The following is a 72,089-nucleotide window of genomic DNA, read 5'->3' as shown; positions in this document are numbered from 1 at the left end:
TAGATACATAGGCAAGCAAACAGAGAAGCATACTAGTCGCCTCCTTCTCCATTAGACATACAGACAGACACACACATAGACAAATGTCTAGCTTCCAATGGGCAGCCCCCCCTCCTCCTGCCACCACAGCTGCCACAGCTGTGGTCATCCCAGCTCCCTGACCAAATCGCACAGGCCTCCAGGGAGCAGGCTGACCTAAAGTGGTGCATCTGGGGAACCTGGGGCAGCAGAGGCCGCCCTAGGCCAGGCCACGGGGGAGATGGGAGCAAATGACTAGTTCGCAAGGAGCAGCCCCCCTCCTCCCGACGCCGCCCTTACCTCTGTTGCCTTAGTTCCAGCCCCCAGCCATGGTTTTATTGAAGTGCGTATACAGGGAAAATATCTCAACATAATAAAAGCTATTTATGACAAATCTACAACCAGCATAACACTCTTAAGTGAAAAGCTGAAAGCCTCTCTTCACTAAAATTTGACAAGGATGCCCACGCTCACCATTTCCTTTCAATAGAGTATTGAAAGTCCTAGCCATAGCAATTAGACAACAAAAAGAAATAAAAGGGATCCAAATTGGAAAAGAGGTAAAATTGTCATTATATGCAGATGGCATGATGCTACATTGAGGGAAATCTAAAAGCTCCACACAACAACTACTAGAGCTAAGAAAAGAAAGCAGCAAGGCAGCAGGACACAACAGCAACACACAGACGTCAGGGGCATTTCTTTACCTTAAAGTAATAAACACTTTAAAATTGCATCCAAAAAAAACCCAAAAAACAACAACTTAGAAATAAATCTGACCCAGCAAGTGAAAGACTTATATACGGAGAACTACAAAACACTAAGGAAATTAAAGAGAACTTAAAGAAATGGAAAGCTATCCCAGGTTCTTGCACTGAAAGAATTAATATTGTTAAAATGGTCATCCTGCCCAGAGCAATCTACAGATTTAATGTGAACCCTATCATATCACCCAGGACGTTTTTCACAAAACAGCAACAAATCATCTAAAAGTTTATAAGGAATCACAAAAGACCTAGAATTACCAAAGCATTCCTGAAGAAAAAGATCGAAGCTGGAGGAATAACTCTCCCAGACTTCAGACAATGCTACAGAGCTACAGCCATCCATGGTGTTGGTACAGAAACAGACGTATGGACCAATGAAACAGAATAGAGAGCCCAGAAATAAACCCACAGACCTTTGGTCAACTCATCTTCGACAAAGGAGGCAAGAACATACAATGGAGTAAAGAACATACAGGTGTAGGAAAAACTGGACAGCTGCATGTACATCAATGAAGTTAGAATACTCCCTTACCCCATACACAAAAACAAATTCAAAATGGCTTAAAGACAAGACACTACACACCTTTTAGAAGAAAACATAGGCAAAACATGATCTAACATACACCTCAGCAATGTTCTCCTAAGGCAGTCTACCCAAGCAATAGAAATAAAAGCAAGAATAAACAAACGGGACCTAAATGAACTTAACAATCTTTTGTACAGCAAAGGAAACCATAAGAAAAACAAAATGACAACCTACAAAATGGGAGAAAATACTTGCAAATGTTTCGACAAACAAAGGCTTAATTGCCAGAATGTAGAAACAGCTCACACAACTGAACAACGAAAAAACAAACCACTGAATCCAAAAATGGGCAAAGACCTAAACAAGCATTTCTCCAATGAAGACATTCAAATAGTCACCAGGCACATGAAAAAATGCTCAATATCACTAATTATCACAGAAATGCAAATCAAAACTACAATGAGTTATCACCTCACACCCGTCAGAATGGCCATCACTCAAAAGTCCTCAAATAACAAATAGAGGCCATGGAGAAAAGGGAACCTCCTACACTGCTGGTGGGAATACAGTTTGGTGCAGCCACAGTGGAAAACAGTATGGAGATTCCTCAAAACTCTAAAAATAGACTTGCCAAAAACTTTTGATTTCATGGGGCAGGCCAACAAGCTCCCAAAGGCCCAGGCCTCGCCAATTATTCCGCCCAAGACCGCCTGTGCCCAGGAGGGTCGGGCGGCCTGCGGTCGCCAGGCAGGCTCACCTACACAGAAAGGCCACGGCCTGAGGGCCAGTAGGAGGTGCTCCGTGGCCCATCCGGCGCCCTCCCACCTCCCGGGGCTGCACCTGCTTTCCCAAACCCGCATAAGAGAGGCGGCCAAGATGCGGGGTTCAGTCACTACTGATGTGAGGGGGGGCACCACGAACCAAGCCTCCGGACCCCCGACACCCCTCAGGGTCCGAATGGGCCACATGGCCCGGGCCTCACCCACACACCCCTCCCTGTGCCCCTCCCCAACTGCGCAGCCCAGGCCTCACCCTCCGGCTCCCTGACCTGCGCGCCCCCACCAGCGCCCCCTTACCTGCCTGGCGGCTTGCAGCGGCGGCGAACACAAGCGGCGGCCCGGACCCCAGGCCGTGTTCCTCCTTGGGAAGCCGGTCCAGGAACACCCGGCTCCCACCACCTTCCACACGCTCTGCGCCGGTTCCGTCGTCCCAGTGTGAGCGTCCATGCGCGTGCGCGCCCCTCCTCCTCCCTCCCGCAGCGGGACCCCTGGGCCAGGGCTCCTGCTGTACCAGACTTGGCAACCGAGGCCTGGAGGAGCCGGGCGTGCCTGGTGGAGGGGCAGACCCACCCCTCCGACCCACCGCCAGCCCAGGCCGGGTCCCCATCCCCAAAACAGCCCCACTCCACCACCAACCGGTCCGGGCACCCAACTAGAACCACCACCGGTCCGGGCCAAGCCACACCCATCAGCCCCAGTCCCACTGCTTGCCTCCCCCGCCACCCCACCCCCATGACTGCCCCCTCAACGCTTAATTCTGTATTTTTATAGACATAAACTTCTTAGGCCAGTGGCCTTCACGTTGGAGCACACCTTGGGGTACACAGAGACTGCGCAGGGCACGTGGGCACAGGTAATATGGGAAACAGGATTTCCAGATCTCCATTTCCCACGTGTGTTACTCCTCAAAGCAGACCCGTGACATGAGGCTGTCCTCTGCTAGCCTCTCATGCGAGCTTTTTCACACTCGATTAAAAGCACCACCAAATCTTCATCGTCTGCACTGCACTGTCCCCACAATGTAAGGATAATGATCCAATGTGAATTATGGATGTTGATATTGGTGTAGTCAGTCTGATGAGCAGTAAACACTTCTGTAGATTAGGTGATTTGCATTTTTTCTTGCTTTCAGCAAAACTGAAGGGGGACCTAATGACATTGTTTTCTGAATTTACAATAAGAGTAGTAATTAATATTATCATTGTATATTGTTTTTAAAATCACATAGCTATCACCAAAATAAAGTTATAGTAGTAATAGTTTATTACTTTATAAATAGTACTTTATTATTATTTTTTTTTTTGATGATAGGTCTCTTTGTGATTTTTTTTTACCTCTATCTTGGAGGGGATATAGAAGAATTGTTACATTGTTGTAAAATATCTCTTTCTTGCCCTCTCTAGTTTTTATAAAAATCAGCTCTCTTAGCACCTATATCTTTAAAAAGGAACACTGAAATACAATTTGATGTTGAACTGCGTCATTCCAGAAACAAGAAATAGTCATTCTGTGTGTGAATTCTTAAGTCTTGCCCCTATATTAGGATGTATTTCAAATAAAATTTTACTTTCACATTGAGTAAATTAACAAATTCATCATATATTTCACATTTTGATCAATGTGTACCAAAATGAAACTCAATCTAAGAAATTATTTAATAGAGGATTGTGTTACTTAAAATTTAAAAATAAATTTATGTACACATTTTTGTTGTAAACTTACATAAAATATAATATTAATACATGAATAAAAACTTTGGGGACAAATGGAATGAATATATGATTTGAAGGTTAAAAATGAACAGTATGTAATCTCTATTAAAAAAAAATCTCACTGATTTTCTTTAGTGAATGATGGTGAGTTCAAATCACTATCACTTTAAGATCCTTTTATTCCTAAAAGGAGAAATATGATTAAGTAATTGATAGTGAAATATGATGAACATTATACACTTAAGCTTATATTCAACAATTTTAGATACCAATTAAAAATATACTAGTGAATACTTGCTGTTTAAAAATTATTTTAGGTGTTAAGCAAGAAAGGATGTTTGAAAATCACTGGCTTGGGGATTGCAGGGTTTTTTATTTGGGTATTTTATAATCACTTCTGGAAAAAGATGTGCATGTTTTTCATAAACATGTAACTGCAAGGCCCTGAGCTGCCATTTATATGCATCTGGTCACACAGACAGCAGACCAGACATTCACTATCTGCCTTATGTTTGGTCTATTTCCTGTGTTTATTCAGGTACTCCTCTTGATTTAAAGGTGATGAATGATATTTCTATCAGTTAGAGTAACTTAAAATATTTGCTCAGCAAGACAAGATTTGGCATTCTGGGGTGTTTTGTATACTATACTAATAAATTTTCTAAATGTTCCCCCTTATACTTATCTGTTTCATTTTTGCAGGTAACAGAAATGAAAATAAGCTCTGTCCTGAACTTCCCAGCTGTCATGAAAGAGTCGGTAAATAAGAATATCTCTGTTTTGAAAATGATTCATAACCATCTTCTAATCACAAAATTCCTACTTAATCTGGCAGGTTGTGGAAATATCTGGGCAACTGTTCAGCACCCCTTGCTTGATTTATAGACTAGCCACCTTGTTTTGAGAAGCACTTCATTTAAAACATGCTATGCAGTTAGATGTTGAACTTGAGGAGTCGACAGGCTGAACTTGCTAGGAGGTGCCCGCTGCCCCAAGGGCCCAGGGACATTGGCCACAGTGTGCAGAGGCTGTGAACCCCCTGCAAAGGCCTGGGAACTGGAGTTCCTTTCTTCAGACTTGTCTGAAGTCTGCACCTGCAGTCCAGGTGTCTCAAACATATTAGAAATATTTCTTTAAAGGCAAACAGGGAAAATGTTTAGTAATAAGAAACAAAACCCTAAGTGGGCTCTGGAGACAGAGGCTCACACTCACACCCTGTACTTCCACTCACTGAGGATAATGTTTCCTCCCATGGTTGGTCGGTTGGTTGGGTTTTATTTCTATATTTGAAGGATTAGGACAAGTTGTACAAACAGTAGGTACCAAGTTAATATTAATATTAATTTATATTTTAGTCCTTTCTCAAAATACAAAGGATTTTGAAGAAAATTAAAGGGAAGATTTAAAGTCTATTTAAAAGATAAATCTTACTTTCCATTACCGTGTTAAAAAAAAAAAAAAGCAGCTGTGAAAGCAGTTAAAACTCTTACCAGGGATGTCCTTAAACCCTGTTCCATCATCCTTGTGGAGAGAAGTCACAAGCCACAGGCCTGAGGCCCAAGGGGAAAACCGCCCAGTGCAGGATGCCCGGCCCCCCACAGGCCAGCTCCCCAGCCTGCCCCGAGCCCGCAGACAGGTTGTGTGACCACCATTCTCCAGATGTGCACACATTTGCTTTGCACTTTTGGAAGCTCGAACCATGTCCTCGGGTCTCCCAGAGGGACACAGCAAGCACTGGCAGCCCTGGTCTCTGCACTTGGTACCTGGGCCTGTGCCTCCTCCATCAGCATCCACCCTGGCCTCTCACCTGCCCTGTGACTGTCAGTGGGAACATGGCAGCTCCATGTTGGGAGCTGTCCTGGCTGTGTGGGGCTGAGCAGCACCTGTGGACTAAGTCCACCTAGGGCCAGTAGTGCCCCCTCCCCAGCTGTGACAACCACAAATGGCCCGGACTTTGCCTTTTGAGAACCCCACATCTGGTGGCCTCCCCAGGTGTCCTGTCTGGCTCACTAAACATGACACTCATGGTCCTACAGAGGATGTGGCCCCATGTGGCCTGGGTGGAACCTTGGTGCCGGGATCAAGTTGCCTACCCAGCTCATCACTGCAGTAAATGTGAAAGAGCCCCAAAGCTGTGTTCTCTTACTTCTGGCTGCTTCTTGAAGGGCAACTTCGAAAGGCTGAGATCCTTCTTCTGAGTCTGGGGCCAGATGTGTTGGCTGCATGTGGGTTACACTATGCAGGCTTCACCAAGAAGTAAAAAGGCAGTGGAGTCCCATGGACCCAGCCTTCTTAGTTGCAAGCCTTAAAGTAGCTGCCAGTCACTGAGGCTGATTATGATCTGCCTCCTGTTAAGTGTGGCCCTGATTTGGGAGAGAAAAATAACCTCTATTTGAATTAAACTTGAATATTATGACAAAAATGATCAATTGCTTTAAAGATCCCCAGATTTGGTTTTTTAAGTGCAAGAATGCAAAACTTGAAGTAACACGCATCATTCAGGAGGGCAGGCACCTGTGCGTGAGGGCTGCTCAGTGACCCTGTGGGCTGGGCTTCCGTGGCCTCCAGGGTGGCCTCCCTTCCTGGAAGAACATGTCTCCTTGGCTCATCAGTTCTTAATGAATCATTTTTTGGACATTAAACATCTCCTATGGAAGTTATCCCTAATATTCACAGTAAAGAGGAGCTTTACAGCATCCCAGCTCACTGAAGACAAAGCTAGCAGCAGGCCTGGCACCTAGTGGCTCATGAGCTGTCCCCTTCTGGGAGCACCTGCCTTCACTCAGGCCAGGCTCCCTGCTTTGTTTCCAGGTGGATGAACTTTCCCAACAGACTAAACTCTTGACTCCTAGACTCGTCCCCTGGGAGATGGGGGTTTTGCCTGACGAGTCAGCTGGGTGAGGCATCTGGCACACCCACGTCTGCCTGTCTTAGCCACGTCCCTCCCCAGCTCTGCCAGCATGAGCCCCCTCGTCAGCCTCGTCTTGGCTCCAGCCTGGATGGAAAGAGGGGCCTCCTGCATCCCAGCAGCGCTGCCCCCTCCTCACACCCATCCATCTCTTTACTGCTTTACCCTTGTCTCATCTGGAGATGACAGAGCAAATTAGAGGGCAGGGAGTCAATCAAGTCTGTGATCCCCTCTGCCTTTTCTCTTCTTCAGTTCCTAATATCTTTTCTTCCCTAATTATTCAGCATAAAATATATTCCTACAGCCACTAGGCACCACTCCAGGTGTCAGTGATTACCAAGGAGCATCAGCATCAGCTGTTACTATTTGCACGGTCTTGATAGCACAGGGATGCAGGAGAATAGACTAATTCCCCTTGAAATTTTGCTCCACTGAAGCAAAATGCTCTGCTGAATCTCGGCTGTGTCTGTTGAATGCAATTTAAGAGGTGTGTGGTTGCTGAGGACCCTGGGGTGTAATCTCTATAGTGGTTAAGAGCGCTGGAGACAGACCTCCCAGAGCCAGCTCCCACCCCTGGGACAGACCACTTAACGTTGGCAAGTCTCGGTTCATATTCTGTGCAGTGGGGACACGTGGGCATGTCCAGCACCCACCACAGTGCCCGGCTCAGTGGACAGGAGAGACTGACCACGCACACAGGGAGGGACACCTGTTACCCTGCCAGCAGCATTCCTACGCATCTTTAATTTTGCAGTTAGTGCTCCAAACAGGGTATGTGTGCAGCAACTAAGACGGCTGTGGCTTTCAGAATATTCCCTGATGCTCACAAGCACCTTTCACTTGCTGCTTCCCATTGTCCATCGTGTCTGGGGGACAAGAAGGAGGAGGAGTGACTTGAGGGCTTTCACTAGTTAAGTTCGGTTACTTGAGATTGAGCACCATAGGGAGGTCATGAGTATAATTATTGATAAGAAAATAATGTTCAGAATGATTTTTCTTCAACATCAACTTGCATTCTTCTGATCTGGTGACAATGTGGCATGGCATGAGGACTGGTCTCAACGTAGTGTGACAGCTACTTTCCCTGGTGCTCAGCAATGACTGTTTATCAGTATATTGGTAGTCATTCAACTGGTTTTGATTTGATCCAGGCTCTGTCAAGTTTTATTCTTTTAGTGACATACTTTTAGCTTTATGTCTTAAAATTAATAGATTAAGAATAAATACAGTATAAAATATAAAAATATAAAGAACTTCATTTTATGGAAGGACTATTCTGGTAATATTGCTAGTGGGATTAGTTATTATCAAGGTTATTTCTCTGGGAGAACTCAACTACAAGACACGTGCTTTATAGAAAGAGCTATAGCACCATCTTGTGTGAGATACAAATTCAGTGCTTCAGTCAAGGTAGTTTAATTAAAGTGATGACTATTTTTATTTCTTACTGACAGGCCAAGTTCAGTTTATTTTTATTATTATAGTATTATAGGCTCAAATAAGTAACTGGCTTTAGAATTTGGTTATTTATATTTTCTGTATGTTTGCTCTTAGATGCAAGCACCCAACGGCCTAATGTATGCACAAAATTGTGCAGAACTTGGAAATGCTGGATTCCATGTAGCTGAGGACACAGAAAGTGTGTTTCTGTAGAATTCTTGTGATGCTACACAGCTTATGGTATTTGATGTCTTTTACTCATTACCCACTCAATTCTCAGGTATTTCTTCCCATTACAACATCCACAATTCTAGACGCAGTGTAGAAGTTCCTGTTAAACACATGTAGACGTGTTTCTTGATGCGCAAACTTGAATTTCGTCTGTTTTGAGAGAAGGGATCCAGTAAGCACAGCAGGAGAACAGCCATAAAAGCCTGGGGGAGGTAAGTGTCTGCAGCTGCAATGGCATGGGCACCAGGGCCGGAGTCCTCAAAGCCAGTGACTGCACAGCTCGGTGTTCACGTTAAGGCTGTAATGATCCAATCAGGAGCACAAGGCTCGACTTTCATCAGATAACTATAGTTCATGGAAACTATCCTGACTATTCTATTAAAACAGGAAAAACTGAGAAATGTTATAGATTATCCAAAATTTAAACTCATAACCACAAATGTTTGCTAAACACATGTTTACATAATCAAATGCAGTTTGACGCGTGTGGATTTAGGGAATGTTATTACCAAACGTGTGCTCTTCAGTGTGGTGAACTCACACAGCCCACGTGTTTCCAAGGCATCCACACACCAAGCCCCGAGTTGTTAATGGATATCCTGCTGACACATGCTTCCAGTTTCCTCATAAAAATGTGAATAAATACTTTTTCTTATTTTAGGCAATTGAAACCAGCCTACAGAAGTGACAGCACTGTATTCTTCTGAAGGACAACAGCCGGGGGACTTGAATTTTCAAGCTGGAGACAGAATCACAGTTTTATCAAAAACAGACTCACATTTTGATTGGTGGGAAGGAAAGCTCAGAGGTCAAACTGGCATTTTTCCAGCCAACTCTATTACCATGAATTAAAGGTCATATGACTTCCTTCTCTGAGAATTATAAGAAAATTATTTCTACACTCACAGGATTTACTATCCAGTTTAACAATGTTTAATACAAGTTCAAAATCTCTTCTGTTTATTCCATAAATCTTTATCCTGTATGTAAAAGATCTTGTTTTTCTATACATAAATATTTACCTTACATGACTTTAAATACTTTCCACTAATTTTATTACGTATACTATTTAAGAGTTAATGTATTCCAATTCATATGGTCACATTATTTTTGTGTTCATTTTCAAACACCCATAAACACTTGATTTGGCTTTGTGCCTGATGACTCAAAAGCTTAAAGATGGGGGCATGAATTCTAACTGGGTATTAAGTAATAACTAGAATATTTATTCTTAAAATTATTTCTATATCTTCAAAAATTGCATATATTTGTTTCATGTACATATATGAAAAATGCTATTACAAAGAAATTCAACCACTATTCATTAAAAAAAGCTGAAATCTATTAGTTTTCTTTCTTTGTGAGGTTATGTTCATTTGTAGCAGTAGAATAAACTTACGTTGACATGGTTCTGTTGTCCCTAAATAAATGTTTTTAAATGCTAATTTAATGTTTTGATTTTGTTTTTCTTATTCGTGTTTTGTAAAGTAACCAGAGGTCTGTGATTGGTCTGCAGGTTAAAACTCACCTCCATGATAGTACTGCTAAATCCTTTTTTTTTTTTTGTTTTATTAACACAAATTTGATAAATAAAATTGTAAAATTTTTAAAGGGTCTGTGATTTGAAATACATGGATGTTGTTAAAGGATTCTTACTGAGTTAATGAACACTTCCAAAATCTCACTTTTTTTTATGTGATGAGAACCCTTAAGTTATACTCTCTTAGAAAATTTCAATTATAGAATGCAACATTATAACTGTAGTCTCCACATTGTACATTAGATCCCCAGAACATACTCCTCTTACAAACTAGAAGTTTGTACCCTTGATCAACATGTCTTAATTTTGCCCACTTCCCAACCCCTGGTCGACACCAATCTGGTCTCTTTCTATGAGTTTGACTGTTCTGAATTCCATTTGAGATCATGCAGTATTTAGTTGTCCTTGTCTGATTTTTTCATTTAACATAATCCCCTCAAGTTTCATCCATGTTGTTGGAAATTTCAAGATTTTCTTCCTTTGTTTATATATATGTGTGTGTGTGTGTGTGTGTGTGTGTATATCTATATATATATATATCTATATATATCTCATATTTTCTTTATCCATTCATCTGTTGATGGACACTTAGGGTTTTCTGTATATAATAACATGCCATCTGTAAACAGAAAATCTTACTTCCTCCTTTCCAGTTTGAATGCCATTTATATCTTTTTCTTGCCTAATTTCTCTGGCCATGGCTTCCAGTACAATGCTGAATAGATCTGGTGAGAATGGATGTCCTGATTGTTCCTGATCCTGGAGGGAAAGCTTTCAGATTGTCACTGTAGAGTATGATGTTAGCTGTGGGCTGGTCAAACATGAGCATGGTGTTTAATCTCCACATATTTGTGAACTTTCCAGTTTCCTTCTTATAATTGATTTCTAGTTTTATACCATTGTGGCCAGAAAAAGAAACTTGATATGATTTCAGTCTTCTTAAATTCCTTAAGACCTATTTTGTGCCTAACATAGACTCTATCCTGGAGAATGTTCCATGTTCACTTGCGAAGAATGCGTATTCTGCTGCTATTGGATGAAATGTTCTGACGTTTTCTTTAAGGCCAGTGTTTCCTTATTAATTTTCTGTCTGGGTGATCTATCCATTGATGAAAGTTGGGTATCAAAGTCCCCCCCCCATAATTTTTGTATTGCTATTTCTCCTTTTAGGCCTATTAGTATTTGCTTTACATATTTAGCTGCTCCTATGTTGGACATATAGATATTTGCAAATGTTATAGCCTCTTGTTGAATTGACCCTTTATTGTTATATAATGAAATGACCTTCTCTGTCTCTTATTATAGTATTTTGATTAAAGTCTATTTTTTCTGATGTAAGTACAGCTACCTCTGCTTTCTTTTGGTTTTCATTTGCATGGAATAACTTTTTCCATCCCTTCACTCTCAGTCTGCATATGTCTTGAAAGCTGGTGAGTCTTTTGTAAGCAGCATATAGTTAGGTCTTTTTTTTTTTTTTTTAATCCATTTAGCTACTCTGTGTCTTTTGAGTAGAAAATTTAGACCATTTACACTTGAAGTAATAATAGGTAAGGACTTACTACTGCCATTTAGTTCACTATTTCTTGGCTGTTTTGTAATTCCTCTGTTCCTATCTTCCTCTCTTCCTCTCTGTCTCTGTGACTTGGTAATTTTATGCAGTGCTATTCTTAAATTCCTTTCTCATTTTGTATATGTCTACTGTGTATTTTTGCTTTGTGTTTACCATGAGAATTACAGAAAACGTAACAGTCTGCTTTAAGCTGATAACAAATTTGCACACACATTAAAGCTCTGCATTCTTACTCCCCACCCCTGCCATTTTAGGTCTTTAATGTCACAATTTATCTATTTTTACCTGTGTATCCATCAACAAATTATTATAATTATAGTTACTTCAATGCTTTGTTATTTAACCTTCATACTATATTTATAAGTGATTTCACCACCACCAGCATTACAATAGGAGCGTATTCTGAATGGAACTCTATTTTTAATTTTACCGGTGAGCTTTATGCTTTCCTCTGTTTTCCTGTTATCAATTTGCATCATTTCATTTCCTCTTTCTTCTTCAGCTATTGTTTGTCTGTAAAACTCTTTCTCTCTCCTTTAATTCTGAAGGACAGCTTTGCCAGGTAGAGGATTTTTCTTTCAGCACTTTGAATCTATCTCATCCTGAGAGCTGTCTTCTGGCCTGCAAAATTTCTGCTCAAAAATCCACTGGCAGTCTTATGAGCATTCCTGTGTCATAATAAGTTGCTTTGCTCTTGCTGCTTTTAAGACTGTCTCCTTGTCTTTAACTTCTGTTGAATTACAATGTGTCTCACTGTGGGATTCTTTAGATGCAGCTTATTTGGAGTTCTGCGCTTCCTGGGTCAGGACGTCTGTTTCTCGCCCCAATTTAGGGATGTTTTCAGCCATTATTTCTTCCAATAGGTGTTCTGCCTCTTTTCCTCTCTCCTCTCCTCTGGAACCTCTATAACGTACATGTTCACCTGCTTGGTGGTTCCTGAAAGGCCCCTAAGTATCTTCACTCTTCACTCTTTTTCCTTCTTGCTCTCTGCTTGAATAAGTTCTACTGCCCTGTTTTCAAGTTTGTTGATCATTCCTTTTGCTCAATCTAGTCTATTATTGAACCTCTCGACTGAATTTTTCATTCAATTATTTTTATTCTATTTTTCAGTTCTATGACTGCTGTTTCCTACCTTTCAATATTTTCTATCTCTTGTTAAAGTTTTCACTTTGTTCATGCATTGCTCTCTTGAATCAGTGAGCAGCTTCATGACTGTCATTTTGAACTCTCTCTCTCTCAGGTTGATCATTCTGGTGAGTTTCTGGAAATTTAACTTGTTCTTTTATTTGGAATCTATTCCCGTTTCTTCATTTTCCTTGACCCTCTCTGTTGGTTTCTGCACATTAGATAAAACCACCACCTCTCCCAGTCTGGGTGGAATGGTCTCCTGGAGGAGTTGAACCCTGGCAGTCAGCCAGCCCTGAGCTCCTGGTTGTATCTTCATTAACCTCTGCGATTGTCCAAACTGCTATCTTTCTTTTAGCGGCTCCCTAGATCCATCAGTTTTCCAAAGGGGAAACTCTCACGCAACGCCTAAATGTGGGTTGATTGGAAGCTGGACCCTCAGACAGGACTGAGAAAGTGTGTAATACGGCCCTTTCTATAGAGAAACTTGGAGATGAGTGTTTTACTTGCTCACCCCATGCTGAGCTGTGGGGTATAACTGAGGGGGGTATTCCTGTGTCCATTTAAAAAGCGCACCTTTCTTTTAGTCCTGTGGGACTCAGGAGTGGAAGTCCTACAGGCTACCAAACCTGGGTTACTGGGGGCCCATCTCTCGAATGGCAGCTATAAAAGCTGGGGCACTAGATGTGTGGGCAAACTCCTTCCAGGGAGATGCTTGGTTTTACTGTTGGAGTGAGCCAGAGGGAGAAGGCAGGGCTCTGGGGAGGGTCACAGCTGGCACCTGGGTGTGTGCTAATTAGATGCAGGGCCCCAGGCGGCCCTTTGCAAAATCTGCAGCCAAACCCCTTCCAGGCAAGTGGAAGCAGGAAGATCACATTTCTACCTGCAAGCTCTGAGCTGGGGCCTCTGGGAGGAGCCCAGCAGGTGCTGGTGCTCCCACTGGTTCCATTTGCCACACTCCTGTGGGACTGGTGGACACAGGCCCTGCTGACTTTCAGAGCGCAGTGACGTGGGAGCTTGTCCCTTGGATGGAAGCCTTTGTTAAGGTGGGGGGGTGTGAGTTTTTCAGTTTAGACCCCTCACTCCAAAGGGAGAAGCTGGGAGTTGGGGGCCCAGTCAATTGCAGAGCACTGCGCTGGGGGTGGGGTTTATGGTGGGGATGTGCCTTTCCTACCCCTTCTGATGTGGGTGTTTTGTTTCCCTATGTGTAGGAATCACTCAGCCAGGCTGTGGGTTTCTCTCAGAGGCAACTGCTCCATGAATAGCCATATGCTCAGTGCCTCTGTGGTAGAAGGGACATTCAGGAGCCTCCAAGTTACCATCTCTGTCTTTTTAAGTTCTTTCTTGAACTTCAGACCTGTATCTCCCGACTGTGCATTTGACAGCTCTGTTTGGATGTGTCATAGCACCTCAAAACTCGCTCACCCGAGGTAAAGCTCGCCCTTGCTTTCCGGCCCCTAAAGCCTGCCCCTCCCGTGGTGCCCATCTTAGGTGATGGGAAATCCCACTTGTTACTGAGTCCAAACTCATTCTGCTCACTGCACAACAGGCCAATAAAATGGGAGATGAGGTGCTGGGCAAGGATAGTGACTTTATTCGGAAAGCTGGCTGACTGACAGGATGGCAGACTAATGTCTTGGAGAACCATCCTACTCCAGTCAGAACAGTCTCCTTTTATACAGGAAAATGCGAGGCGGTGTGGATGGTTGTTGCAAACTTCTTGCCACAGGAAGCCTTTGTTCCTGCAGCTGTCCATGTGAGTCAGGCCTTGGTGTCCCTGTAAACCTCCAACAAACAAAGGCTATTTTCTGTTTTGCAACCTGCCATCTCTGCATCAGTGTACAAGTGCTAACATCCTAGAACAAGCTCTCCTGTGCATTGCAGGCTAAATGCAACACTGTTTTACAAAAGGTGCAGAGCTAGCAAGACTAAGCCTGGAAAACAAGGCACAGTGGTGAAAGCCACAGGAGCAGAGCCAACACGGAGTCCGATTTGTTCTTTTCCATTACAGAGGGACATGGTGACAGCCTCCTGGGGATTGGCTGGAGGCGTGGCCTGCTGAGAGCAGCCTGGTGATTGGCCGGAGAGGCCGCAGGGGTCACAGGGAGGCATTATGATGGACCATGGGCGGTTATAAAAGCCAGCGCCGCTGCCAAGGTGAGTCATAGCAGAAATGGCCTTTCTGGTTCTCCTGCTACTTGTGGCCATGTCCTCAACCGCCTTCTCCATACCCACCTCTGACACACTCCATGCCCATTCCTCTTGCCCTGGGACCCTCACCCACACCAAGCACTCTACTGTAATCCTAGGGTCCACCTTCGGGCCCCTCTGTGGGCCAGCAAGCCCACGTACCCACACCCAGGGCCCCCTGTACCTGCATGGGCTGGCCTGGCTCCTCTCCTTCTGGTTCCAGCCCCGTGGTGGGGGATCGGGCTCCGACAACAGGAGCACAGTGGACCCCTGCCCATCCTGGGACTGTCCCTCCCAGGCCTCTGCTGTCCCAACACAGCTGCCAACCAGCCAGCCAAGCGACCACACAGAGACATTTGACAGAGGGCAGCTGCTGACTCCTGTGCCGCACTCCCCAGGACCTCCTCCAACTGAGCTGCAGGTATCCGGCCCCAAGCCTCATGTGGATGCACCGCAAGTCATGTTTTGCCTCTGGTCATCAGCACCTCTGCTGGTCCTGGGTCAGCTGGCAGGAAGAGGCTGCTACACCGTGGATGAGGAAGACATCCTGCCGATCCTCATGCGAGCCGTCCCCTACCTTGGCCCTGGCTCCCTTGGACATCACTCCCTCAGACCTCACTCCCTCCCTCTCAGCCCCAACCTCCTCCATGAAGGGAAGAACGGGTACCATCAGTCCAGCCTGCCCTACAGCCAGCCAGCCAGACGGGAGGCCGAGAGACAGAGCAGAAACAGGGACCTGGACCCAAAGGCTGTCCTGAACCTGACACGGACTGGAAACATCCCAGGCCACCAGCCCAGGCCAGGCTCCATATACCTCTGCTGCAGCCAGAGTAGTCACATCAGTGGTGCTCCAAGGAGGCGACGGCGGGCTTTGGTAAGGGCAGGCACTCCAACATCACCATTTTGGTGCCCAGGACCCTTGAGAGCATGGTCCTCCTCCTTATGGGTCACTGGGCTGAGGTGCTGGCGGGCCCCTGGCCTGGGACCACATTCCACTTAATGTCCTGGTTCTGTAACACCTGTGGGGTCATCTTCCTATTCAGACTCATCTTGGAGAGGAGAAAGGTGCCAGCAGAACAGGAGCCCAGGTTCGTGGCAGGGAGGGAGGGGCGTGGGCACATCCCAGGGGATCCACCGGCCCTGAGCATAGAGGAGTCCTTGGCTGAGCTCCAGAGGCTGCAGGTGAGGTATTATGAGTTGGATTGGGAAGTTGAGGCCTTGCAGCAGCAAGAAGAGTGGTGCACGCAGGAGGCTGAGGTCCTTGCAATCAAAAGGACCTTGGAGGGTTTGCTCAGTGATGTGTCTTAATTCTTCCCTCAGCAGCAGGGGGTGCACTCAGGTGGGGGGTGAGTTGGGGGAAAGGGGGTGGGGAACATGGGAGGAGAGCTTCCCATGCATGTGAATTGTCAGTAAATAATGTGTTGGAATGCAAAACATGTCCACGAGTGATGGTGGCCCCGGGAACCACATTGCACGGAGTCCTCACACCCTTCAGCGGGCTGGTGTCCACTAGGCAGGTGTCTCCATGGTTGTGAACTACAGAGCCAGCACCATGACACCCTGCCCGACCTCCTGGTGCCAGCACCAAGTGGGGTGCCTTTGGATGGAAAGAAACCAGGTGGGGGTTCTACTCCCGGTGTTTCTCCAAAGACTGCTTCTGGCCTGAGGCAGCCAGTTGGTTGCAAAACTTAGGTTTCCACCTGACATTCTGGCTCTGACCTCCAGCCACAGCAGCAGTGCCCCTCCACCCCAGGGTCCTGCATGGGGCAGGCCTCAGATGATCGATCATGGGGGAGGGACCAGAGGCAGGATCTCTACTCTCTGCTGCTGGGTGGGGGCATGGGGAGAGGGGGCGAAGACAGCTGGCCATGCACTCAGAGCCACAGAAGCCCTACAGGACTGGGGGGCGGACTTGCTCCGGCTGCTCTAGGTTGGACGAGCGGGGCTGGCTGGACAGAGCAAGGCAGAGCAGTTTTCAGATGGGAACTGGGAGACCGGAGGGTGCTGGCAGATGTGGAGGGAAGTGGCCGCTTCCAAGAGTCAGAGCTGAGAATCGGTGATTAGTAGGGCACTGAGGGACTACAGGGTTGCAGCTCAGGTGGGGTCGGATCCATGTCCCAGGAGCCACCCCAGCAGAGTCCCCTCTCACGTCCTCAACCAGCTGTGAGACCAGAGTGACCGAGTCAGTGTCCTCCAATCCAGAGGGGGCAACACGGCCCACCTGGCAGGGCGCTCCTCGCAGCAGGGTCTGACATAAACCTGAGGTTGGTCACAATGTGATGAAACAGCACTGAGTTTCACAGAGTTGATAAGATGTCTTACTCACACAATTGAGTCTAACTAGTCACCAAAAAATATCACTGTCCCTTCCGCATACATCAGAACACATTTTAAGTAAAGTAAGCCACAAAAAGAAAGAAAAATACCATATATCACTCATATGTGGAAACTTAAAGAAAGGACACTACGAACTCACCCACAAAACAGAAAGAGATTTGCAGACACAGTAAACAATCTTATGGTTACCAGGGAAAGTGGGTGGGAAAAGAGAAATTTGGTCGTTTGAGCTTTACAAATGTAAGTCACTATATATAAAGACAGGTTTTTTTTAAAGTTTCCTCTGTATAACACAGAGATCTCTGCTCAATGTCTCATACTAACCTATAATGGAAAAACCACTTCAGCCATTACCAGAAGAAGCAAGAGAAAAAAGAGGAGAGTCAGTTATCCTGGGCTGGAGCCCAGTCCTTCACAAGACCTTGCCCTGCCCCACCACTGCCACTGCCCCCTGAGCACACTGCGCCCTCCTTCCAGCACCAGGCTGACATGAATACATGCACCCAGTGAACCTGGGGCAACAGAGACTGCCCCCAGGACAGGCCACACGGGAGGTGGGAGCAAGTCCACCTGCTCCCCCGGGGCAACCCCCATCCCCTGGCCACCACTGCCCCCTGATAGCACTGCACCTGCCTCCTGGGAGCCACATCACCTGGAAACAAGTGACCTGGGACTCTGGGGCAGTGGCAGGAAGATGGGTGCTGCCCTTCATGAACTGGTATATTTGCCCCCATTTCCCCTGCGACATGGCCTGGGGGCAGCCTCTGCTGCCCCAGCTTTGCTGGAGGCACCTCCTCATTTCAGCCTGCTCCTGGGAGGTGGGTGGGGTGTGGTCAGTGGGCAGTGGTAGCTGGTAGGGGAGCTGTCCTGTACAAACCTGTAGATCTGCTTCAATCTTCCCTGCGTCCAGTCCAGGGGTGGCCTCTGCCGGCCCAGTTTCACGGGACTCATGTTACAAGTCAGTCTACTCCTGGGAGGCTGGGGCCCTGAGGTCAGGCAGCGGCAGTGGTGGTAGAGGTGGAGGGGACAAAGATCACCCCGTGTGAGCCCGGGGATTTGCTCCCACTTCCCGCTGTCACTGCTGCCAGCCCCCACACTGACTGCTCCGCGCCTGCCTCCTAGCAGCAGGCTGACCTGTACCCGGCATCCCGTGAACCTGGGGCAGCAGAGGCCACCACTACACCAGGCCATGGGGGAGATGGGAGCAAGATGACCAGAACAGAGCATCCAGGGCAGGCCCCCAATACCCGCCCCCGTCACTGGCCCCCAAAACCCCTGACCACACTGTGCAATCCTGGGAGCAAGCTAACCAGGAGACATGAGTCCCACGAACCTGGGGCATTAGAGGCCGCCCCCAGGCCAGGCCGTGGGGAAGGTGGGAACAAATCCCCCAGCTCTCACAAGGCAGCCCCCCTTATTCTACCTCCACAGCTGCCACACCTGCCATTGTCCCCGCTTCTCCCTGACTGGACCACACAGGCCTCTAGGGTGCAGTCTGAACTAAAGATGAGCCTTGGGCAGCAGAGACCACACCCTGCCAGGCTGCGGAGGAGATGGGGGCAAATGACTGCCTCCTACTCGGCAGCCCCCCTCCCCACGCCAACAGGGCTATGGCCTCTGCCATCTTCCCAGCCCCCTGGCCGCATTGCGCCCATGGTCTTACTAAAGTCAGTATAGAGGGAACATGTCTCAACATAATAAAAGCTATTATGACAAACTTACAGTCACCATAATACCCTACCAAGAGAATGGATACCCTTTCCGCTAAAATCTGGAACAAAAGATCGATGCCCACTCTCACCTTCCATTCAATATCGTTTTAGAGTTCCTAGCCATAGCAATTAAATGAGAAAAAGAAATAAAAGGGATCCAAGCTGGAAAAGTAAAGGTCAAAGTGTCATTATATGTGGGTGACACGATGCTATATATAGAAAACCCTGAAGGCTCCACACACAAACTACTAGAGCTACTACCCAACAAGGCAGCAGCACAACAACATCCACACACAGACGTCAGGGGCCTGGCTTCACATGAAAGTAATAAACACTTTTAAAATTGCATCCAAAAAATAAAATACTTAGGAATAAATCTGACCAAGAACGTGAAAGACTAACATGCGGAGAACTACAAAACACTGACAATGGACATTAAAGAGGACTTAAAGGATGGAAAGCTATCCCAGGTTCTTGCACTGGAAGAATTAATATTGTTAAAATGGTAGTCCTGCCCAGAGCAGTCTGCAGATTTAATGTGAACCCTATCTGTTAGAAGTCTATTGGGAACAACAGAAGATGCCCTTAAACATTTTCATAGTTGTAGGTTTGTTTTTATTTTTGTTTTTGTTTTTTTGCAGGAGAGGGATAGACAAAATTAACTCAAGACATTTTGGGATGAGTTCTGAGTGCCCTGAGATATCTCATGTTCTAAGTAGGTAACGGCTGGCTTTACCCACTGAAGTCTATTTTGGGAAGATCTGTGGCTTTGTTTAGCTAGTGCCTTTAGGAGAATGTGGAAACCTGTAAGAACACCTTGCTTCGGTTACAAAGTAAAAGACCATCAACATCCTGACTAAGAGTGGAGCCTTGGGTAAAGCCTACAGAGTCTAAGCTGGCTTTAAGGACCTGGAAGAATACTGAGGAAGACTCCCAATGTCTCTGAGGTATGCAAGTCCATGTTAGTTGTCTTCCTCTAACCATAAACACAAAGGGAAACTGTAAATCAGGGGCAATGGGATTAGAAAGCTATGCCGGAGTCAGTTTCTAACACTCTAGCTATGTCAGCAGGACCTGAGTTAAGAATAGTAGTTGGATTAGGGACTCCAATAAGATGAGGAATTACAAAAGCACTGATGGCTCCTGCATCTTGTACAAAGCAATAACTTGATTTTCATCTGAATCAAGTTTCCCTTCTTTCATTACTGACAAGTCTGAGGTACCGCAGGGTGAGAAAGTAAAGAACTTGGCTCTACTGTAGATTCAATTCCTTTTTTGCTTCTAGAGAGAGGATATTGGTCTCTCTCAAGAGGATGTTGTTGCCACAGCTGCCACCCTAATTAAAACTGCTGGGACAGGTTTATTCCTTTTCCAGACAATATGCATGGGCTCTACACTGAGTAGCAATCCAACCTCAATTGCATGTGAGGATCAGAGACTAATTAGGACATCTTTTAAGGCTGCATTCTCTTCAGAGGATTTTAAATAGAGATAGGTCTCTACTAGGGGAAGTAGGAAGTTTGAGATTTGGCCTGAGCACAGGGGGAAAAAAACCCACCTTTCTCATTACATAGTTTGGTAGCATTAAATTTACATAAGTCTCTACCTAAAACGCTTGCTGATGAGGAATGAGAAACTAGAAAGGTCTGATGGGTGGTTAGAGGGCCTAAAGATTTGGGGGGGTAACCTGAGATCTGACAGTAAAATAGGTTGCCCAGAGACTCTGACAGCTTGAACAGAATCAGAGGTGACAGAGATAATCCTCTAAGCCAGTGGTAGAGAAAGCTGAATGAGTATCAACTAAGAGAACAGTTTCTGATACTCCATTTTAAGTTTAATGGTAGGTTCTGGGGTGCAACTGAGAATTGACTGACCCCATCAATTGATCAGAAATTACCCTATAGAAGTGAAAAGTGTCTCTGAGGCACATGGAATCTAGGGAAATTTTATGTAAGACTTTTTTTGTTTTATGTGCATTCCAATGTACCAGCTTTTACAGTATTTGCAGATAGCTTGAGATGGATGGGGAGGCTCTGTGGTTGGCAAGAAAAATTGGTGAGTATTAAATTACCCTTAAAGTCATATTTATGTTTTTTAAACACTCAATTTGCAAGGCAGGATTGTTGATTTCAGTTCCTATTTTCTCCTGCTTTCCTGCAAGCTATTTTCAAAAAATGAAATAGCAACTTCAGTAATAACACTGAGAGATTGTTCTGCATAGCCAACCACACCATTTTGGATTTGTCTTTTCATATCAGAGAGAAGACCTGTTATTAAGGTGGAAATTAAAAGATTTCTATGACCTAATAAAACTTACAAGCTTTTGCACAATAAAGTTAACCACAAACAAAATGAAAGAAAACCTGTGGAATCAGAGAAAATATTTTCAAGTTATGCAACTGACAAAGGATTAATTTCAAAAATATACAAACAGCTCATACAGTTCAATATCAAAACAAACAAACAAACCAAAGAAATCCCCCAAATTGGCAGAAGTTCTAAACAGACATTTCTCCAAAGAAAACACATAGATGGCCAACAGACACATGAAAAGATGCTCAACATCACTAATTATTAGAGAAATGAAAATCAAAACTACAATGAGGTATCATCTCACACCAGTAAGAATGGCCATTGTCAAAGAGTCTACAAATAATAAATGACAGAGAGGATGTAAAGAAAAGGGAACCCTGCTACACTATTGGTGAGAATGTAAATTGATGCAGTCACCATGTAAAACAATATAGAAGTTCCTTAAAAAACTAAAAATAGTTACCCTATGATCCAGCAATCCTACTCCTAGGGATATATCTGGAAAAGATAAAAACTCTAACACAAAAAGATACATGTATCCCAATGTTCATAGCAGCACTATTTACCATAGCCAAGACACGGAAGCAATCTAGATGCCTGTCAACTGATGAATGAATAAAAAGATGTGATATAGATAGATACAATGAAATATTATTCAGCCATAAAAATGAAATAATCCCACTTGCAACAATATGAGTGGACACAGAGATGATCATATTAAGTGGTGTAAGTCAGACAAAGACAAATACCATAAGGTACCACTTATATGTGGAATCTAAAAAGCTCATACAAATGAAGTTATTTATAAAACAGAAACAAAATCACATACAAAGAAAACAAACTTATGGTTACCTAAGGGGAATGGGGGAAAAATAAGGAGTTTGGATTAGTATATATACACACTACTATATATAAAACAGAATAGCAAAATAGATCCTGTTGCATGGTGCTGAGGCCTTTGCCAAAGTTATTTCTTTGCCATCAGTATTTACATAAGTAACCTGAATACCCAGTCCTGGACATCAGGCTGGAGTATTTTCTGTAATTTTTGCAGGGTAAGAGAAGAAAGTGGTAAGCTGGGTATTTAAGGGATTCTCTGGGGAAGCTGAAAGAGTTTCAAGGATTGAAGGAATTTGTTAAGGGTTGAATTTGGGGAAGAGGGATTTGAGACAGGGGTCCAGAGATCTAAAAGATCTTCTGAAGCGTCAGACAGGGAGTTCGGGATAAATAAGAGTGAAGGAGCATGGAGAAGGGGATTTTACTGTGGTGTGGAGTTTAACTTTTGTTTTGAACCTCATTTCCATTCTTTAATCTTGTTTAAAGTGTCCATAAGGCTACCCAAACGATCTTTTTTATCCTTCTTTCAATTTGATCATTCCATAGGTACCAATAGGACATGTATTTAGGATGAGAGCTCTTTAAAAAATTTTTTTTCCAAATATAAAAATTTTTTCAAATCAAAGGATCACCTGGCCACTAACAAATAGAATATTTAAAGGTGTACCCCTTTCAATAGTGACCCAATCCAGTAAGCCTTTCCATATAAAGACTTAAAGGTAACTTTCCATACTTAGAATAAATTTTCCTCATGGATGCAAGAGATTCCTGGAGGTGGTGCAGCCCACATGATCCAAAAAGTCACTCATAAAGAAAGATCAAGAAAGCAAAGACCTCTCTCTGACTTCAGCCTATACTAGACAGCTACAGTAATCCAAACAGTATGGTAGTGGCACAAAACCAGACACCTAGATCAGTGGAACAGAATACAGAGCTCAGAAATAAACCCACACACTTATGGCCAATTGATTTATAACAAAGAAGGGAAGAATATACAATGGAGAAAAGACTGTCTCTTCAATAAGCAGTGCTGGGAAAACTGGACAGCTACATGGGAAAGAATGAAATTAGAACACTTCTTCACACCATATACAAAGGTAAACTCAAAATTGATTAAAAACCTAAATGTAAAACCAGAAACCATAAAAATCCTAGAAGAAAACATAGGCAGAACACTCTGACAAAAACTGTAGCAATATTTTTTTTGGATCTGTCTCTTAAAGCAAAGGAAACAAAAGCAGAAATAAACAAATAAGGCCTAACTAAATTTGAAACCTTTTACAAAGCAGAGGAAACCATTCACAAAATGAAAAGACAACTTACTAAATGGGAGAAAATATATGCGAATGGTATGATCAATAAAGAGTTAATATCCAAAATATATAAACAGCTCTATAATTCAATATTAGAAAAATTGATTTAAAAATGGGCAGAAAACCTAAATAAACGTTTTCCCAAAGACATACAAGTGGCCAAAAGGCATGTGAAAATTTGCTCAACATTGCTAATCATCAGAGAAATACAAATCAATGCCCCAGTGAGATACCACTTTACACATGTCAAAATGGCTATTATTAAAAAAGAACACAAATAACAAATATCAGCAAGAATGCAGAGAATAGGACCCTCAGTACTTGGTGGGAATGTAAATTGGTACACTGTGGAAAACAGTATGGAGGGTCCTCAAAAACTAAAAACAGAACTACCATATGATTCAGCAATTCTACTCCTGGGTATATATACAAAGAAAACAAAAACACTAATTCAAAAAGATACATACACCTCAATGTTCATAGCAGCATTAATTAAAATGATCAAGCTATGGAAGCAACCCAAGTGTACAACAGATACATTGATAAAAAAAGATGTGATATATATAAACAATGGAACACTACTCAGGCATAAAAAAGAAAGGAATTCTGCCATTTGCAACCACATGGATGGACCTGGAGGGTATTATGCTCAGAAAAATAAGTCAGATAGAAAATGAAAAACACTGTATGTTATTATTTATATGTGTAATTTAAAAATAAAACAAATATATATAACAAAATAGAGACTCACAGACAGAGAACAAACTAATGGTTACCAGTAGGGAGAGGGAAGTGGGGAGGGGCAAGAAGAGGTAAGGGGTTAAGAGGTACAAATGATTATGTATAAAATACATAAGCTGCAAGGATATATTGTGCAGCACAGGGAATACAGCCAATATTTTATAATAACTGTAAGTGGAGAAAATCTATAAAAATTTTGAATCATTAAGTTGTACACATCTGAAAATAATACAATATTATAAACCAACTATACCTCAGATTCAAAACGAAAGCCACAACCTTTTTATCACAAATGGTAATGACAGTGTTTGTGAGAACTTGTGTCTCCAGCATCCCACCAAAGTAAGATGCTTCCAATCACAGATCTGCTAATCTGATACCAGACAGCCAGTATGGAGACGCAACTTTTCCAGCACTGACAAGGCAATGAGGGTAGAGATGACAAAGGCCCTTTAAGGGCTGAGAACTCATACTAAGACAGACTCCTCCAGAGCTGGCAGAGTCAGACGGAAAATGCTGCGAGCACACTCTGTGTCTTAGGTTCCTCGTCTGGTGGCTAGCTACCTGATGCAGGCCCAACAGCTTCCTTTCCAGTTGGCAGAGGGGAGGAGGTTACAAGCCAGGCTCTCAGAATATGAAACAAGGTAAAAGGAGAACCTCACCTAGTATTTTTACTGGCAAGCCACAGCAAAGTTTGTCCAAACAGGCTCCTATCCAGCGAGAACAGTATACTCACCTATCTGTGATACCAGCTCAAACAACAGGCTGATATGACCCATAAGGAAAACAATGTCTATCTCTGGGATGGAAAAGAGCAATTAAAACAAACAGCTCCTAGGAAGGGCGTCTTCTCTGTTCTACCAGCAGAGAGCATTGCAAGAGTGGGGCCCTGTGTCCTTTCACTCACCGTCACGCCTGGTGGCTGGGGTCTGGCTTTTGTGCCCAGAAAAGAAGATACCAGCTCGATAACTTTGCAGCATAAAACAAACAGCACAAGAGTCACTTACCTTTTGCTGACTATTTTAGGTGTCCTAAGAGAGTGGGGAGTCCCAGCCAATGATATTCCATCCTTGCCACCGTAATTGTAGGGATGAAAAATACATTTTCTCCACCTCCTTAGGTTCTGGGTCCTAAGGATTGGAATGACAAATGACATATTAACAGGAGAAGAACATGTAAAGTTTATTTAATGTTTTTACATGTACACAAGAGCTTTCACAGGAAAAATGAAGACTCAAAGAAGAAGTTGGGGCCAAGAGCTTATATAGCTTTTTAACTAAGAATGATAAAATTGTGGAGATGTGATGATACAAAGGAAAATGGGGTTACATTTCTAGTGGAGATGAATTCTGGGAAAATGACTAAGAAATCTATGGGGAAAATTAATGGAAGATAAAGGTTATTTTAGGTTTGTGTGTACACATCCATTTCACCACTGGCTTCCAACCTCCCATAGAGGAAATGTTCTTTTCTTTCTAGTGCAGGAAGAACAACTTTCTCATAGGAAATTCTATAACCTACTTTTAATTAGAAAGGAGGAGGTCAGGGAGTCCTTCCTGCATCTGTTGTTTCTCAAGTGTCCTCAGCTCCGAACTGTCAATATGCCAAAGTGGCTTACTTTGGGGTGGCACATTCTGAACCTCTTAACACATACACACAATCTTGGGACTCCTGCATATTTTTCTGGGGGGAGCAACCTGAAATATCAAATTAAGTTGCATTGACAAGATTGCACCTAAAAAGGAAAAAAAGGTTTTTTTCTGCTTTTTTTAGCTCCAAGCAGATATTTTTATGTGAAAGGGTACATTTTTAAAGAACTGTGAGGGAGTTATGTGCAAAAATTCTGTTCATGTATAACAGCTTTTTTTCTAATACCTCCCACGTATCACTTTTAAAATGTACCCCTTTTTGCTTTATAAATTGTTGTCTTGGGAGGCACTGTGACTTGGTAGGGAGTAGGTATTAGCAGGGGGAAAAAAAAACTTGCTACCAACAAAAAGCTTTAACAAAAATGGTAATTTAAAAATGACTGATGAAACATATAGACAGATGATAGATGGCTAGATGACTGACAGACAGACAGACAGACAGTAGAGGATAGATACCTTTATACTTCATAGCTTGTTTTGAAGAAAATAAACAAATTAAAACCCTTAAAAACCAAGTGAAGATTTCAGATTTGATAAGATGTCAAGACAACATTATTCACGATGCAATTTTCTGTTCACAACTCCTGTTCTCCTAAATCCTTTTATGATACTGTATTGGAATGAAGTCTGATACACAATGTATAAGAATACCAGTACAATACACAGAACACTTGCCTTTGGCCAAGAAAAAGAAACTATTTACATTAGTATATGCCCAACCACTGCTTTTTACAAAAGAATAATGATGTCAGGAACTACAGGGCTTTTGTTGAAGAGCCTCAGGTCAAAAGCAAAGGACATTTGATAGTTAAATCCAAGGGGGGGGCAGGAAATGAATGAAGACAAACAAGAGGAAATGATTATTTGATTGTGGTTGAAAGATCAGAGCACACAAAGCCACACAGATTAGCAAACCAAAGTGCCAGCATTCCTTCTGAGCTGTAATTTGCTGAGAACAAAAGAGCACTAACTGGGTAGCCTCAATTCACAATGCCTGCTAATTGCCAGTGACAAAAGTAATGCTCCCGCTTCTAACCCCCACACCTCCTACCACAGTTCTGTGAACACCACTCGTGAATCTGCCCACTCTGCTTCCCTATGATAAAGGCACTCCGGGAAGGAGCAAAGGTGTTTTGGATGCTTCTGTATTTAAAGATAGACAGATCTAATCAAAGCAAGGAACAAATGAATTAGAAAACTTTTTTTTAAATAATTTATTTGTATTATAACTTGTCGGTCAGTCTTTCTAAATTATGCACCCATGAAGACACTTTCTTTCAATAAAAGCTTTATGATTAAACACCTGATAAAGTGCCACCACATGGTACAACCAATGCTTAATATTGTGGTAAACAGAAACACCTCATAGGCTTCATGGGATTTGAAAACAAATCAGGGAGTGCAATTAAATTTTTGTATGGGGCCCTCCTATTATGTTTCAGAATTCCATACTTACTACTCATTCCTTTTAAATAAAGGGTACACTTTATCTAAATTAATCAATATACTTGTTTTTGGTAAGAAAATCTGGAGATACATGACGGGAAACTAACAAAAATGATGATTTTTTTTTAAGGTCTTAATATATACTCTAAAACTCTTCCTTGTGGTTGATACTTATAAGTTAATAAATATTTAATAATCAGTTTTGTTGTAAAGTCAGGGAAGTCTATACTCCCATTTAGGGAAAAATGTTCACTTTTCTCTTTTATTCCCTCAAATTTTAGATACTCATTTTTTTTTCTGCCTCTGATAAGTATCCTACAATGTCTTATTGGGTTTCTTTTCCAGTATTGGTGCTTTTGTTTTTGGAAGTTTATTAATTTCTAATTATAATTCTTTCATTGGCAAATGGCCATTCAGGTTATCTTTTTCCTCTTTGTATGCTTTTGTAGATTGTGTCTATCAAGACATTAGTTCATATCATCTAAGTTACCAAATTTGTGGGCAAAGAGTTGTTCATAGTATTTCTGTATTATACTATTAATGCCCATGGAATCAGTAGTGATGAACAATCTACTTTCTAACATTGGCAAAGATTATTTATGTTCATAAAATGATGACATTTATCCATATGATAAAAATCACAAGAAGACCAAATAGGACCAAAATGGACTAATACTTAAAATGGTGCAAAATTTATCCAAATACGTTATCGAGTATAAACTCAGAATTATTCATTAAAGATCACTTATCATCCTCATTTTAAAGGTGAAGGAGAGGAGACCCAGAGAGGCAGAGACCTTAGTTTGGTTCAAATAGTGATTAGCAGTAAAATCAGGATATAGATTCAGATTTTTTTTTTAATTGTTAATACTATGTGTGAACTTAGATTTTGTAATGCTGATAAGAGCTTGGGCTCTTGATATACACATTATTTAAACTGGAGATAAATAAATAACTGTATCATACTCCATATTTTTCAAAGAAAGAAAATGAGGCCCAAAGATCTAAAATGATATGAATAAGGCAGAAAGATCTTTTCTAACACTGAGTGCTCAATAAATTAACCCACTCAATTCTACAACTAAAACTAACCCTAAACTTACCCTTGACAGTTTCTAACCCTTAGTTAAAACTGTATCTTTCTACAGCAATCTTAAAAATGGTTGTCTAAAACAATCATCAAGTTTTCTGCATCAAATCAAGTTTAGTGACTTTTCTAATGGAAAACTGCTTCAGCAGTTAAGCTTGCTTAAGCTCTTTCAACATAGGATGAAAGTTGGTATTAAAATATTTTAGTATTTTGAAATAAAATATCCAGATGACATTAGAAATGAGTTTCAGTTTTGTTTACCCAGATTTCAGACAAATCAGTATTATAACACAATTTTAGCCAAAAAAAAACCCACAACAAATTTATCAAGTTGTATGTTTAAGTAATATCTAAAACTAATATTAATCAAGTGTTTTTTTTCTAAAAACTTAAAGTTGGGGAAAATATTCTTTTATCTAGAAAATCTGCATTAAAAAGATAGATCGTATCCAAAAGTACAGAATTTGAGGAAAGCACTATTTTTAAAACTTCAAAAAATATGCATGGGTTATAAAATATTTTTTATAGTTCTCATTTTTCTCTAACTCTGAAACAGTAATATTTGATTTTTATATCAATGCCAGAAAAAAGTGGCCCATGATATTGTCATCTAATAATCTGAGACTTAGTCTAAAAACTTGATAGAAACTTGGTCTTTATAAGAATTATTTTCTTCCCAAGTTTTCTAATTGTGTTTCACTCACTGATTACATAAAGTTAACCAATTATTTTTCTCAGAGCAAAGACTCATTTTGTTAATGGAGTTAAGACTCAGCCTTTTAAATACTGACATCAATATTTCTTACAATAATACTGAGCTATTTTTAAGTACTAATATCCCTCTTGTCAATAACTTTAATCTTAGCTCTATATTAATGGATAAGACAATAGTGATAAAGGAAACCAGCTGCCCAAATCTGTCTAGATTCTTTGACTTGATCATATGTAGTTCAAATACAACTATAGCCACAGAAACTCAAAACAGTAAGATTTTAGTTATTAAAAGCTTGAAATGAAATACCACTCCTTCCATCTTGGTTTATTTCCTAACTCTTAGATAGGCTGAAAAGAATAAAGAGACTTCGTCACTCCCTTAGTTCACCTGAAGGGAATCCCTTTGTGCCCAAACCAAACGGCATTAGATGAAACCAAGCAGAGAAAGTGCATGGACTGTGGCTGACTCAGCAGATAGCTTTCAATTCCATAAGAACAGTACTCTGGCTCTCTGCCTTCCAACTTCTGAATCCAATCATGGCTCCTAGGCACTAAATCCATCTCCTGCAATTTTAAAGATGGAGAACCACATATATAATTGATAGCTTAACAACAAATGCAGGCCTCACAAACAGGTCCATCAGATGAAGAGTCACTCCTGAGATTGAGTCAAGAAGCAATTTATTGCATTCAGATGCCTCTGCTTGTTGACAGGTTTCTGAGAACTCAGGAGCTGTTTAGGATTCAAAATTTAATCTCCTTATGTGATGAAACAAGTAAACAAAATATAGAGGGATAAAAATTCATTGAGTTATTTATTCAGTGAGGGCTAAGAGATATTCAGAAGACAACTGATGTACAATATGGATGTAATTAAACATAGCATTATAAAAACTTGCAAACTTTAGATATGTGGACTTTTCTTTAAATAAATGACAAACAGCTAATAAATGGAATAAACCCAAATCATGAGCTTAGATCTTTGCAGTCATTTCAACTAATACCAAAAGAAAAGATTATAGAAATCTAAAAATATCAAATTTGGACAAATAAGAAAGCTTTTCATAAATAATATAATTTTAAAATTTTATAAAATTAGAAAAATTGATCCTTGTATGCAGCACTTGGAAAAAAAGTTGTATTCTTAAAGGGATGGCATTATCCCTAATTAAATGACAAAAAAATCAAAGTGCTGTGTAACAGGCAAATGACTCAAAAGGTAACCCATATTTTAACACTGCATAATTATTTTATTCTCCTCATGTGAATGCATGTAACTCTTTTTTTTTTAGTAAAGGTTTATTAAAATGATACTTGTAGAGTATTCTTGGTACATTATAAAATTGATTTGTAGGGCTAGACATGGCTATTAGGTAATTGCTTGTCTGCTTTCTTCAGAACATTTCATTTTTATCATTGCATTCTAAGATGAAGATTATACTGTTCTAAAATTCTAGAATGGATGTATTACTTCTCAAATGTATAATATGTTGATATTTTGTAGACATTAGGACACAGGGAAATAAATATTCAGGGTAATTAAGAAAAAATCTGTTTAAAGTAGTAAAAACCAAACTCATTATGAAACTTGAAATATCTGGAATATTTTCTCAATATAACTACCACTTACCTTATTAAATCTCTTCTATAATTTAAACACAGGGTTATGCAAACATATACTAACCTCACTTTCCAAAAAGCCAGAACAATGAAGAGAAACTGAGATGTATAGCTAAGTACATTTTCTTCCAGAAATGCATTTATAAACAGCTGGCTGTGTTTACAAAATTAAATGAAGTGCTTCAGTGCAGAAGATTGTGAGTCTTCATAACATTTAAAGGTGATAAAAGTGAAAACTACTGGCTCAGTGACATAACTACACATATATTGGTTAGAAAATAAAAACATAAATAAATAAAAACAATGATGCTGTGTTTTTAAAATTCATCCTCTTTCAGATTACTCAACCAGAAATTTAGGTTGTTTAGAGAGCATCAGTAAATGTTCTCAAACTATGAACATGAATAAAATCTTGAAGTGGAATGCATAGTATTGAGGGTTAGATGGGAAACTCCAGGTATTTCTAGCTGAGGGATGGATGAACTGCAGGATCAATGATCTCTACCATTTAAGGAAGTAAATAAAATATGGCAATGGTCAGTTATGCAGAAGTGCAGTTGTGGAGGTCTCTGGGAGAAGAGCTGATGACATAAGGAAATGAGTATAACATTTCTCTCACTATTAGACAGCAGCAGCCTTTAGGGGCATCCATGCACTGTCAGAACAGAGTGAATAATCCATGGAATAGAGGTCAAAGTTTACTCAGTTGCAAAGACATCAACAAAAAATGGAAAGCAAGGACAAAGAGTGTTTAAAATTAATAGGCCTGATTGTGTAAAGAGAGCAAATGCAGGGTAAACAGATGAAATGGAAGCAAAGGTCTTTGGACTGAGCCAATATCCTCTTTTTTTTTTTTTTTTGACTCTCAAGCTTCTGTTACTTGGCAAATTCAATGCACGGGTTCCTTCCACTTGGCTTAATGCTATAAGCAGATTCACAGTGCAGTTGGATTAATGTGAATGGGGAACTCTAGAGCAGAAAGCCTTCATTACATAAGTGGTGATATGCAAGTACCAGTGTGCTGATGAAATCAGAGTTGCCATAACACTAAAATATTTATGAAAAACTGGACTATTTATGAAACTAATCACTTCTCAATCATTTCTCCCCTTACTCAAACTGAAAATATAACCGCACTTTCCAAATAATTTATACCTAGGTCATTTTCTACCTGGTTTGGAGAAACTACAGAAACAGGTAGGAAAAAAAAAATCAACAAAACAGCAACAGAATAAAATTACAAATACCTGAAAAAGGTTTTGTATAACTTGAAATTTGCTGAAATGGTTTGAGGGAACATATTATACCATGTAGAGATTTTGGCAAATGAATATCTGATGATGGAAAGAGTAGCAAAAATGAATATAAATAAGGATAACTTTTCAAAAGAAGATGGTTTGACTATCAAAAATTTGAGGAAATTCATTGATAAAATTGTGAAAATTCTGCACTTTAATTAAACTGATATCAAGCTATAAAAATCAACTATACAAGTATCCTATCATGATACTATCATAAATTCTGCCCAAAAAATGCTACCACAAAAAATCTATTCTTAGTTTGTTTGTGTTAAATATACATTTGTAGTTATAATCTTGACTTTATTTTTACTAAAGATCAATTTATACTTGACTTTTTTCTAAAGTTAATTCTCAATACTTAAAAAAAAATTCTACTTGTTTAGCTTCCTTTTCCACCTTTTTTTTAACCTTTTTTTTTTTTTTAAGTCACTTTGGATTCCCTTTTTGGCCCTTTATTCTGATATTGATCACAGGCTAATAAGGAGCTTTCTGTACTTTTAAGAATTATTATTTCACTGGTTAGAACCTAATTACATTTGACATAGTTTTGCTTGTATTTATTTGGAATGGGAGTCTGGGACATTTATTTATATGTATTTACCTTTATAACTTTTATTTTTAAACTAACATTATTTCATAGCTTGTTAGAAATGCAGTATAGCAGGGGCCACACCAGACATACAAACTGAGATTTTCCATTTTAAGTATATCCTCCAATGTTTCATGTGCACACTAAAGTTTGATACTCTGGATCAACCCAGAGGGCATGCAAGGCAAATCAGAATCCTTGTCAGTAGCTGGGCGTTAGTAGGTTTCATAAGCTATGCAGGTGATTCGAATATATAGCCAGTGGGTGAAACACCTGCAGGCAAGACCACACATTGGCTAATTTTATGACTTCCTCAAGTGCTCAATAAAATATCTTGGTGTATATCAGTGGGTCTTTGTCAGACCCGGAATGGCATTTCCTATACCCCAAAGGTATGATTTGATACAACATGAATTACAAGTGCTTAACTTAATTTTGGGATTTCAATTCTGAAATGCCTTCCTCAGTTATGTTCTAAGGCAGATGCTATAATGAAAACATAAACCCCAGTGACCATGAATAAAGCACACTGACCTTGAGTTAAAGCTGACAGTGGCCTTTTCTTTATGAAAATAATAGCTTTTGTCACTCACCTCATGAGATGAAATCAAACAAACAAATAACCAAGGAGTCTGCAAATATAAAATGTTTTGTATGGATAGAACAAAACTACAACCTCATCAATACTGTTCCACAGAACAAAGTACATTCTGACCACAGAAAATGGAAACTAAAATCAACAGAACTCTATATTTGTAAGGGTCCAAAGCTGGGTTCTCATTGTCCTTAATTCACATGTGTTCCTCATTCTTGAGAAATTTTCAGCATGCACAATAAAAGACACATGTAGCTCTTCGTTTCCTTTCTCAGTAACTTTTTGACTGAGGGAAATTAAATTTCAACTTTAACCTAATTTGAAATAAAATATTAATTATTTGAGTTTTTTTTTCAAAATCACTTATAAATAATGCATTGGTTTTAATTGGTTAAGATTCTTGGGCCAAAGGGCTGAGGATAAAACTAGAGCTAAAAAACAGCTCTAGATTGTCACTATGCTACATAATACACAATTTGTATCTTCTTTATATCACACAGCTGGCTGTTTCTAAGTATACCTGTAGATAGTACGGACTTAGAACAAAGTATAAAAATACTTTCTGTAATTTTTCTGCAAGTCTCTCTTTCTTAAAACTTAGTTAATATAGTAATACCTAGGGCTGCCTCACTGACATGATCTATGCTTTGCAATCATAAAATATTGTATCTAGTCAACTGAATTTTAAGCAGCTAAATGCTAGTCAGAAAATTTTATCCCACTTAGGAATAAGTTCACAGTGACAGAATATATTTCCCTTGCGAGTCCAGACATTGTCAGTGAGGAAATGCTCTTAGCTGCTCCCGGTCTGGGCTTGAATCTCTAAAGAAAAAGGCACTTACTAAAACTATTACGTGAGTCACTTAAGATCTATAGCCCTGACTACCAGTACTTTCTCTATTTTTCACTTCAAATATGAACAAATGAGAGCTATTCCTTGCCCAGAAAATCTAGGAATGTTTCTTAAAGGTGGGAAGAGCTGAAAGAGAAAGAAAAATCACCGATCACTCAATTTTTGTTGGAGGAGGGGGTTTATTTCTTCCGTTCTGACTTTTAAATATCTGTCCTCACTTCAAATAGCTAAAGACAAGTCAAAGTTTTTTTTCCATACTATTAATGCCATCATATGGAAATCCTGAAATTTGATGGAGACCAGAGAATGAACACTCTTTCATTTGTGTTTCTTTCCAGATAAACACTCTTCTAGTGTTTTATGGAAGAAAACTGGTCTTCCATCGAGTAGACCCAAAGTGCCTCAAACAAAATGGATATTTATGAATAAACCTCTTAGGGCAAGAGATTCATCATTTTGCTTTGTTTCTCTGAGAAGCTCAAGAGAGTTTTGTGATTTACTAGCTGGGGAGTAATTTATTTACTGCTGACAGGCCCTGAACAAGGAACCAGCACAAACAACAATGTGGAATGGCACTAAATAAAGACTACTAGGATAATATGTCTTCCGTCATGATATCTGGGGGATGACTAGTCAAAAACTGATTTGAATTAGTGTTTTGTTTTCTTTTTTTTAAATCAGGTTATCATGTCAGGGACACTGAGTCTTCAGAGTATTCCTAAAGATTCCTATATTAACTTGACTTTCAAAGAAGAAAACAAAAGAAAACAGAGATTACTTAGGTCTAAAGCTGTACTAGCTGGAAAGAGGTAAATGATTTTGTTGGAAGGATGAAAAAATAATCACGAATACTGACACTCTTACAGCACAGTGCAGGTTTACCCTAAAGAAAGTCCAAGTAGATGCAGGTAAGGGCATCAGGATAAGAAGAAGCACAAACAAGCAATTACAGTCTTAGCTTGTACTGACTCGGTCACACTCAGGCACAGCTTCAACAATACGCTGCCTTTGCACTTCTGTGAGCAAGTTCTAATTTAAAAACTCATCTGTGTAACAAGGTCAAGGCTTGATTCCAGAATGACCCTGAAGTTGTCTTGGCAGGAAGCTCTAAATCACAAGGTATCTACTGTGTAGAGACATCAAGGGAGAGAAATGACATTAAAATGAAATAAATTGTTTGATGTCTGGTACTTCTTTTTAACTTTGTGTTGTTTGTTGAAATACCCATAGGTTTTTGTTTTTATTTTTCAAATATCTAGTGTAATGGCCTTTATTTTTTCAAAGAATGGCTATAATTCAAGAGGAAATTACTCTCCTGTTTTTCCTCATTACTTTTCACTAAAACTAGTAACTTATTATGTAAAAAATGTGGAAGATTTTGTTCAATCACTTCGGTTTCTCTCTAATGATATGAACAGCTGTTTTTGTTCGTATTTTATATTCCTAAATTTTTCTCCATAGGATCTTTTACTGAAGGTCATTAGCAAGTTCATTATTCAAATTTTGCAATAGTTAAAATATATATTTGAATAGCTTATATGCTAAAATGTCCTTATTCATACATTATTTAACTTTGGCACACAGAATATTGGTTTTATTTCTCCTAAATTTTTTACTCTTTTGTATTTTTTAACTATTAATGAATTACTGACAAATATAATTGCATAAGTTTAAAGTGTATAATGTGGTAATTTGAGAAACATCTCTCTCTATATATATATTTCCATCCCATAGGACACTTTGAACTTTAGATTCATGAACTTGAAAACAAGCAGGTAACAATTAACAGCAACTGATTTTGGGTTTCATATGTACATGTACAATTAATCTTATTTTATTTTCAGTTCTTCATTTATGCATTGTGTGGCCTTAAAACTACTTGACCTCATTGATCTTTACTTCCCTCAATTACTATGTCATAAATCTTTTTTTTTACCATATTATTAAATATTCTTCAAAGACATAATTTTATGGCCACATATAGTCCAACTGTGTACTTCTTGTCCTTTCATATTAAATTGATTCCTTATTGCTGAGCATGTAGCTTTTTCCCCCACTACATAAAAATGTTACAGTAAACATTACTGGACTTGCATCTTTGAATGTATATTATACAATCTTCTTAGGGTAAATTTTAGAAGTGGCATTACAGGATCAATGGATATGAAAACTGATACTTTTTAATAGATGCAAACTTTTCATAAAAGATGCATAAATTTAAATTTAAGTGTTTGTTCCCAATTGCTTGGCTATAGGCAGCATCTCAAACATTTAATGAATTAGACAAGATATTTTATGGACCTCTTTGTAGTTCTAGGAATATTTTGATATGTATAGAATATATATATATATAATATTCTTTCTTTTTTCCCTTTATCCCTCCCTCATTCACACCTTTCCTTTTCTAGTTCTTTACATTTTTACTTTCATAATATTGTATAATATTTACTGAATATCTATAATATTTGCAATTATTAGAAGATTACAAAATGAATATCATTTGACTTCAAATTGCTACTTATCTTGAATATGAAAAAAAAACAGTTAATGGACTATTGTATCTCCCTGAAATTCATATGCTTAAATTCCAACCTCCAGTGTGATAGTATTAGGAGGTAGGGCCTTTGAGAGGTGATTAGGTCCAGAGGGTACAGACCTCCAGAATAGGATTAGTGGTCTTTAAAATGTAATCCCAGAGAGCTTGCTAGCTTGCTTTCTGTCATGTGAGGATACAATAAGAAAATGACCATCTACAACCCAGCAGTGGACTCTTGTAAGAACCTGGCCCTGCTGGCACTCTAATCTTGAACTTTAGCCTTCAGAACTCTGAGAAATAAATTTCTGTTAATTATAATCCACCTACTCTATGGTATCCTGCTATAGTAGTTTAAACTGTTAAAGATGATATAGATACATACCTACAAATAGCTACATTATAGGTAGAAGTACTAAGTGCCTTGAAAAAGGTTGTGCCCCTCCAATACCACCCTCCAAGAATGCTTGTTTTATTTTTAGTAGTAGGTTCAAGACAGCACAGCAGTTTTACTGAAAGCCCAATCAAATATCCAGTGTCAGTGTCAAATGATACCAGACTCCTGACAGTCAGCTCCCACCAAAACTTAGCCAGGCTTCCTTGATGAACACATTGTCTTTCTTACAGTTCACCCTGGTAGATATCTTCAGGCACCCTGCCATATTTACAAGGACACCATGCCTTCAATCAGAAACTCAGAAATCATTTTAAAAGGTCAATGAGACAGGGTCAGTATTTCAGCCCTATTTCATACTGATGTTATCAAATATAATTCTCTGCAGAGTTACAAAAGAATGGAAATACTTATCTGAGACACTGTGTACAGTCAGGAAACACATATGCATGGGAACCAATGTAGCTGCAACCAATACACATGCACAAGTGGATAAAAGTAATATTCACACTATTTAGTATATTCAAATTAAATGATTAAATCTATTAACATTGATATATTGAGTTAATTATTTTCTAGCTAAACAAAGTCATTTCATTATTTTAATGCTTTGGACTCAATTCCTTCCAGTGTCTGCTTTGTAACTGCCATTAACTCAGTCACTGAGGGCAAAAGTATTAAACTGTATAAGGAGTTATCAGATGTAATCACATTGGCAAATTTCTGGGTAGATACTACTTGTATTTTTAAAAGTTGAGTAACTGAACTTTGGTAAATTTAAGTAATTTCTCCTAGTTTATGCAGTTAGTAAATGTGAGAAAATTTGGCCCAAACCAGTCATGTGACTAAGGCAAAAGTTAACAGGAGAAGGGCGTCATTCGGGCCTCAATCTGGGAAGCTTGATTTCTTAAAGGACAGCAGTGAAAGTTGGCTATAATGATTAGCTTATCCAATTGAGCATTTATAAATATAGATAACTCCTTTTTTAGACACTGAAAAAGTACTTTACCAAAACATGTTTTTATCTGTTACAGAAAAATGCATTAGAATGCTAAAATATTATATGTCTGTTTGAAATTACAGAAACTCTAAACGTTTTTTTAGTTACTTTTGAATCATATACTTACTTATCCACTATTAGGTCATCTATAAAGCACAAAAGTAAGTGATGAGACAGACATATTTACCATGCTCATGAATGTCCAAGGGACATTAAATAAGGACTTTGAGTAATTTTAAAATAAAATACTAAATTTGTATTTTTAAAAGTTCCATATAGACAGTAAAACAGCAAAACACAAAACATGGTTTATAAGTTGAGAGAGACTTTTTCTAGCTTCAAAAATTCTAAAAATAACTAAATAGATATAACATGTTTGTAAATAGCAAATTATTAACTGTATTATGTGGGTACAGCTATACACAAAATGTAATGCATCATTCTCATAATTCCTAGTGCTATTTTACACATTAACATGGTTATGAGAAAAGATTAGCTCTGATGCTGAGGAAGGAGTTGACTGAAGAGGCGGAAAAAAACGAATGCAGAAAGCAGTGAGTTAGGAAACTTCTAAACACTAAGGAAAAAGATAAGATGTTAGGGAAGATAACTTTTCTAAAAAAATCCTTTATATAGTTTCAAAAATACAATTTAAAAAGTGCAAGAAGAATAAGAGTGTTAATAATCTGCTAAGATTCTTTAAAGTGCCTAGAAAAAAAAAGAAGTTGAATTAAGTAGAATACAAGCAGGTGCTTACTTAAAAAGCATATCAGAAATAAGGACTAATATTTTTAACAATGTGAGTATTTCTCTTTCTGGCTTCCAGGGAAGTTAGATGACACCAGCTGTACGAGTCCCAGACCCCACGACAGCCATATCCCTGACTAACGAAGGGATCAGGGTATGACTGTTAAGGTCACTAGAAAATGTGAAACCATTGCCAATCATGCTGCTCTCTTTTTTTTTCCCCGATGAGCAAACATTCTGTGGTGTACTGAAGTTGTCCACCTAGAGGAAACTTCAATAGAGCTGGGCAGCATCCACTAATTTTAGATAGAAAACATATACTTCATACTTGATCCTGGAATAGGACTACACTAATTCTTTATGTTATTTATGAAAGGAAAGACAAACACGGGGCTCACTTTCACAATATTTCAAATTCACTTCATATCATGGAAAGAAAGAATGTTGTGCTACGTTTGGTACAACAGAAATTACTCAAAATCAACTGAACATGATTGAAGGCATCTGAATAATTATTTTCATGTGTTGTCTCCATAAAAAGAAATGTTCTAAGTAAAGGCCAAGGGTTAAAACTTTATTTCTCAAGTAACTTAATCTAAACTATATGAAGCAGATTTGGAGAAAACTATAGTGGCTGCATCATTCTTTATACTTTCTGAATCTTTAAACTCAAACAGAAAAACTAAATGGAACAAAACAAAATTCATGAAATGTTTCATATAGAACTAGATGACAATGAATCACATAAACTCCAAATTGCAAGTAGGCAGAGAGAAGCACATGCAGCCGCAGATGCAATGTCATCAGCCACAGTGCAGGAAGAGGCAGGGAGAAGCGGGCTAACATCTGATCTGATGAACCTGACAAAAAAAGGAGGACCCTAAACAGGCAATAGGAATTTGTCAGTTTTAAAACATGACAGGTGGATTACAGAACTGCAGCTGCAACTGAGAAGGCTTCTCTCACCCTTTAGATGGTAAGTATGAAGCTTTTGGGTGATCATAACAGGGCTGGACCAATCTAACCCTTAAAAATCCCTTAAACTGAGCTTCCAAGGCTCTTTCCAGGACCAGGCAAAACAGTGGGAAAAATAACTTTTTGAATGAAATCAACTAATCAATATAGAAAAAACAGAGACAAAGAAGTGCCACCGAAAGAACTCAGGAGATGCCTGAAAATAAAAGAAAAATCATTCCAGAAATGTAAACTTTAATAGCAACAGAGAAGTGCCAAAATACAACAGTAACAACAAAATGCCAGTGCCTTGAGAAAAATAGAAGGTAGAAAGGAAAAAAAAATCAAATAATACAGAGATAAAATAACTTAAGAGAAAGTGAAATACTAAATACAGACAACATGGAGATAAAAGGAGATCCTGAAGAAGAGATCCAAATTAAGTACTGTAGTTAATACTAAAAATCATAGTAAAAAAGAGGCTTTTCTGAAATACTAAAGAGTTGAAAGTACATATTGAGAAAGTACACTCTATACTTGAAAATAAAAATTCAGAATAGATAAGATATTGTTAATATAGCAAAACTCCTGAATACTAAAGGGAAAAATAATTTCTATCTCTAGGCAAAAAAATCAGATGACATAGACTTATAAACAATGGCCACATATAGCAATGAGCATTTGTGATCTAAAGACTGTGATCTGAAGTACCATTTCCTATTGAATAAAGATGGGGATTCTTGGAAAAATAATTATAACTTGCACAAGATAAGCTGAGAATTCTGACAGCCTAGGTAGTAAAACTGGCAAAGTAGCTTCCCAGTTTTTCTTTCAGACTAGAACACTGCATCAGAGCCAACTGGGTAGTGAAGTATCCTGCTCTGTCCCTTGCTGTCTTTTAGAAGTATTCATTATCACTCTCCAATCAGATTTCAAAAGCAACAGATTTATCACACTTATAAATATTCAAACCCTAGATCAGCATATTTTAGTGTATTTTCTTCACTTTTAATGCCTTTTTATGTGTCCATATACATACTGAATATTCATACCATTTTGTAACTTGCATATCATGCAAATATTACGTCTTGGATATTCTTTGAATATAAAGATTTTTAATGGTCATATTGAATCACATTACATGCATGCATTTTTAAACTAATCTCTAATTGTGTAATTGTCCTGTCATAGATTAGGCTTAAAAGAGTATTCTTATCTCTTGATTGTCTATGTCAGGGAGTCTATTACATGCATCAAAAGGATTATGTGATTTTCTTGTCACTTTTTATATAATATAGTTATTACAACTAGAGTTGCCTATTCCACCATTAAATGAGAGTGGTTAAAAAATGAAGATAATCTTGGAGATAATACAATTAAAATATTTTCCAAAGATCCAATATTACCTAATAGCCTGATCATATACATAAGCCTTTTTAAACTGGTTCCACTAATACTGCATTAATGTTAGAAAGAAAGGGCGGGGCAGGGGTGGAATAGGGAAGGGATGGAAGAAAGAGAGAAGGGAGAGAATTCCTGCAAATAAAATTAAAAAGAAATAGGAGACCTGGTCATCAACTCGCAATACCTCACAGAGCCAGCCCACATCCCACTCTGGGCTCCTGCTGGAAACACTGCTCTCCAAGCTGGGGGTTGTTGGGGAGAGTGGCAAAGGTGGCTGGTCTCTCCTGCCAGGACATCACTCAGGCTTTGGCATTGACAGAGTGGCTGACAGTTCTCTTCCAATGTGACCTGGCTGAGGCAGGACAAGGACTAGGCTTGGAGGCTATGCTTGCCTGCTCCCAGCCTGGGATGCCCCTGCTCTGGCCCTCTCATTTCTCTTCACTGGTTTATTTTTCAATGCATCTTTAACTTGTAAAGAAATAAAATAAATTAAGATGTTAAAAAAAAAAAAGAAATAGGAGAAAGGAATAAATATAGGAAACTAGAAATAGCCAGGGGTTAGAAGGTAAGCCTCAACAGAGCCAGGTCCAAGTACCACAGGAAAATAAGAATTCCTGATTCAGATGTTACCCATTCCCGGAAGCCATGTGGAGCTCATTCAATGTGTTAATTTTCAACACGCAAACAGCAGACACTCATTTCCTTTCTACCTGTGGGAGGAGGGACTATGGCTCTGTTATTTAGCAAAGACACATAGAAGAGGACTGCTGTTCTCTCCCAAGAATAACTACACTAATTAAACTGAGGGAAACATCTAATCCTGGCAAACATTAATCCCATCACCTACTAATGACTTTTCTTGTCAGAGGAAGTCATCCAGAGGATGTGACTGCCAGGTGACCCAAAAGCTGGACCTGGGCAATTGGAGGCTCCTCACCTCCTCACCCACTCTTCAGTCATAGGAATGTACATTCTGCCCACCACTGCCACACTGGGAGCTGTTTCAAGGACGTGGCTTTGAGAGGGTAAGGTGATGCTGAGATCGTCTGGACTAAATACGTAGCTGAGCCCCAGTTAGGCCTCTAAATAAACTTTAAGATTCTGGCCTGGTGTGTAGAGATCTACTTGTAGCACCCAAGACAAGCCTTGTATGTAAGTTCCCATGCTTGTTAGACCTGCCATCTACCAGTCTGGGGTGGCGTGCCTCTTCCTTCGATCTCTCCTTGCCCTCCGTGTTTCAGTTTCAGATTTCACCCAGGGGACTCCTGAGGCTGCAAAATAACACCCTTTCAAACTGCTTAAAAATTATCAAGGACTATAAGGAGATGTTCATGTGTGCTATACCTATTAGTATTTATCATGTTATGTATTAACACTGAGGGAAATACTTGTAAAATAATAACTACATTATATATTTGCACACATATTTTTAATAAAAATAATTATTTTTCAAATAAAAGCCTTTAGGGAGGATGACACTGTATTAAATACTTTCACATATCTGTAATGACTGGCTAAACATAAGACAGTCTCTTTCTCATATCTGCTTCTACATTCAATCTGCAGGAGGACGTGGTTGTCTTGGTTGAGGTAAATACAGAAACCAGCATCACATAGATACTAGAGGTATGAAAATTGTGGAAACGTGATAACTGATACCACAGCAAAAGTCAGCAATCTAAAACTCCATGAAACTGACTGATGTGTCTTGCACTTTACATGGATCTTTTATTCATGCATAATTTTGGTAACATCAGACATTGATTATTTTAGAAATACCAGTTCACTGAGTTATGCAGATCTTCCAAATGTTTGATGCATTTCATTACACAGCAAAAAAATCCATATTCTAAATATTACAACCAATCTTATTTGTCAAGTATTTAAGGTTCTGGAAGCTTTCAAGCCCCCAGGGGAATAATGCAAGTTTTCTAAAACTCTAATTTTCACTTGAAGGCCCACATTTTATCATTGAAAAAGATACTGTCAGTTATTTTCCTTGAAGTTACAGACTCTTCATTGCTGAGAAAATGTATGTCAAATACTCAAGTCTGGTTAACTGTGGGTTGTCTGTTAGTTTTCCTTTTTCAAGTAAAAACAACTTTCCATGAAAAAAAGCAGTTAAATCAGCTACTATTACAACTGCACAAGTGCTTTTCCTTGAGTTAGGCATCACACTTCATTATACAGTAGAAATGATTTATGCATATTTTTCATTTTGTTACAAAATATTAAAAACACAGGAACACAAACATTGAGATTTAATAAAATTGTTCTTAGTGTATCTTTAAGGACAATCTTAAGTGAAACTGAGTTTTAAATTTTTCATAGTTTAGGTTGAAGAGGAATATATAACACTAGTACATTTGAGGTCCACTGCCTTGTTTTGGGCTAATTTATCAGCAGGTTTTTCCACCACAGTTGTTTCACCGTCAATGAAATTATCAAACAACGAAAAAGGCACAGAGAAAAGGTAACATAATGTCATCATATTACTGTATAAATAATTTTGACATTGCAGACCCTCTGAAAGTATTGCAGGAACCACCAGAAGGCTACAAAATGCCCTCTGGGGAATGATATCATAGTGAAACAAAATTCTGAAAATACAGTTATCACCAACTGACAACTATTCATGAGATGCCTTCAGTTGTCTTTAAAGAATACTACTTTGATATGTTTCCCTACTCCTAATAAAGATCTGAAAAATATATTATTATCAGAACAGGACTGAGGTAAGAGCAGCTAACTGTGCCTCTGGTTTGCCCTGCTGTGAAAGGTGGTGTAAGAGTGTTTGTAAGGGTCTGGGTGTTACACTGCATTCAGATTTTTTTCTTCAATTCCATCAAGGCTGTAATACATACAGCCTTAGTGTCTGATAACAGGCATTTAATAAATAATTATTAATTAATAAATATGCATTATCAATATCAATGTGAATTACTTATTACTATTTATGAGTATCAATTAATGAAGATGCATACCCATGATTTGAGTCTCGGTTATGTAACTCTCCAACTGTATGACCTTGGGGAGTTTCCTTAGCATGCTTATTTCTCAGTATCAGTATATGTAAAATATGCATTCTATGAGTACCATCATCACAGAGGTGTGATAAAGCTTATGCTGTATTCTTATCTCAGTGCCTAGTTCATGGGAATGTCTCAAATATTTGTTCAATATATTTAACCCATTGTCAGTCAAACTCTTGAATCATTTTATTACATTAATTTGCTTCTCCTTATTTCCTAAATGTTATCACTAAGAAGAATTTTAAATCTGTGAGATGTTTCATACTAGTATTGTGTGTCATAGTTCAGTTACAGAAATGAAAGGAGGGAAAGAAGGAAAGAACCACGCTAAGGTCAGAGAGCAGAGAGAATTTAATAATAAGATTTAGGTCTAAAAAATGATAGAAGGACTATAAGAATAAATGGGTGATCTGAGAGGTAGCCCTGAGATGGGTAACTGCAGAAAGCAGCTTTCAGCCTTTTGAACAAAAGAGAGGAAACAGTCTTGAGAGAGATCACTCACCATGACACTGGTGGAACTATACTCCTGCTGTGGGAACCATCATGTGACGTGGTCAGTATGTAAAACACTCGCCTCACCTCCACCAAAAGTAAACTTGCTTTGACAGGGTGTTTCCGCCCAGCTTTATCAAATTGTAATCATGCTCTTATTAAGAAATGCTACAAATATATTTATGGAAACTTATACTTGAACATGTTTTTGAGGATTGTTTCCTGAAAAAAGAAAATGTCTTTACCCTCAAAAACAAGCAATGTAAACATGCTGTTTGTGTTTAAGAGAAAGTCTACGGAAGCACCTATAGGATGTTTATTAACACCCTTGCCTGATGTACTCCCAACCCCCGAAGAATAATTTCAGCATGAAAGCCCAGCTGGCCCTGCATCTCTGAGCACTGACTTCCCTGCATACCTCTAGAAAACACTGATCTACTTTTGTTATGGATGACCCAGTCAGCGGTGAGGCAACTGCAGCTTTCTTACAGGAAGCTAACTTGCTGTCAAAGGTCAGACAGTGGTGGCTGAGCTGGAGAGAGAAAGAAAGACTCGCTGACTCAAATTAAGTAGTGAATACTTGTCACACATCCTCAGAGCCACTAGGTCACGTCCTACTCAGCCTGGTGATGGAAATAAAATAATACAGTGCTAACCAAGTATGTGTGGGTCATCAATTTTTCTTGGCACTACTTTCTTTTGACATCCCATATCTTAGGTTTTGCTATAGAATGAATGTCTATGTCACCCCAAAATTCATATGTTGAAACCTAATCCCCAGTGTGCGGTATTTGGAGGAGAGGCCTGTGGGAGGTGAGTAGGTCATGAGGGTGGAACCCTTGTGAATGGGATTGGTAGCCTTATAAAAGAGACCAGAGAGAGCTCCTTCACCCCTTCAACCACATGAGGACTTGGGGAAAAGACCACCATCTAGGAAGCAGGAAGCTGGCCTTCACGGGACACTAAGTCAGCCAGTGCCTTGATCATGGACTTCCCAGCCTCCAGAATGGTAAGCAATAAATTTATGTTGTTTATAAACCACCCAGTCAATGGTATTTTGTTATAACAGAATAAACAAAGACAGGTTTCTACACTGACCTAGAGGTGATATTCAGAATAAGACCCCATGCCACCGATGAAAGTACCAGTGCTTCTGCCAGAACCACCAGAAGCCACCAACCAGCCAGCAGGACTAGCACAGCCCTCAATGCTAGGGATGCTGGGTTCAGATGCTTCCTGCTGCTATGTGCAGTGGTCCACTCTCATCAGAACCATTGTTAAAACAGAAAAAAATAATAGGAACATAATTTTTCCCTCCACAATTTCAATTTCTTGCCAGTGACTCCCATTGGCAGAACCTAAATGGAAGTCTAGGAGATGGAGAATGCAGAATTCTAGCCTTCGCAGCACAGAGTTGAAGCCAGCATGGCAGAAATGGAACTGATAGGAAATAGGCAAATAAAGGGAAAAACAGAATAAATATAGGTACAGCCTCCATGCATGGTGTGCTGTGTGATTTAGCAATATCTGTGTCAGGCTTTCATCCCAGAAATTCTAATCCTTTCACTGAATTATTGAGTTCCCTGAAGACTTCAGAAAACTGGAATAAAGAACTAAAAAAACAAAAAACAAAAAACAAAAAACAAGACCCTGACAAGAGACCCAATTTAGTCAACATTTACTTATTTGTCACATATTTATCAATCACTTGCTAAATGCCAGGCACAGTGCTACCTGTCACTGTGAGAGACACAGCAATGAACAGAATAAGGCTTCTTGTCTTCTAAGAGTCAGGAAGTGAGGTGAAGTATGTTCACAAATAGCTATAATCTAGGAATCTATGTAAGTAGTGCAAAGTGTTTTGTGAGTAGAATAGGTACAATTTTGACGAGTACATGTGAGAGGGAAGATGTACAGCACAGTTTGAGCAAAGAGCAGAGTTCAAGTTCAAGGCTTATTTGACAAATAGCTACTCTATCAGTTTATTTTTGTTCCAAATAGCTAAAGCTGTCTCCAATCAGGCAGCTGTCTCCAATCAGGCAGCTGCCTTACCTTTTTGAAATGTTACTGTATTTTTTTCCCCAGAAACACCAAAGTCAGTCCATAATTAATGCATTATAATTAGGGGATGTTCCCATCTTCTCCCTCTTACCATTATTTCCCTTTGAGTATAAAGTTATTGTAACTGAAACTGAAAATACTTTAATGGTTTCCTAATTATAAAAATTATGTATTTTTTCATATATGACTTACCTAAAAATATTTAATGCTTCTAATCAAAACAGACTCATTGGAGGCAATGTGGGAAATACCCTGTGGGATAATTTGATTTTCTCTAATTTATCATTAATTCATTGCAATTATTATAAATATGTGATAAAAATACTTCTATCTGATAATTAAGGCCATCTCTGATTAAAGTTCTAAAAGTAAAGAAACTGCACTATAAGGAAAAACATGTTTAAGGCTTATGTTCTATCATCCAAATTAATTTACACTCCTACCAATGATTATGGTTCTTTTGTGCTGGACTTGATTTTCATTATCTTCTTGAAAATATTTACATATATACTTACAGGTAATATTTCATCTTTAAGTTTATCAGGGTTTGGTATGCATATAATATTCACAGAGTGATACTGGAGATTTTTGCATTACTTTGCCCTGGAACAATCTACATGGCAGGAAACAAAGGTTTGAAAGAAATGAAGAGACCAGTAAAACTGCCCAGAACTGGAGATATTTTTCAGGGATAATTTTCTTTTGTATGGATTTGATTTTTACTTTGACAGACTTTTCTGTTTCTTTTTTCTTTCGGTTTTATTGAGGTATGATCAACAAGTAAAATTTGCATATATTTAGGTGATTCAATCTAACGTTCCGATATATGTATACATCGTGAAATAATTACCACAATCAAGCTAATTAATTAATATATCCATAACCTCACAGAGTTACACTATTTTTTTCTTTTTTCTCTTGGTGAGAACACCTGAAATATACTCTCTTAGCAAATTTCAAGTATAAATACATTATTATTAACTATAGTTATGCTATGCATGGAAAGCCTATATTTAACTTACTGAGGAACTGCCAAACTGTTCTCCAAAGTGGCTACATTATTTTACATCTCACCAGAAATGTATAAGGGTTCTAATTTCTCCAAATTCTCAGTAACACTGAATATTTTCCCCCTTTTAAAAAACATCATAGCCATCCTATTAAATATTAAGTTGTCTCTCATTGTAGTTTTGATTTGCATTTCTCTAATGACTAATGATGTTGAACATATTTTCGTGTGCTTCTTGGCTATTTGTAAATCTTCTCTGGAGAAATGTCTACTCATGGTCTTTGTCAATTTATTGGTTGGGTTGTTTGTCTTTTTACTGTTGACCTATAAGTGTTCTTTATATATTCTAGACTATGGACACTTACAAAATGTATAATCTGCAGATATTTTCCCATTCAGTGGGCTGTCTTTTCAGTTTACTAAGTGTCCTGTGATTCACAAATATTTTAAATTTTTATCAATTCCAATTTACCTATTTTTCTTTTTTTTATGGTTTTGGTATCACATCTAAGAAACCATTGTTAAATCCAAGGTCACAAAGATTTACTCCTAAGTTTTTTCTAAGTTTTAGCTCTTATATTTAAGTATTTGGATCCATACTGATTTAAATTTTTACATGTTGTGAGGTAAGAGTCTAATTGCTTTCTTCTGCTGGTGGATAACCAATTGTCCAAGCACCATTTGTTAAAGAGACTAACTTACCTCCACTGAATCATCTTAGGATCCTAGTGAAGAATCAATTAGACATAGACAGTATGGGTTTATTTTTGGGCTCTTAATTCTATCCCATTGACTATATGGAAATCTTTATACCAGTACCACAGTTTCAATTACTGTAGTCTACCCGTAAGTTTTAAAACTGAGTTGTGTAAGTCCTACAACTATGTTTTTTCAAGATTGTTTTGACTATTCAGGTTCCCCAGAAATTCCATAAGAACTGGCTTTTTTTTAAACTGAGGTATACCTGATGCACAATATTACATAAGTTTCAGGTATACAACATAGTGATTCACCATTTTTAAAGGTTAAAATCCATTTATACTTACTATAAAATATTGGCTGTATTCCCTGTGATACACAGTATATCCCTGTAGCTTATTTGTTTTATACATAGTAGTTTGTATCTCTATTTCCCTACCGCTGTCTTGTCCCTACCCTCTTCCTTCTCCCCACTGGTAACTACTAGTTCATTCTCTACATTTGTGAGGCTGTCTCATTTTTGTTATATTCATCAGCTTATTTTTTTAGATTCCACATATAAATGATAACATACAGTATTTGTTCTTCTCTGCCTGACTTATTTCATCTGCCAGGTCTATCTATGTTGTTGCAAATGGCAAAATTTTATTCTTTCCTATGGCTAAGTAGTATTCCATTATATATGTGTATGTATGTGTGTATACTATTCATTTTTTATCTTCTTTAGCCATTCTTTTTTTTGTTTTTTTTTTCATTTTTCAGCTTTATTAGGTAAAATTGTTACAATTTGACTGCACATATACAATACCTTGCATGTAAATACATATACACATTATACTGCTCATATTTTTAAAAGTTACATATATGTACTGTTCATTGTTTCTAAGAACATTTAGAGCTTTAGCTTTTTAAACTTACATAGTTATCAAAGGAATAAAGCCAACCACAAAATAAGAATTGATTCAAAAAGATACATACCCCTATTAACAGCAACATTATTTATAATTGCTATGATATGAAAGCATCCTAAGTGCACATTAACAGATGAATTATCCATTCATTTGTTGATGAAAATTTAAGTTGCTTCCATATCTTGACCATTGTAAATACTGCTGCTATAAACATTACAGTCCATATACCTTTTTTGAATTAATGTTTCCATTTTTTTCAGATATATACCCAGGAGTGGAATAGCTGGATCATCTGGTAGTTCTATTTTTCATTTATGGAGGAACTTCCATACTGTTTTCCACAGTGGCTGCACCAATTTATATTCTCACTAACAGTTATACTGAGGTTCCCTTTTCTCCACATCCTCATTAACATTTTTTATTTGTGGTCTTTGTGATGATAGACATTCTGGCAGTTGTGAGGTAATATCTCATTGTGGTTGTAATTTGCATTTCTCTGATGACCAGTGATGGTTAGCATCTTTTCATGTGCCTATTGGCTGTCTAAATGCCTTCTTTGGGAAAAAATCTATTCAGCTCTTCTGCTCATTTTTTAATCAGGTTATTTGCTATTTTGATGTTGAGTTGTATGAGTTATTTATATTTTTTGGATATGAACCCCTCATCAATCATAACATGTGTAAATATTTTCTCCCACTTAGTAGGTTGTCTTTTCATTTTGTCAGTGGTTTCATTTGCTGTGCAAAAACTTTTAAATTTAATTAGGTCTCATTTGTTTATTTTTGCTTTTGTAAAATCAGAAATGAAAAGGGAGAAGTTACAATCAACACCACAGGAATACAAAGGATCATAAGAGACTACTATGAGCAAGTATATGCCAATAAAATGGATAGCCTAGAAGAAATGAACAAATATCTAGAAATGTATACTCTACTAAGACTGAACCAGGAAGAAATAGAAAGTATAAAAAGACCCATTACAAGTAATGAATGAAATTGAATCAGTAATAAAACAAAACAAACAAACACAAATATCTCTCAACAAAAAAAAAGTCCAGGACTTCACAGGTGAATTCTGCCAAACACTTAGAGAAGAGTTAGCACCTATTTTCTCAAACTATTCCAAAAATTGCAGAGGAAGAAATGATTTCAAATTCACTTTACAAGGCCAGCATCACTCTAACACCAAAACCAGACAAAGATATACTCCCTTCAAAAAAATAAAATATAGGCCAGTATCTCTGATGAACATAGATGCAAAAATTCTCAAGAAAATATCAGAAAACCAAATTCAACAATACATTAAAAGGATCATGGTCAAGTGGGATTTATTCCAGGGAGGCAAGGATGGTTCAATATTAGCAAATCAATAAATGTGATATACTAGATTAACAAACTGAAGAATAAAAACATATAATCATCTCAGTAAGTGCAGAAAAAAATTTTGACAAAATTCAACATCCATTTTATTATAAAAGCTCTCCAAAAGTGGATATAGAGGGAACATATTTCAACATAATAAAGGCCATATAAGATAAGCCCACAGCTAACATCAGACTCAATGCTGAAAAGCTAAAAGCATTTCCTTTAAGATCAGGAACAAGACAAGAATGCCCATAGTCACTACATTTATTCAACATAGTATTGGAAGTCCTAACCAAAGCAATTGGACAAGGAAAAGAAATGAAATTATCGGCCTTCATTTTGTGAGAAAAATAAAATTGGGTTTGCAGACTTATCCCCTGAAAACTACAAAACATTCCTAAAAGAAACTGTAAGGAGACCTGCATGAAGTATATCTCATGCATGTAGATTGAAAGAGTTCATATTGTAAAGATGGCAATACTCAGAGTGAGCTACATATTTCATGACTAATGTGTTCCAAGTGTTTTTATTGTAAATAAAATTATTTCCTTAATTTCCATTCAGTTTATTCATTACTGCTTTAGTTACTACTAATCATGTGAGGCGTAAAATGCACGTGGCACAGAGCACCAGTGTGAAACCAGAACAATAGTGAAAATTTCAGAAGTGTGTAATTTTTGCCTTTATACCTGATACTGTCAGGGAGAAAGACATTTTCCTCTACCCTTCTAAGTTCATTGCCTGGTCTAAGAATTAAATTGACACGAGACAGATTAACAAGGTAAAATTCAACAAAATTTTAATAACATGTATATATTGGAGGGATCCAGGAAAATTGAGTAATTTAACCAACAAAATGGATGAAACCCTTACTTTAAATACCTTCCTCAGCTAAATTCAAAAGAAAATGATGAGGATAGTGGTTTGAGACTTCAAAGACAGGGAAGATAATTCACATGGAAATGGAAAATCAAATGTCTGGTAAACAAATTTTGCTGAGCCAAGCGGAAACAATGGCACACAAAGTGAACTGTGATCTCTAGGCCCTGCTGTTTCCCTCACCCTACCTAGTCAATATTCTTTGCAAATATCTCTGGTGATAGCTCTATTCTGGAAACAGATCCTCTATCTAAATTTGTTTAGGCAGTTAAGAGAGAGATAACACAAAAAAATTTTGAGTCCTCTGTTTCTTAAAAATAATCAGCCTAAATTAATACTCATATCAAAAACAAATTTTGGGAGTGTCAAATTTTGCTCCCCTACAATAGAAATACCAATATATTTCACTAAAAAACTACACATAGCAGAAAATGCAATTTCACCAATATATTAATAAAGAAGAAGAAATTGATGAATAAATCTATTGAATAAAATATTCTGTATTTGAATCTGGACCTTCTCTTCATAAATTGGGTATCATTTATTTTCAGAATCTATTAAAAACCATCTTTCACAAATTTTTGGAATCTGAATGACTAAATACTAAAAGCATGAAACACAAACATATAAAAACACAAGCACTGTTTTTATAAGAAATTTGAAAAGACCTAAAATTAACATTTGAATGTATATATGTGTATATATAGATAGATTTTAAATGTGCCAATTTACTCTTTTCTATTTTGAAGGTGGGGCAGAGGCTAGGCAACATGAAAATGGAATGGAGTAAAAAAGGAGAGACAGAATTCTACTGTCTTTACTTAATTCTCAGTAATAACAGATGCTGGACAAAAACATCTGGAACTAGCACCCTCAAACAATATAGACAGTTTTTATCTGACTTCACTATGGTTTAGTCAGACAAGAACTTAAGTGCTATTGTGTTTCCTCTGTTCAGAGGGTTCAAAGTAAACAATTTCTTCATTGTTAAATAAATAAAACTGTGTAAACAAAGTGAGAAACTGACAAGGGAAAATATCATCTCAAAACTCTTTGGCAAGATAAGATACATTATGACCCCACCATGGATTTAATATCTCAGACAGATAGTGGTGGAAATCCAAGTGCCATTAAACACTGAATTTTTAAGACATAGCCATGTTGTATCCTTTGGTGCTAATGCAGTATATAAATTCACAATCCCCCTTAATGGTCTCTGAATTTCTCATTTCCTTTACACAGTGGGGTAGCATTATTTTTGCAGTTCTATTCTGAAATAGAACTCTGGATACAAGAAAAATGTGTGCTTGTAATTTGCATTTTTTGCTGTTATTTAAAATAGACATAAAATAGTTAAACTATTTTCTTGAACCAAGATTAAAAAAAACAAAACCAGAATTGCTCTACTTTTTCTATATTTTCTTCAAATGTAAGCTATATCCCATCCAAACAGAGCTGCTGAGATTATATTTTACTTGGTAGGTACTTATTCAAATGTTCAACTTTTTTACTCCTAACTTAAAACTTACTAAATTATATTTATAAATAAAATTGTTTTGATTTTTATCCAGATTCTCATGATAGGGGTCCTAAATTTCTAGCTAGCATTGTAGTCTATCAATATTAAATGTTATTATCCAAATAAATCAAAGAGAAAATTTATGAGTTGTGTGTACGAGGCCAGTGAGCCTGTGTGATAGAGGTCAGAGTTTTTGGCTAACAGAGAAGGGTAAGGAGTTGGTCTGTAGAAGCAAATGGAGGATATCCTTCACACAATGTTTGCTGATGTTGTCACAGTGATGCAAAGAGCCAATTGATCAGGCTACTGACTCCCCAGCTGCAGTCAGAAAGCTTCATAACATACATAGATCAAAATATACTTCTTTGTGCTTCCAAGGTTTGAGAGATCTTAGTGAAATTTTTTTCCTATTTTTATGGGTTTTATTTTGTTGGAATCTGCCACAATCTCTAAATGAGAACAGCATTAGATCTAGAGCATAAAGTAAACAAAACACATTTCCCAAAAGATCACTTTATCTCTGTCATGTAAACAGACCTGATGGGCTTTCTATATAGCCCAACAATGATCTTAAATTCTTATTTTGATATCTTGCTGCATATAGTTTTAAGAGGAAGATTTTAAGTCACATAAACATGAAGGAAGTGAGCATGTCTATTAAGAATTTCAAGTTAAGTTCAGCCACCGTTCTGCCAACACACACACACACACTACAAAAAAGTTTAGTTTGGGCTTGAAATCTACTTTACTTTTATTTTGTAATTTCTCAAATATTGTAATATGTAAAACAAAATTAGGAAATTAGGCTCATGGCACAATGCTCTACCTTGCACTTAATATGAAACATACATTAAAGAATTGTCATTGGATTAACTGGGATGTTCAGATTTAAGCACCTATGGATCTGATTAGGAAACAGCTATAGTCACTCCAGTGTATTGGAGAAAATGTACCTACTTTTTGGATGAACCCAAATAATTAGTATTTTTTTCTTTTTATCTTTACTCCCTCCTGCTAACTTTGAAAAACAAAAATTTCCAACCAAATCAGTAGCAGATGTTCTCCCTCACTTCTAACTGGTAGAGCAGTCCAATCCTAGAAATAATGTAGTTTCATACATTTTTTCCCTCCGTTGGCCAGTGGTCTCTTTCTGTTGTTGAATTAGAATCCATTCTTTCTTTGAGGGCCTATTCATATCTCTAATGCCAAAATGTGAATGGTTTATAATAAGCAAGGGCAGGGTAGTTATTCTACAGCTTTTCTCATTTATTTAGAAATGCCATGCATGTAAGAAAAAATACCAACCTTGGACAATATCACTGCCTTCCCCACAGCCCCAGATCCATTATGACCAATGAGCAACTGTGCGAATTCTGCTACTGTAAGCAATCTGTTTTAGTTACAATAATGGACATACTGTTCAGTAACAGGAATGCTATGTCCATTCCCTCCAGCAACTGGCCGTGCTCTTCAGTCTAGTTGTTTTTTATAATGCAATCTCCTGAAAATACTGCTTGGTTAAAACAAGAAAATAAACAGATATTTAACGTGTAGATGTTTGTTTGCGGTTGCATCATAGATTAGGAATAAAATCAATAGGCTATTATACAGAAGCATCTAGCAAAAGAAACCAGAATGTGTAAACAAATGTGAATCAACTATCAAAAGATGACTTGAGACGTGGGAAATACTACCTCATGGTTATAGGATAGTTTGTTTTGGATCATGGATAAAATAGAAATAAAACAAATAAACATGTACCTTTTCAGAGGGAAGACGCAATTCCATTTTTTTTTCTTTTTATTCCAGAAGGAAGGAGCTGTGAGGGGAAAGAACATAAAACAAAGTGTTAACAATGTGCATAAAAACTGTTATAACTTCAATAGAACACTTTTGAATTATGGTTTCCCACAGACCCCAGAAAACATGCTACTTGATAAGATTGCTTTTATTTATGCACTGATGTAGAAATGCATTATTAAAATTGTTGTAATTATTGAAGAAGTTAAAAAGTCAGACAGGGTTCAAGGACTGAGTCAGTCTCCATGGGTCTCCTATGTTTCTGCACATCTTGTGAGCAAGACATTGTGTCCTTTGTCATCTCTTTAAGAAGTATATAGCAAACAGCTTTGGAAGATAGAGTCTCCCTCCAGAGTCAAGGACAGGCTACTTACTTCACAGTGTAATAAAGAGAATGCCTTTCCTAAAGAGCAAAGGGCAGGACAGCTTACTGCCCATAATAAAATATTTAGGTTCCTTAAGCTTAGTGTTGCTCTCCTATAATGTAATACGTTATACTGTACAGGTGCCATACGGGCCTTCGTATGTCATACGGTAAGAACTGGAACTGAGGGAATTAAGGGAAAGTTGCTGACATTCTGACTACTCATATTTTTATGAGTAATAAATTCAACATTATTTTTGACATGAGTCTTGTATTTTCCACCAGCATCAAAAATGTGGTAGGCTGACTTGTTAGCTTGTCTCAGAACCTTCACAGTTCTTGACAGGGAAGGTTTAGGATTAGGGTTACAAAGAGGAGATATAGTAGTGTCATATTTGGGGTTGGGAAGGCATCATAAATTATTGACTTCCTTAAGATGGGCAAGATATGTCCAGCTAAATCTCATCCCCCCCACAGGAAAATACATGTATGCAAATGATTCTTACAAACATGTATTTTATTGCATATTATATTTTCCCATGCTACCCTCTAAACAGAATTACTCCTTATCATCTAGTAGCCAGAATGTAACTGATTCCAGCTCACTTTTGCTTTAGCCTTTCAGAATTAAGAAAAAATGATTAAAATAGAAAAAGAAAAAGCTTGTGGAAGTGAAGCCTGATACCCTTACTTGAAGGGAACAAGTATGAGGAAGTCAGTGGTAAGGCAAGCTAACAGCTGTTCACGTTTACCCAGTTTGTTCACTGAGATAGTACATAGTACATGCACCTGATCTAAAGGGAAGCTTAAATCCCCAGTAATCCTGGAGTTTAGGAAGTTTACAATTAAGTATTTGCAGCCATACAAATACATTGTCTGCATACTAAAACCACAAAGTAGACAGTCTTATTATATAGGTGATAAAGTTGAGGCTTAGAAAGATTAAGGAAACATATTGAAGGCTTTGCTTATGTTTTGTAAAAGGAGGGGGCAAGGTGTGGTCTCAGATTAGTTGTATTTCAATTCTCATGCCTTTTGTCACTACTGAATACTCTTTACTATAAGTGTAAGAGCAGAGGGCAGCAGGGGCTGATTCAGACACCCTTCTGTCAGATTCCCAGCCATGGCACAGCACAGAGCAGCTGTAGCACAGCCTCGCAGGTACATTCAACATCAACATATGCCATGTCCTGCATGTGGACATCTGGCTCCTCCACAAAAAATGGATAACAAGGCATAAAATGCCCTACCAGCATTATAACATAAAGAACTGAGCTTGGGAGCAAACATTAACCATCTTTGGGATTCCCTAAAATACTTCCATAAAAAACTAGCCTTTCTATAATTGTTGGCAAGAGAAAAAACAGACAGTGTCTTGCTAGCATTATTTTGACTCTGGTTTTAGCCCTCAGTTCTGAAGGCTGGGGAAACAAGGAGTGATATCTGTGGGGTTTTTTCTGTCTTCTCTAATTGATTATAAGTTTTAAGGACAGGGGTCATGTCTTTTTCATCTCTATTTTCCCAGACTTTATTTCAGTGATTGTCACATAGCAGCTGCTAAATAAATATTTAATGAACTAATGGATGAGCTAGTGAATAATGATAAATGAAATTTATAAAAATTAATCAAAAGAGAAAGTAAACTCTGAGGGACAATTTTGAGAAAAGAAAATGTTTATTGACAGTAAAGATGTGAGGTAGAAAGAAACAGGAAGCAGTTGTTTTCCATAACCCCAAAGCTTAATATGCTTAATATAACCCCAAAGCTAGTTAAAAACTAATTTCAAATAATTTAAAAATGATTCAACTTTCGGTTGAGAGAAAATCCAAGAAGATAAAGGCCTTCAGAAAAGGAATATTGTTACTACATTTTCTTGCTTAATGAGTCACTGATCATGTTTTGCAATGCAAGAGATATTCTTAATGATACAATTACACTGAGCACATCACTTATTTATTTTTTCAATTAGCGAGTCTTTCAACAAGCATAGACTGGTCTATGAGCTGTGCTATCAGCTGCTTTGAAGAGGCTGTGCTATGTGATTATATAAATGTAAATGGTCATGAATTACCACATAGTCTAGTGGAGAAGAAAGACACTCAAACAGTAATAATACCATATCTAGGGTAATGACCAAGAAGCCCTTAGGGGAAAGATGTGGCACCAGCACATCCTGGTGGATCAGAAATGGCTCTCAGATGAGATGATACTGGGGATGAGTCACTCTCCTCCCAAGAGACAAACTCTGTGTTAAGCTGACCTGACTTGTCCACCTACACAGGTTCATACCAAAATATCTTCATTTCTCCACTAGGGACTCTATTCAGGAAAGTATTATAATCCCCATGGCCCCTCCTCATCCTCCTGTCAGAGCATGTTCAAATTATTTTATCTGTATAATTCTCACAGCAATTTTGCAAATGTATATGTGCTGAGACGGGGACAGACAGGCGGTAGGGATTAATACAGACCTGAAAACAAACAAGGAAAAATGCAGTAAATGTTAAATGACTTGTTTAAATCTGAACATCTACTAAATCCAAAAGAATTCATTTGTCTTAAAAATTGGTGCATATAAATTCTACATGATAGATTAGGCCATTGTTTTTCAAATTAATCTTTGGAAGTCTAGACTTCCAAATGTATTTGAAAAGTCGATACAGAGGATGATGGGTGGGGAGAGCAGATAAAAACCCTGGCCTCCTCACTTCTTTGACCTGAGCTGTCCCTCCTTTTATCTGTTTTCTACATTAGTTTACTTTTTAAGATTTCATAAAAATACGTCAATGATATCCACAGATTAAAATCTACTTTAGTCTGCACAGAGGATCTTCCTCCACTATCACACACCCCTGAAAATTTTTCTCACCCTAACATTTTCCTGTCCTGAGCAAATAATATGGATTTTTCAATAAACTCTGTTAACTACCATTGAGTAATTAAGCAGTGAGCACAATGAGATCTCAAATATGTGTGTGTGTGTATAATGCTATGATACCTCCTTCTGTGGATGCTATGATACCTTTGTGTTTGTTTCTGTCATATTCAAATTCTCCCATAATATGTTGCCACTTCATCTTTCAGCATGATGCACACCAGTTGTAACAGCAAGTAGACCAAGTTCAGGTCAGTCCATTCAGTTCAATTCTGACCATGTGACACAAATTGACACTTGGTTTAGGAAGACTGAAATGCATGACAACACAAATTTTCAACTTGGAAAATCTCAGAGAAATAGCAATCATATTAACTTGTAGAAAAAAATGTATTATTTTCTCATTTCCAGTCAACATTATATAATTAATGCATCTTTAAAATTTTTTACTTAATAAAACTGATCATCAAAAATGTATAACAAAGGGGAAAAAAAGCCTGCACCATTTAGTTTACCTTGCAGTGTATTCTATTCACACTTAAAAGAACTAGATACAATAAAGTATATAACTAAAGTTGTTTTTATTTTGTAAAACATTGTTTAGGATGAAATTTTAACTTTTACATTCTTTGTTGGCATTAAGTATGACACCCTTTTGAGAATCACAAGATTTCTTCTTAATGCAATAGATATTAAATTTTCCCCTTTGATATGAAAGAACAAAATGTTGTTGAACAAAGGAAGATATGGTGGATAGACTGAGAAAATGTATCTTTTCTAAGATGTTCTCAATGAAAATATTTGAAAGGCTTTGTGTAATTTTTTATTTATGAGAGAATAGTAAAATAATTTACATATATTCAAGGACATCTGTCTTATTACTCATGTACATCCTGCTTTATAAGAGAAGAAGCTGAGTATTTTAAATATCAGGAGGTTTATAGTTCAGAGATAATATCATAGTAAATATTGCTATTCTTTGAAACACAATATACAACTCTAACACCATAATGATTCCTCAGAGAGTTAGTCCAAGAACGCTGCCAAAACCCATCAACTTTCCTCCAGAACTGTTGCATTAAAACTCTAGGGAATACTGTTTATGTAGATATGAAAAATAAATAACAAATTAAATTAGGCATTTAACCACTCATCATTCATTTCCAATAAAAAATTCCAAATAATTACTAAATCAATAATTTTAAAACATAGTATTATATTTTAGCTGAGTTAAAGTTGTTTTTACATTTTAATTTTGAATTTCTAGTGGCTCAACTTTAGGATAACATTCAAAAGCTCTTCAAAGCCAATATCTTCCATTTCTTTACTTCTTTCTAGGCAAATTGATCAGTGGTGTTTTGAGGAGTGGCTGTGTGCCCAGTTTCCACAAATGCCAAAGACTTCTGTGCACCAAGTTAATTAAAATTGACTGCTATTTTAGGCAGAAGAAACAAGCAGAATGCTGGATGGCTCTAAAGAGTGAACAATTTAAGCAAACAGAATAACCTGCCTTCAAGCTAAAGAATAAAAATAGTTTATTATGTTGCCTCTACTCAAAAAAGAGGCTTTAAAATGTCAGTTTTAATTGAAAATGTGAAATATATACCTGAATCTAATAGAAAATTCTATACTAGTCATAGAAAAATAATAAAAAATATGCAAACCATCACTTCACAAAATTTATAAATTAGACTTTTTACTAGTGTTCTAAGCAAAGTTTTGTTTAGATTACAAATATGTACTAAATTAATTTTACTACTGTCTACAGCAAAGATATATTTCCCAATGTTATCCACATAAATGTCATCAATTAGCATCTAATTCTGGTGTTCAGGAAAACTATAGCAAAAAAATTTTAATACAGTAAATTGGTTTTGAAGAAGGAACTGACTTTTAAATAACATTCTGTCTAAATGCTTTTAGAAATCATCTAGACTCTATTGCATTAAAGAAAGTTACCAGCTTACCCATTTAATGTGTGACATAAACATGGCTTAATAAGCTGAGACTTGATCCTGTATTTTGGTCAATTTTTAGTCAGGAAATGGAAAGCTGCTAACATGTACTGACAGAGTCTGCTAACTGGCAGGCACACACCAGGTATAGCATGTTTAATATATATTATTTTTAATTCTCACCATAATACTATGAAATAAATATGTATATACTATTTTACAGATGAAGAAACTGAGAAACAGAAGAAACATTCATAATGTAAGAAGACCATTAGGATTGATTATTTTGAATTAATTAACTTTAATTTAATTATTTCATGTATTGTGAGTTTTGATGAGCCCTTGAAGTTTGCTCAATCTGTTCTTTTCAAATTGTTTAACTATTAGATATGTAGAACAAATTCTTATTTGGAACTTTGTCAAGATCCAAGGTGTTTTAAAATGAGCTTGAATCAAAACTACAAAATCACACACTGATACTTAAGCATTTTCCTAAGAGAAAGTTACCTCAGCTTACACCCAGTTTATATACATGTCAACCAAACTTGATTTTCTGATTTCCATGAGAATATAAAATTAGACCCTACATATTATGAAAGGAGGACTCAAAATTATTGGGTTGCAAAAGTGATAGTATCACAAGAGTGACATACCAATAGAAGAAAAATATTTTTAAAAAGTCAGTAACCTCAAAAGACATGAGATACTGAGGTCCTTCTGATTTAAAGTTCATTGTCTAACATGTCTGCACAGGGCATACCACAAGTAGCTATCTATTGTATTCTTACCTCACACAACCCAATTTCTGAGATGCGGTGGGTGGGCGTGGCTAGTGGATGGACAGTTGTGGGCTGCCAATCCTCATTATTATTTCCTCTTTTTCTCCTCTGGCCACATTTCAGCCCACTACAGTTCCATTTGCCTTTCCACTACTGAAACTGCCCTACTTGAAGGCAAGTGCTTCCTAATTGACCACTGCTTTTTTATTATTCATCAAATACTTCTGAGCACTTTTTGATGCAAAGTATTATGTTAAAGTATATGCAATACACTGTTGACCAACAAATGTGATAATGATAATAATTATAATATTGATGTTATTCACTAGCCAGCATCTTTAGAAACACACTATAGTCAAACAAATTCAGTTTTAATTAACTTGCTGCAGTAAGAAAGAACTTAATCCAAGGCTATGGAGATTTCTCAGAAAAGGGGAGTTTGCAGTAACTTCTTACAGGGTTTGAAATTTTCCTGGATGTCTGAAAAGAGAAATTAAGGAATTGGAGGCCTGGATTAGATCTGTTAAGAGGAAGGGTCAATTTGGATATTTATCTTAACAATTACTATCTAGGAGGTGGAAGAACTAAAAAGGAACTAAAGTTACCCTTAGTAAAGATGCAGTAATGACCCACTTTGGTCAGAAGAAGCCTTGATATTTTTATAGATATGGAGGGCCTTGTCTTTGCCTTGTTCCTATTTATGTCTGTTCTGAGAAAGGTCTGTTTATGTTCTCCAGTTATCACTTGACAATTTCACAATAATAACTAATGTATTTTTCAGCTGTTTACTATACGCCTAGCATTATTCTGAACATTTGTGTTAAAAATTTTTATGAAGATTAAAATTAGGTAAGATAAACATAGCTATTTTTCTATTTTCAAATGAAAAAGGCAAGATAAAGAATTAGCAGTTTGACCAAGGTCACATAGTGAGTAGGGGACAGAGCTAGACCTGCAGTCTTAACTTCTGAATGCTACAAATATCAAGGCTACATCATGGAAACGTGGTGACCTATGACACATTACATTAGACTCTTTAAAGAAGTTGACTTCACTCACCACTTTTCTTCTTAAAATTCCTTCCCTTGGCTTTTTTTTTTTTTTTTTTTTTTTTTTTTTTGCTGGATAATATGTTAGTTCTATTTTTATTTTTTTAAACATTTTTTATTGATTTATAATCATTTTACAATGTTGTGTCAAATTCCAATGTAGAGCACAATTTTTCAGTTATACATGAACATATATATATTCATTGTCACATTGTTTTCTCTGTGAGCTACCATAAGATCTTGTGTATATTCCCCTGTGCTATACATTATAATCTTGTTTATCTATTCTACAATTTTGAAATCCCGTCTATCCCTTCCCACCCTTCGCCCTCTTGGCAACCACAAGTTTGTATTCTATGTCTATGAGTCTATTTCTGTTCTGTATTTATGCTTTGTTTGTTTCTGTTTTTGTTTTTTTTTTAGATTCCCCATATGAGCGATCTCATATGGTATCTTTCTTTCTCTTTCTGGCTTACTTCACTTAGAAGGACATTCTCCAGGAGCATCCATGTTGCTACAAATGGCATTATGTTGTCATTTTTTATTGCTGAATAGTATTCCATTGTATAAATATACCACCTCTTCTTTATCCAGTCATCTCTTGATGGACATTTAGGCTGTTTTCATGTCTTGGCTATTGTAAATGATGCTGCTATGAACATTGGGGTGCAGGTGTCATCCTGAAGTAGGGCTCCTTCTGGATATATGCCCAGAAGTGGATTCCTGGGTCATATGGTAAGTCTATTCCTAGTCTTTTGATCCTTCTCTTGGCTTTTCTGACATACTTCTCCCCTTGTTCTTCCCTCACACCTGATTAATACCACCCCTGATTAATCTCTTTGGCTGGATATTCTTTCACAGACTGTTTTTTTTTAATACATCTCCTATCATGATCAATTTCTTGGTTTTTATTTTTCCTTACTCTGTATATTCTTCACAAGCAAACATATATATATACAGAGTTTCAACTACTCTTAATACCAATGATATCCAAAGCTATATCTTCTGTTGTCTCTCCTAATTCCAAGCCATAATTTTAATTATCTAGATATTTCATAATGACATTTCATGCTGACAATAAAATCAATGTATCTCTACTCCTCCTACTATGAATGTAACACATTCCATAATAATCTCCCACTTCGACTATTGAAAGATTATTACTGATCTTCCTACTTTCAGTTTTTCTCATTCCCTGTCTTTTTCCTTCTGTCTTCTTTACACTGTATACAATAGAAATTATGAAAAACATAAAGTCAAAAATATTCCTTACATATAGCATCATTTACAGTAACTTCAAAGAAAATGAAATACTTGATATAAATCTACCAAAGCATGTACTCAATTTGTATGCTAGAAACTATAAAATACTATGAAAGAAATCCAAGAAGATTAAATAGAGAGCCACATCCTGTACATATATTGGGAAATGTAATGCTCTAAAGATATCAACTCTCCCCAAGCTGATTGATAGGTTTAATGCACCTCCCATAAAAATCTTCAGCTAGGATTTTTTTTTTTTTTGTAGAGACAGAAAAGTTTATTCTAAAATTTATATGGAAAAGCAAAGGGCTTAGAATAGCTAAAATCATTTTGAAAAAGAAGAATAAAGTGGGAGGAATCATTCTTACTAATGCTGAGGCTTACTATGTAGCTAATAAGACAGCATGGTATTGGCAGAGAGATGGACACACAGAACAATGAAACAGATTAGCAAACCTGGAGATAGACCCACAAAAATATGCCCAAGTGATTTTTGATAACAAAAGCAATTCAGTGTTATGTTATCTTTGCCCTGATGAAATCACCAAGTCTTTTCCAGAATGATAATGGATTATATCTCTACATATATACCATATGTATGTAACTTTTTGAAACTTTTAAATCATCTCAGTTTATGAGCAAATATAATTCTAGCTTTAGGATTGAGAATAACCATTCCACTGGTGTGGTCAACATTCTATCTTAATATCTCCTTGTTCAAATGAAGATTGTCTCAGTATTATGTTTTTGAGGAAAATACTTTGCCCAAACATGGGAAAAAAAGAAAACTGGATATATATTACAAAGTCTAAGAGATGGACTGGAATTCAGAAATCTTCAAGCTCAGACCATTTATTCTAATATGAGAATAAACAGAAATATTCCAGATCATTCTTACCTGAATTAAATTTGAGTTTATTCATATTAAAAGACTGTACTTTCAAATATAGGCAAACACAACAACCTGCACATTGATTTAAAGTGTTTCTTATGAAAATTCCTCACCTTCATCAGCAGCAATACCTATAGGAGAAAGTAAAGCATGTCTGTGCACCTCCACAATATTCCCATAACACTGTCTCCCAGAAACAACTCCCAGTGGGAAGGAAGCCAAAGGAGCGCACATGTTCCTAGTGCTAAAACCTATGTATCATGCTTATCCTGCATCCCCATCACTAGAGCTACATATTAGCTTGTAACCAGGGAAAGCTGCCTGGCTGACCATTTCTGAGGTTACAATAAAAAATTATCCATCGTATTTTCTGTATAGACCACCAGGACTATTCCCAACACGGCTTGTATATTTTTATCTCATTCACAACCTGAAAACAAGGTCTGCCTGATATGTCATCACTAATTCAACACTCTTACCCTGTTAAGCCTCTGCATGTTGGTTTCCTGCCTCATCTCATACCCACAGCAGATCCCATGATCTTTCCAATGTGCACCCTAGAACTCACACAGTCAATCATCAGTAACAATATCTAAGTCATTAGTGTCTTTTTGAATTATTTTCTTCACTTCCTCATTTTAATTGAAATTTTGGCTTTAATGATATTGTATCTCTTGCAACTCTCTCTGCAGTGGCCCTCCAACCTCTCATGTCCCAAGTACTTTGAATCACATGCCCTTATATTTTATTATCTTCTATTTCTCCTTGTTTCAGTCATCTATTTATCTTTATGCCACATATTTATGATGACTGCTTTAAAAATCCGTTTCTACTAGCTCCATGTTTTTTTCATGATTATGGATTATACTTTCCTGTTTTTGTAAGCCTAGCATTTTTTTTTTATTAAAAGCAGACCATTGTGTAGGATATCTGAAGGGAACTCTAATGTGAAAAGACACATGTACCCCAGTGTTCACAGCAGCACTATATACAATAGCCAAGACATGGAAGCAACATAAATGTCCATTGACAGATGACTGGATAAAGAAGTTGTGGTATATTTATACAGTGGAATACTACTCTGACATAAAAAATAATAATAATGCCATTTGCAGCAACATGGACGGACCTAGAGATTGTCATTCTAAGTGAAGTAAGCCAGAAAGAGAAATATCATATGATATCACTCATATGATAAAATCTACAAAAAAAAAAAAAAAAGGACACTATGAACTCATCTACAGAACAGAAACAGACTCACAGACATAGTAAGTAATGTTATGGTTACCGGGGAAAGGAGGGTAGAAAGGGATAAAGGTGGAGAGCTTGAGATTAACAAATGTTAGCCACTATGTATAAAAACAGATTTTAAAAAAGTTTCTTCTGTATAGCACAGAGAACTATGTTTAATATCTTATAGTGGCCTTTAATAAAAAAATATGAAAATGAATATATGTGTGTATATGTGTGACTGGGACATTGTGTTGTACACCAGAAACCAATACATTATAATTGACTGTACTTCAATAAAAAATTAAATTAAATTAAAAAAAATAAAGGTTATGATTACTTCTTTGGAGGGAAAGAGAGAATGGAAGATGGCAGTGGTCCACTGAATCACTGAATGTTTTCATTAAAAACATTGATTCAAACATTTTTAAAAATGGGCAAAAGATCTGAACAGATACTTCTCCAAAAAATACATATAGATTGCAAATAAGTATGTGAAAAGATGCTGTATATCACATGCCGTTAAGAAAGTAGAAATCAAAACAAAAATTTTTTTTATTCAACTATAGCCAGTGTACAATGTTGTGTTAATTTCTGGTGTACAGAATAGTGATTATGCATATATATGCATAACTTTTCATATTCTTTTTCATTATAGGCTATTACAAGGTATTTGCAGACACTAATTACTATATATAAAATAGATAAACAGCAAGTTCCTACTGTATAGCACAGGGAACTATATTCAAAAGAACACCTTTTAAATGGCTAAAATCAAAAACATGGACAACACCAAATGCTGACCAGGATGTGGAGCAACATGAATTCTCATTTACTGCTAGCAGGAATGCAAAATAGCACAGCCACTCTGGAAGACCATTTGGTGGTTTCTTACCAGACTAAACATATTCTTACCATATAACCCAGCAATTGTGCTGCTTATTACTTACACAAGTGAGTGGAAAACTTAAGTTCACACAATAACCTGTACATGAATATCTATAGAAGTTATATTCATAATTACCAAAACTTGGAAGTAATCAAGATGTCCTTCAACAGGTGAATGGATAAAGAAACCATGGTACATTCACACTATGGAATAATATCCAACAAAAAAGAAATGTGCTATCAAGGAGGAGGAGTGTATACTGTTAAGTGAAAGAAGCCAACCTGAAAAGGCTCCATACTGTATGACTCTAAGAATGTGACATGGAAAAGGCAAAGTTATGGAGACACTAAAAAGATCAGAAGTTGCCAGAAGTTTAGAAGGAGGGAGGGAGGGATGAATATGTGGAGCACAGAAAAATTTGTAGGGCAGTGAAACTAGTCTTTATGATGTAATGGTAGATACATGTCATTATACATTTGTCAAAACTCACAGAACGTACAACACAAAAAGTGAACCCTAAAGTAAACTATGAACCTTAGTTAATACTGCATCAATATTTGTTCCTTAATTGTAACAAAAGTATCACCCTAATGCAGGATGTTAATAGTAGGGGAAATTGTGTGCTGGGTGGGGCATTAAGAGGATACATGGGGACTCTCCATACTCTTCATTCAATTTTTCCATAAATATATAACTGCCCTCAAAAATAAAGTCTGTTAATCAAAACAAAACAAAACAAAACAAAACAAAACAAAACAAAACAAAAAACAAAACAAAACCCAAAACACAGACCATTGTGAATTTTCCATTTTGGGGTACTGGATTCTGTTCTGGCATGCTGTTAAGTTACATGAAGTCTGATTTCTTTGATACTTACTTTTTAAAATTTGTTACAGTGAGTCCAGAGTAGTCATTAGTTTAGAGCTAATTTAAACCACTAGTAACATAATACTCTTCTGAGAATTCTCTCTCGTGCCCAAATTATTACAATGATTTTCCTTCTGGTTCACTAGAACACAGTCTTTTCCTAGATTCCTTTGAGGTCTCGGAATTGATCAACCTTCTACTTAGAGGTAAGTTTATATTCTTTCCCCAGCTTTATGTAGTTTCCTCACATGCGTATCAGTACTCAACCAAAGACTAAAGAGGCTTTGTTTATTAATTCTCATGGGATTTTTCTGGGCTATCTTCCTGTGCTTATATTCACATTTCATATTTTATTTTTACAGAGGTTATTACTCTTTAAGGGTCACATCATTATAGAGGAGTCCCAGTTCTAACTCGCCAATTCATGTAGGTCCAAACCTGATTTTCTAAAAAAGAAAAACAGATCTCTAGTCCCAACCCTCCAACAAAATAAAGCAGAAACAGAAAATTTTAGGGCTAGCTAAAGCTGAATCTATGATTGCCTTGGGGGAATTTACTAATCTTTATAATCTAGGAATCTAGGGTTTGTAATAAGTGTGTTGGAAACATGTACGTTCACACCTACAGTTTTGTCTACATTGAAAATCTGTCGTTCAGTGTGGCCACCATCGTGCATGTCCTGAGCCAGATCTGGAGCACTGGCTGCTTCACCTGACACTTGTATGTATGGAGATGGCTTCTTTCCTTAAACCTCATGAGCCAAACTCTCCTAGCTTTAAACTAATCTGCAGCTTCCTCACCTCTGTCAGCCTTCACAAAATTGAAGAGTTACGGCCTTACTCTGAATAAGGCTTTTGCTTAAGAGGATGTTGTGGCTGGTTTGATCTTGTATCTGACTTTCTTCTTATCAGCCATAAGGCTGTTTTGCTTTCTTACCATTCATGTGTTCACTGAAGCAGCACTTTTAATTTCCTTCAATAACTTTCATTTGCATTCACATCTTGGCTAACTGTTTGGCACAAGAGGAAAGTTTTGGCCTGTCTCAGCTTTCAACATGCCTTCCCCACTAAGCTTAATTATATCTGGCTTTTGTTTTAAAGTGAAAGATGTGAGACTCTTCCTTTTACCTGAACAGAGGCCATTGTAGGGTTATTAACTGGCCCAATGTTAATGTTGTTGTGTCTCAGGGAATAAGGAAGCCTGGGGAACAAGAGAATGAGAGACTGAGGAACAGCTGCTCAGTGGAGCAGGCAGAACACACACATTTACTGATTCAGTTCCCATCTTATATGGGTGTGGTTTGTAGCATCAAAGATCACTGATCAGAGATTACAAAACCAAAACCCTTAGAAGGATGAGAGTTGTATTTAGGGCTAAGAAATAATATACCCACCTCATCTCTCTATTTTCTATAAGAACATATTCTTATGGTATTTAATTTTTCTCCCTCAGAAATGCAGAAATGTTTGCAGATGCAAAGTCCTTTCCTCACTTAGACTAAGATTTAACTTTGTCCTAGGTAAGTCAGAGAAGTGTCCTTGCAATTCAGGATATCACTTTAAAAGGAAACATTCTTCAAGGAATAGAGTATTGGCTTTTTATAGAGCACCATTGCTTTCTATCCACAGCAGCAAGTAAATTTTATATTCCCCAAGTCTATAATATTAGAAAGAGGGGGAGGAATGAATTAAGGATGATGTTTAATTATACATAATTACCTTATTTCCTCCTGTGGCCCATTCAGAGAAGGAAGAAGCTTGTCATTTGCCTCAATTGCTCTATTTTCCTTTTGGTAAAAAAATTTGCAATGCGAAGTAATAAAGAAGATATTTTACCGAGGTGTCTTTGGGATTAGCAAGCTGTCTATTGTTCACATTCTTATAACAATACATTTTATTACACAATACTTCTTACTCTGTGCAAGTGTATAGTACCATTAGAAAAGCTATCCAAGGCCTTTTCCATAGCAAGATAATACATTCCTACTACCAGTGGGACTTCATTGTAAAGAATGCTTTAAGAAGGCTCACATCAGCATCTGCCATGCGCACATGCAGTTGCTCATCTCATCACTCAGTACCACCTCAGTGACTGCCCAGAGCAGGTGTTCAATCCATTTTTTGTTGGGGTTTTCTTCAGTGGAGCCCTCCTCAAACACAACAATGCCCTTCTTGCTGTTTTGCTGTCGGACAGCCATCCTCCCTGCCAGGGTCTGCCATGTTTTCCTATGTTTCTCGCAAAGTCATAAGAACAATTAGTTCTCAGAGGTCAGGCGGTGCAATTCCTCCTTCCTGTCTCTTTATTTCTCTCCAGCAAAATCCCAAGTCAGTCATTTCCAAGAGTCTGGCACCCTTGGAGCAAAACAAGAAGATCTTACAGACATATCTTTGTAACTGTAGTTCACCATGACTTTGAGTCTAACTATTACACCCTAATTCCACCTGCAGTGCATTGGGATTTTTCTCTACACAGGAGTATTGTTTAGTAACAGGGAATTCGAAGTGATGGATACATCTGGCCATTATTTTATGTAATGCTTGTCATTTTTTATTATTTTGATATCCATTTAATTGATTTGTTTAACTGTTCAAAATGCCTATTTTTAGACCCTATATTTCAGGTTCAAATACCTGGATATCAACAAATAAAACTGTAATTAGCATTAGCTTTCATCTTTTACATGTCCTTTTATTTTTGTTATTTTTAATAAAGGTGCTCTTTTTGCACTGAATTGTATTTGACATACAACACTGTGTAAGCTTAAGGTGTACAACATATTGATTCAATATATTTATATTGCAATAAGATTGCCATCAGAGAGTTAGCTAACACCTCTATCATGTCACGTGATTATCATTTCTTTCAGTCCTGGGAATAAGTAAAATCTAGCTTCTCTGCAAGTTTAATGTTTCTAATACAGTGTTGTTGCTTATAATCACTGTACTGTGTATTAGCTCTCCAGGAATTAATTATCTACTAAGTATGCTTAGGTACCTCAGCACCCTTAAACCCCATCTCTCCCATCCACCCTACCCCCAGCCCCTGGTAACCACCATTTTACTCTCTCTTTTTATGATTAAGGTTTTTTAGCTTCTGTCTTTTAAATAATTCTTCTATCATTGAAATCAAGCTAAATAAAAATTCTTTGGGGAATTGAAGGTTTATCAGAGGGTTAGATTCTAATCTAGTTGACTCCTTTAGGAATATTTTTTCATGCTTTCCTACTATATGATGTCTGCTGTATAGTACAATGAGCTTACAGTTCTTCACCAAAAAAAAAAAAAAAAAAATCCTGGCACAAGGCTGGCCTTCTCATTTTGTGCACCCCTAAATATACCCATTCTGTTATTAAATCTAAGATTATTTGTTTAACATAACATTGACTAATGACAGGTTTATAGAATCAGCACAGTGATAGAGTACAAATGCATTTTAAATTTGAAATAACTTCTAAGTTAACTAATCAGAAAACAGAACAAAACAAAATCAGTCAACACAGGCAGATCAAAGCCATTGTTATATATGAAAATATGCTAATACAGCCCTCTGTTAGCCTAAATTCTTTATTGAAATATGTTTCTAGTATGCTGAAGTATCACCATCCTGGGGCATAAATGAGGCCACCCTTACATTAAGATTCTGAACTCCCATCCAAATTAGCAAGAAGACTTTTCTCAGAACTTCCTCCCTTGATATTTCCCTACATCTAAAAGTCTGTTTGCTGATATCCAGTTACCAGCCCTGGTTTCACTCAGTGTTTGACAGAGCAGGAATGCAGATACACCTTTGGAGCTGAAATACTGCCGAGCTTGGTGACAGCTGTCCTGAAAGTTTCATGACATAACATTTCTTGCCACTGTTTCTGTTCCAACTTTTGCTAGTGCTGTTATAATCAACATGGCCAAAAAGTATGAAATGACGGAGGACAATGAATACTGCTAGTGCATGTGGGAACATAATGCATGCCACCATCACAGAGAGAAGAGAAGATGTCCTCTGTAATACACCCCTTTAAAAGAAGACAGATTATTTGAAGAAGTTAGTGGTCCCAAGGTGCCTGAAACTTGAAGGGTACGTTCTTACATAGTGTCTACCCTCACTATCAGGGTGTCCTTCGCCAAACACCTGATCTGTCCAGAGCATTCAAGGTTCTGACAAAGTCCCTCATTCTTGATGCTTCTGGCACCTCTATCATGGAAGTTGGAGGCACTGGGTCACTCTTTGCTGAAGGCTAAATGATTCACTTGATTAAAATCATTTTCCCAAAGACCATGACTACCTCTGGCCTATCTCTGGTGGAACCATCTCCTTTTATTAGTAGCATAATAAGTATGTGTTGAATGAGTGAATTTCCTGTGATACAAGGAAAAATGGTGCTTTCCTCAGGGGCTAATGTGCTCAAAATCAACACTGTTATATATGTGTAGACTCCAACATTTACCAGGCTTTAGATTCATTCTTACTGCCAGTCCTCTGTGGTGCAAGCTGCCACCAGGATAACAAGGTCCAAAATTTTTCTAGCATCAGCCACCATGGGGACCTTGAACTGATGCTCTACTTGAGTGTACCACAGCAATTAGCCCATTAACTCTCTCAATATTATTAAGCCAAGATGTTTATGGAGAACAGTTCAGTGGTTACCAAGGGTTAGAAATGGCAGGGGTAGAGGAGGTGGAAGGGAGGTGTGGTTTTATATAAGGGCCATACAAGGGATACTTGTGATGATGAAGATGTTCAGTGTCTGAACTGTGATGGTGGACAGAAAACCTGTTCTATACATGGAACTGCATAGAACTAAATACACAAACACACACACATGCACAAGTGTGTGTAAGTTAAACCACTGAAATCTAAAAAGATTAGTGTGCTGTATCAATGTCAATAACCTGGTTGCTGTAGTATGTTGTAGCTTTTGCAAAATGTTACCGTTGGAGGAACCTGGGTAAAGTGGACACACGTTCTCTGTATTATTTAGTGAAGCTATATGTGAATTTATAATTATCTCAATAACAATGTTAATTAAAAATTAATCCTCAAAGAAAGGAGGCCCAGATCATACCACCTTTATTTAGTGTTTTCCTCCTGCATACCTCTAGGTAAATTCTTCTATGCAAATGTGAAAAACACATAGCCAAATCTGTTAGTAACATTCAAACTCTAAAGGTTAAATGGTGTGTTGGAGAAGGAATATAAATCTAATTACTGCATATG

This window comes from Camelus bactrianus, chromosome 3 (genome assembly GCF_048773025.1).
Source record: "Camelus bactrianus isolate YW-2024 breed Bactrian camel chromosome 3, ASM4877302v1, whole genome shotgun sequence".
Lineage (NCBI taxonomy): Eukaryota > Metazoa > Chordata > Mammalia > Artiodactyla > Camelidae > Camelus > Camelus bactrianus.
Note: the sequence above shows the minus strand (reverse complement) of the source record.